Source organism: Balaenoptera ricei, chromosome X (genome assembly GCF_028023285.1).
Source record: "Balaenoptera ricei isolate mBalRic1 chromosome X, mBalRic1.hap2, whole genome shotgun sequence".
Taxonomy (NCBI): Eukaryota; Metazoa; Chordata; class Mammalia; order Artiodactyla; family Balaenopteridae; genus Balaenoptera; species Balaenoptera ricei.
Genome location: NC_082660.1, coordinates 32,111,542 through 32,183,630, shown reverse-complemented (window position 1 = coordinate 32,183,630; position 72,089 = coordinate 32,111,542). Strand labels below are relative to the sequence as shown.

Below are 72,089 nucleotides of genomic sequence, written 5' to 3'. Positions count from 1 at the left end.
AAGGAAAAAGAAAAAACCCCAGAAAAACAACTAAATGAAGTGGAGATAGGCAACCTTCCAGAAAAAGAATTCAGAATAATGATAGTGAAGATGATCCAGGACCTCGGAATAAGAATGGAGGCAAAGATTGAGAAGATGCAAGAAATGATTAACAAAGACCTAGAAGAATTAAAGAACAAACAAACAGAGATGACCAATACAATAACTGAAATGAAAACTACACTAGAAGGAATCAATAGCAGAATAACTGAGGCAGAAGAATGGATGAGTGACCTGGAAGACAGAATGGTGGAATTCACTGCTGAGGAACAGAATAAAGAAAAAAGAATGAAAAGAAATGAAGACAGCCTAAGAGACCTCTGGGACAACATTAAACGCAACAACATTCGCATTATAGGGGTCCCAGAAGGAGAAGAGAGAGAAAGGACCAGAGAAAATATTTGAAGAGATTATAGTCGAAAACTTCCCTAACATGGGAAAGGAAATAGCCACCCAAGTCCAGGAAGCACAGAGAGTCCCATACAGGATAAACCCAAGGAGAAACACGCCGAGACACATAGTAATCAAAGTGGCAAAAATTAAAGACAGAGAAAAATTATTGAAAGCAGCAAGGGAAAAACGACAAATAACATACAAGGGAACTCCCATAAGGTTAACAGCTGATTTCTCAGCAGAAACTCTACAAGCCAGAAGGGAGTGGCATGATATACTTAAAGTGATGAAAGGGAAGAACCTACAACCAAGATTACTCTACCCGGCAAGGATCTCATTTAGATTTGATGGAGAAATCAAAAGCTTTACAGACAAGCAAAAGCTACGAGAATTCAGCACCACCAAACCAGCTCTACAAGAAATGCTAAAGGAACTTCTCTAAGTGGGAAACACAAGAGAAGAAAAGGACCTACAAAAACAAACCCAAAACAATTAAGATAATGGTCATAGGAACATACATATCGATAATTACCTTAAACGTGAATGGATTAAATGCCCCAACCAAAAGACATAGACTGGCTGAATGGATACAAAAACAAGACCCATATATATGCTGTCTACAAGAGACCCACTTCAGACCTAGAGACACATACAAACTGAAAGTGAGGGGATGGAAAAAGATATTCCATGCAAATGGAAATCAAAAGAAAGCTGGAGTAGCAATTCTCATATCAGACAAAATAGACTTTAAAATAAAGAATATTATAAGAGACAAAGAAGGACACTATATAATGATCAAGGGATCGATCCAAGAGGAAGGTATAACAATTGTAAATATTTATGCACCCAACATAGGAGCACCTCAATACATAAGGCAAATACTAACAGCCATAAAAGGGGAAATCGACAGCAACACAATCATAGTGGGGGACTTTAACACCCCATTTTCACCAATGGACAGATCATCCAAAATGAAAATAAATAAGGAAACACAAGCTTTAAATGATACATTAAACAAGATGGACTTAATTGATATTTATAGGACATTCCACCCAAAAACAACAGAATACACATTTTTCTCAAGTGCTCATGGAACATTCTCCAGGATAGAGCATATCTTGGGTCACAAATCAAGCCTTGGTAAATTTAAGAAAATTGAAATCGCATCAAGTATCTTTTCCGACCACAACGCTATGAGACTAGATATCAATTACAGGAAAAGATCTGTAAAAAATACAAACACATGGAGGCTACACAATACACTACTTAATAACGAAGTGATCGCTGAAGAAATCAAAGGGGAAATCAAAAAATACCTAGAAACAAATGACAATGGAGACACGACGACCCAAAACCTATGGGACGCAGCAAAAGCAGTGCTAAGAGGGAAGTTTATAGCAATACAAGCCTACCTCAAGAAACAAGAAACATCTCGAATAAACAACCTAACCTTGCACCTAAAGCAATTAGAGAAAGAAGAACCAAAAAACCCCAAAGTTAGCAGAAGGAAAGAAATCATAAAGATCAGGTCAGAAATAAATGAAAAAGAAATGAAGGAAACAATAGCAAAAATCAATGAAACTAAAAGCTGGTTCCTTGACAAGATAAACAAAATTGATAAACCATTAGCCAGACTCATCAAGAGAAAAAGGGAGAAGACTCAAATCAATAGAATTAGAAATGAAAAAGGAGAAGTAACCACTGACACTGCAGAAATACAAAAGATCATGAGAGATTACTACAAGCAACTCTATGCCAATAAAATGGACAACCTAGAAGAAATGGACAGATACTTAGAAATGCACAAACTGCCGAGACTGAACCAGGAAGAAATAGAAAATATGAACAGACCAATCACAAGCACTGAAATTGAAACTGTGATTAAAAACCTTCCAACAAACAAAAGCCCAGGACCAGATGGCTTCACAGGTGAATTCTATCAAACATTTAGAAAAGAGCTAACACCTATCCTTCTCAAACTCTTCCAAAATATTGCAGAGGGAGGAACACTCCCAAACTCATTCTATGAGGCCACCATCACCCTGATACCAAAACCAGACAAAGATGTCACAAAGAAAGAAAAGTACAGGCCAATATCACTGATGAACATAGATGCAAAAATCCTCAACAAAATACTAGCAAACAGAATCCAACAGCACATTAAAAGGATCATACACCATGATCAAGTGGGGTTTATCCCAGGAATGCAAGGATTCTTCAACATATGCAAATCAATCAATGTGATACACCATATTAACAAATTGAAGGAGAAAAACCATATGATCATCTCAATAGATGCAGAGAAAGCTTTCGACAAAATTCAACACCCATTTATGATAAAAGCCCTGCAGAAAGTAGGCATAGAGGGAACTTTCCTCAACATAATAAAGGCCATATATGACAAACCCACAGCCAACATTGTCCTCAATGGTGAAAAACTGAAACCATTTCCACTAAGATCAGGAACAAGACAAGGTTGTCCACTCTCACCACTATTATTCAACATAGTTTTGGAAGTGTTAGCCACAGCAATCAGAGAAGACAAACAAATAAAAGGAATCCGATCAGAAAAGAAGAAGTAAAGCTGTCACTGTTTGCAGATGACATGATACGATACATAGAGAATCCTAAAGATGCTATCAGAAAACTCCTAGAGCTAATCAATGAATTTGGTAAAGTAGCAGGATACAAAATTAATGCACAGAAATCTCTTGCATTTCTATACACTAATGACGAAAAATCTGAAAGTGAAATTAAGAAAACACTCCCGTTTACTATTGCAACAAAAAGAATAAAATATCTAGGAATAAACCTACCTAAGGAGACAAAAGACCTGTATGCAGAAAATTATAAGACACTGATGAAAGAAATTAAAGATGATACAAATAGATGGAGAGATATACCATGTTCCTGTATTGGAGGAATCAACATTGTGAAAATGACTCTACTACCCAAAGCAATCTACAGATTCAATGCAATCCCTTTCAAACTACCACTGGCATTTTTCACAGAACTAGAACAAAAAATTTCACAATTTGTATGGAAACACAAAAGACCCCGAATAGCCAAAGCAATCTTGAGAACGAAAAATGGAGCTGGGGGAATCAGGCTCCCTGACTTCAGACTATATTACAAAGCTACAGTAATCAAGACAGTTTGGTACTGGCACAAAAACAGAAACATAGATCAATGGAACAGGATAGAAAGCCCAGAGAGAAACCCATGCACATATGGTCACCTTATCTTTGATAAAGGAGGCGAGCATATACAGTGGAGAAAAGACAGCCTCTTCAATAAGTGGTGCTGGGAAAATTGGACAGCTACATGTAAAAGTAGGAAATTAAAACACTCCCTGACACCATGCACAAAAATAAACTCAAAATGGATTAAAGACCTAAGTGTAAGGCCAGACACTATCAAACTCTTAGGGGAAAACCTAGGCAGAACACTCTATGACATACATCACAGGAAGATTCTTTTTGACCCAGCTCCCAGAGAAATGGAAATAAGAACACAAAAAAACAAATGGGACCTAATGAAACTTAAAAGCTTTTGCACAGCAAAGGAAACCATAAACAAGACCAAAAGACAACCATCAGAATGGGAGAAAATATTTGCAAATGAAGCAACTGACAAAGGATTAATCTCCAAGATTTACAAGCAGCTCATGCAGCTCAATAACAAAAAAACGAACAACCCAATCCAAAAATGGGCAAAAGACCTAAATAGACATTTCTCCAAAGATGATATACAGATTGCCAACAAACACATGAAAGAATGCTCAACATCATTAATCATTAGAGAAATGCAAATCAAAACTACAATGAGATATCATCTCACACCGGTCAGAATGGCCATCATCAAAAAGTCTAGAAACAATAAATGCTGGAGAGGGTGTGGAGGAAAGGGAACACTCTTGCACTGTTGGTGGGAATGTAAATTGATACAGCCACTATGGAGAACAGTATGGAGGTTCTTTAAAAAAATAAAAATAGAACTACCATATGACCCAGCAATCCCACTACTGGGCATATACCCTGAGAAAACCATAGTTCAAAAAGAGTCATGTACCAAAATGTTCATTGCAGCTCTATTTACAATAGCCAGGACATGGAAGCAACCTAAATGTCCATCGACAGATGAATGGATAAAGAAGATGTGGCACATATATACAATGGAATATTACTCAGCCATAAAAAGAAATGAAATGGAGGTATTTGTAATGAGGTGGATGGAGTTAGAGACTGTCATACAGAGTGAAGTAAGTCAGAAAGAGAAAAACAAATACAGTATGCTAACACATATATACGGAATCTACGGAAAAAAAAAAAGGCCATGAAGAACCTAGTGGCAAGATGGGAATAAAGACACAGACCTATTAGAGAATGGACTTGAGGATATGGGGAGGGGGTGGGGTGAGATGTGACAGGGTGAGAGAGCGTCATGGACATATATACACTACCAAATGTAAAATAGATAACTAGTGGGAAGCAGCCGCATAGCACAGGGAGATCAGCTCGGTGCTTTGTGACCACCTAGAAGGGTGGGATGGGGAGGGTGGGAGGGAGGTAGATGCAAGAGGGAAGAGATATGGGAACATATTGTATACGTATAACTGATTAACTTTGTTATAAAGCAGAAGCTAATACACCATTGTAAGGCAATTATACTTCAATAAAGATGTTTAAAAAAATTTTAAAAAAATAAAAAAAGAAATTAAATAAAGAATGCTTTCTAGAAAAAAAAAGAAAGAATGAAATGCAATAATGTATTAAAATACCTAGTGTACTGACTAAAAAGTAGCAAGCACTCACTAATAATAGTTAAATTTTTCTTAATAAAAATATGTTATTTTGGATGTTTTTACTGACATATCAGCAAACATATGCATCTTAAAAATTATGACAAAATTAGTTAAATAATGTTAAACCAAGAGTTGAGGACTTTATTACATCATATTGGAAACATGCAGACCTTGTGCTTACAGATACTTCGAAATCCCATGCATATTTCACCAATCAGTGAGCTCTATTCCCATCTAAAGGTATTTCAAATAACAGCTCTTCCAATTCATAGATTTCTATTTAAGGAACTAAATTTACAGTTCAAAATTAATCCAGAATTAAAGTATTGTAAACCTCACCTCACCTCTCCATACCTCCAACTTATTTTTCCAGCCATGTCTGCAACTCTTAGAAAAACAATTAGGTTAGGGAAGAAAACCATGACCTTCTTACTGAAATGAAACATCCAATAATAATAAAGTGAGAATTTCTCAGAGGGCAATCATCATTGTACATCAAAGCTCCAAAATATTTCCTGAAATTTATTTTCTCTTTGTGTTTCTTCCTAGGTACTATAGAGACTACTATATTGGCCAGGAGTGGAAATGGAGATTGGAGGGGAGACAAGTAGAGAAACTCCCTAAGAGCCACAATACTCATCTCTGAATATCTTACAGCATTGTTGTCTTTATTAAAGGTTAACATAATGCTTTCAATTTATCATAGTGTGTCCATGAAGCAAAATCTCTCATACCTGTCATGAAAAAGAGCTTATACATGATTCTAGATTTTGGGAGGTTTAAATTCAACAAAGCAAAGTCCAAAATGAGGTTCCTTTCTGGCCCAAGTTTGACTTTCTTCCTAGGTTCTACTTTCTAGTCTAGGGACTTAACTCTTCCCAAGCATTAACACAAGAAAAGTCCACTTTCTGAAGGAAGACTGCAGGAAAAGTTTATCAAACTACATTGCCATACTCGAACATATACAATAGATCCACACCTACCATATCAGGTACGGTTTCATAACACAGTATTCCCCATCCCCTCAAAAGTCTAAGTCCTGATTTTATTTAGCACCTATTCTGGTATATTAGGACTAGCAGACTAACAGAATGGTCACTCCATACAACCTAAAGAATGTCAGCTACTGATTCTGTTTGGAAATACCAAATTATTTTGATGCTACCAGGACCTATTAATTTTAATATTTCCAACTTAACTGACCAGCACCAGAAGATGACATAAATATACTAAATAAGAACGTGAGTATTTAGAAACACTTTCCTTGTTGAGGAATACAAAAAATGTTTTAAAATTATAGTGCACAATCCAATTTTAATTTTTTTCCTTATATTCTCACAGAGCTCTTCTTTACTGTAGAGACTGGGTGTCTTATAAAAATGCAAATATATTCTTTTTATCTATATTAATATTAATAACTAGAATTTTTAAAAGGTAAAAATCTGTTTCAGTCTAGAGTCAAATCTGGAAAAAAATAAAATCCTTAATTCAGTTGATATTTTTCAATATGAAATACTATTTTTTTTCACTTTAAAGGAAATAAACATGGATAAATGTTATTAACGTTTAATGAATGATTAATAGCAGTGCCTTTTCCATAATAATTTATTATAGAAGAGTTTTATCATGTTCAAGAGACATGTAAATAATTCTATGAGATGCCATTTATAAACGCTTTATAACAGTTTGATAGAACATTATTTAGAACCTGTTTCAAACATGAAAATGGTAAAAACAAGCCTCCTAATGACTGAATCATAAAAGCCCGTGTTCTCATTAATCAAGTTTCCTAAATCATTCCTAAATGTTACCTCAATTCAAAATGCAACTTCCATTTCTTATTCAGTTTTGCCCTCAAGTAGGAATAGAAGAAATCTACAGCACTCAACCCGGAGTAAGCACCAGGCATAGAATTGTTAGGTGCAGTGGTAACAAAAGTTCTAGAGCATTACCTGTCATCCAAGCCTAGAATATTCTGTTACTAATTTTAGATAGATTTTTCAGTAAGAGATGTAGTAGGCAGGAGTTTATGACAGATTTTTACACAAACCTTTCCAACTAATTTACTGATACTAAACCTAACTTAGAAATGAATGTCACCTATCATTGGAATATGGGAAATTTCCAACCATATGTGGCATTTTTCTCCTCTCTGGCTTCTTCATGGAAATTTCATCTTAATTCTGCCATTGCAGATCCATGGTACAAATAAGCCTTCCAGAAACTGTCTGAGGAGAAAACTTCTCCCTGGCTTCTCCTGGGGGTAAGGAGTCAAGCAGTCCTGGCTCACTTGGGTGGGGTGGGGGGATTCCTTAGAGGTTGGTTCCTCCTTAGCCACTGGTCACAAATGAGATTTAAGGAATTTAAGAATACTTTCATTGTACCTCTTCTCCTTCATGCCCTTCATCTGCTTTTTTTAGGGACTAGACCATTGGTTAAATTCTTGAGCATGTGCAATCAGCAATACCACAGTCAAGTAAAAAAAAATTATATATATATATATTTGGGTAGAATAAACAAACCAAAGAAAATTTTAAAAATAATAAGGAAACTCCTACAGTACTATAGTGAACACTAATCCAAAATTTGACAAAAGCCATTTCACATGTAAAAGATGTATTAAACACCATAGTTGTTGTGTTGTAAATAGGAGAGAGCTGCTAGCCAATGTCTCCAGCCCTCGTGCCTTCTCCCTTGGTTTTCTCTTTAACCTTTGTCTTTCTCTCCTCACCACCCTGCTCCCTGCTCAGGTCTGCCCTCCCTGCCTCTATCTCCTCTTCTCTCCTCTTTATCTTACTTGCTGCTGCAGGATCCTTTTCCTCAACATAACTCTGGTCATAGCGCTCCTTCAAGGGCCTGTATTTCCTTACATTAGCATGTCTGACCCAAGTCCCTCAGAACACATTTGTCTGTGGACATGTTACATGGTGCCTGATGAAAAGAGGAATCTTTGATCAAATATACTTGAGAAATTCAAGGTAAACAAAAAGTCAGTTTCTCTACTTCTCATAATCTTTGATATCCCCAAAACTCAGTGTGAATTTTTAAGTTAGAGCTAAGATATGAAATACTTCCCAAATTTATCGGTCCATCAGAATCCCTTTTTGCAGAACACCTTCCAACATCTCAAAGGAGACTTAAGAACACTTCTGAGATACTGGTCGACAGTATAATGAATCAATTCCAAACCTGATGTTCCATGAACTTCATAATAGGGGCTTGTGTTAGTTTACTAGAGCTGCCATAACAAAGTACGATAAATTGGGAGGCTTAAAACAATAGAAAAGTCTTCTCTCATAGCTCTTAATGCTTCAAGTTCAAAATCAAGGTGTCAGCAGGGCCATGCTCTCTCTGAAGTCTCCAGGGGAGGATTCCTTCCATATCTCTTCTTGGCTTCCGGTGGTTGCCAGCATTTCTTGGCATTCCTTGCCTTGTAGCTGCATAACTCCAAACATAGTTGTATTATATGACTCACAAATATAACATACTTAAGAGAAAGACTTCTTATATTTCCTTCTACATCATAGCATATAATAACTGAAAATATTTTATCAAAACATGCCCACTGTGTTATTAAATTTGGGACTGGTAACTATCTGTAAAGGTGTTGTCTTCTCAGATAGTTCTTTTTGCTGAATCTTCTGCTATAGCCATCAGACTGTGCTGCTGACATCCTCGTGCATAATGAACCTGGGGGCAAATATTTCAGATATTTTCTATAAGGAAGACTAAGTCTATAAATAGATTTCTTTGAGAGAAGAAATTTAAAAGTTAAGTGTCTGGTACTCAAAGGGTCAGTTCAGAGTTTGTTCTTTGTTCAAACCATAACTTCTCTCTGCTCTTGGAACTCGACTCTTGGCAGAAAAATAGGCCTAAGATGTTCTTTTGGGAATGAGAGAGAAGGAGCCAGAAAGGGCTGATGCTGATGTTTGCAATAAACTTTGAAGAATTTGGTAAATGTTCCATTTATCCTAAGCTAACCTTTTGACAATCTTAGAGGAAAATCCCTTTATAATAATGGATTCTGAAGGTAATTATATATGTTTGCCTAGGCCTGGCCCCATAGCATGGGCAGAGCCAAGCCTCTACTTAGTGACTTTGCTACACATACATACACATTCATAAATATATACACATATCAAACACACACATATTCATAAATATGCACATATAGACACACAGACATTCATAAACACACACACATTCATAAACACACACACACACAGAGATGTGCATGCACACACTAAAACCCTGCACTAATCTTTACATATCTTGAATATTCCAAATCTTCCAGGTAAAACGGAGAAAGAAATGTCCGTGATGGTTTCAGCATAAAATTTATAATTAGGAGTTTCAATTGTCTCACCATTGAGATAAGGAGCACAATGAAATAATGACAGCTAATTTGTTTTTAAATAGCATGCGAGGGCTTTCCTGGTGGCACAGTGGTTGAGAATCTGCCTGCCAATGCAGGGGACACCGGTTGGAGCCCTGGTCTGGGAAGATCCCACATGCCGTGGAGCAGCTAAGCTCATGTGCCACAACTACTGAAGCCCGCGCGCGTAGAGCCCGTGCTCCGCAGCAAGAGACGCCACCGTAATGAGAACCCCACGTGCCGCAACAAAGAGTAGCCCCCGCTCGCTGCAACTAGAGAAAGCCCGCACGCAGCAACGAAGACCCAACTCAGCCATAAATAAATAAATAAATAAATAAATAAATGGATTTAAATAAATAAATAAATAGCATGCGAGAAGCTCCAGACCTCAGATCCTGCAACAAGTATTGTTTTAAAAGAACGCCATGCCATGTCCTCTCCCACTAAATCTATGTGAGCCACACACACTGGCGTTCACTTAGTTTCTTAAATGCTGTGCCTTCTTCTTTCCTGATTCAAGACTTTGTCATTGTTGTTCCTTTCTGTCACCTAGTTAACTGGTACTCTTCTTCCAAATTCCAGGTTAAATAGGCCTTCCTTGTGGAAAATTTGACTAGAACAAGTACTAGGTGAGCTCCTCCTTTTATAGTCTTTTATAACCTTGAGTATATCTCTTTTTTTGTGCTTTCAAAGTTACAATTATACATTTATTTGTGTGATTATTTAATGAAAGTTTGTGTCCCAAACTAAACTATAAGCTAAGAAAGCTAGGATTATCTAATTTGCACAAAAACTTCTCCCCTGCACCTAATAAAGTGACTGGCGCACACATAGCAGATGAACAATAAACATTTGTTGACTTGCTGGAAGGTTATCTCTGTAAGATCAGAAAGCACAAAGCATCACTGCCTTGTATCAGAATACATTCAGCTGCTCTCCACTTTGTGAAGACACAGTGAGAGACGGCCGTCTGCAACCCAGGAAGAGAGCTCTCACTAGACACTGAACCTGGCAGCACCTTGACCCTGGACTTCCCAGCCTCCAGAATTATGAGAAGTAAATGTCTGTTGTTTAAACCACCCACTCTATGGTATTTTGTTATAGCAGCCCAGGCAGACTGAGATCCTGGGGGCTGTGGACTGGCCCAGGACACAGGTGTGCCTGGTGCCCGGGACAGAGAGAAATAAAGGGCACAGATGGGGATAGCCTGCCAGCTGCCTGTCTTTGCCCCAGGGGGATGGGGTGGGCACTGTTTCCCAGGGGAGCCGGCTCCCTTTACCCTGCTTGTGCTGGTTAGGGTTAGGGGAGTGAAAAGAGGGATTCAGAGACTTGGGTAAAGGAGGGAGTAGCTTCTTCCCCAAGAAAACCAAGAAGCCCTCTTCCCAGGGCAGCGGCTAACCTCCCAGTGCTGGAGGGAGGGGTGGGCGTGACAGTGGGGGAAGGGAAGTCTGAAGCCCCAGGGCAGGTGCCAAGCAGTCCAGGTCCACACACGTCTCCCACGTGGGTGAAGCTGCAGGGGCTGGAAAACTCTCTGATGCCTCTGCTTTGAGCAGACTGAGGGGGCTCTAAGCGTTCCTTGACACAGGGGTTGTGGGAGAGCCATCCGTCTGGAGGAGGCGTGACTTGGATGTCAGGGACCATAGGAAGACATCTGAGGATGGTACCAGACCACTATGGCCTGGGCCCCAGAGGAAGCTGCCAAATTGACAAATCAGACTTCGTTAAAATTAAGACCATCTGCTCTGCAAAAGGCACTGTTAAGAGAATGAAAACACAAGCCATAGATTGGCAGAAAATATTCGCAAAACGCATATCCGATAAAGGACTGGTATCCAAAATATACAAAAAACTCTTAAAATTCAACAATAAGGAAACAACTCAATTAAAACATAGGCAAAACCACAGCACTGTAAGGCAATTATACTCCAATAAAGATGTTAAAAAAAAAAAAGGGCAAAAGATCTGAACAGACACCTCACCAAAGAAAGTATACATACGGCAAGAAAACACATGAAAAGACGCTCAACATCATAGTCTTTAGGGGACTGCAAGCTAAAACAACAATGAGATATTACTACACACCCATTAGAATGGATAAAACCCATAGCACTGACAATACCTAATGCTACTAAGGATGTGGAGCTACAGGAACGCTCATTCATTGCTGGTAAGAATGAAAAAAGGGCCCAGCCACATTGGAAGACAGTTTGGCATTTAAAAAACAAAACAGAAAAACTTAAATATATTTGTACCATACAATCAAGCAATTGTGCTCCTTGGTATTTACCCAAATGAGTTGAAAACGTATGTACGTCCGAACAAAAACCAGCACACAAATGTTTATGGCGGTTTTATTCAGAACTGCCAAAAAATGGTATCAAGCAAGAAAAAAAAAAAAAGAATACATTCAGCTGCAAAAAAGAGGAGCTAAATACAGCTCAAACTGTAAAGGAAATGTATTGGTTTACATAGTTGGAAAGTCCTGATGTGGGATGAATTTCAAGGATGGTTTGATTCAATAGATCAATAGGATCTTCAAGAACCCTGATCCCTTTCATCTCTCTCCTTCTGCAGCATCATCTTAGACCTGGCTCTCATCCATGGTCACAAGATGGCTGCCAAAAACTCCAAAGGTTACATGCTTTCTTGTCCATATTCAGAAGAAAAAATATCTGCCACAGTAAAAGAAAGAAGTCTACAGGTTCACAGTAACTGGGCTGGCATAGATCATATGTCCAGCACTGCACCAGTGGCTGTAGCCAAAGAGAAAGGTATATGCTGACTGAGCTAAGCCAATCCAGGCTTACCTCTTGGTGCTAATGATCTCATAAACAGGTGGATACCTGAGGGAATATCTTGGTAGTCTAAAGAAAAGGAAGAGATAAATGGATATTGAATAGACATTGCACAGACTAAAATGTGCCATACTGATGTTATATAACTGTGCAGTACATACTTGGATACAGCTCATTAAGAGGGTTACAGAAAAGTGATAATGGACCTCATGGGGTGTTATGGACTCAGTTGTGTCCCGTCCCCCAAAATTATATGTTGAAGCCTTAACCCTCCAGTAACTCAGAATGTGATTGTATTTGGAGATAGGGTCTTTAAAAAGGTAATTATGTGGGGCCATTAGGGCAGGTTCTGATTCAATATGACTGGTGTCCTTATAAGAAGAGGAGATTAGGACACAAACAACACAGACAGAGGGATAACCATGTGAGTTCACAGCAAGAAGCTGTCCGTCTGCAAACCAAGGAGAGAGATCTCAGAAGAAACAAACCCACTGACACCTTGAACTAGCCCCCAGAACTGTGAGAAAATATATTTCTGTCATTTCAGCCACCCAGTCTGTGGAATTTTGTTATAGCAGCCCTAGAAAACTAATACATAGAGATAACATAATTTCCAAATTAATTAGACAGCTATGTGGAACTTAATGGAAGTACAGTGATAACACAGGTAACACAGAACTCATTTAGGGGTATCACAGATTTACGTGGCTTTTCACTGGATTCCACTTTCCTCCATCACACACAGCTTCCTGTGATACTCTCATGCAAGTAAATTCCTGTCAGAATTTAAAAACATTCAAATTCCTGCTTTTTTATACTCTGGCTTTTATATTACTGCTCTTTTATAATCAGACTTACATCATCCTCCTAGAAGACTTAACATAAGGATCTATATGTTTCCATTTAAAAAATGTTTATAAGTACTAGATATTTTGCCTCTTGAACAAAACTGAACGAGAGCATGTTCACAATACTTATGCAGCAAGAGGAAGTAAGGTCTGCCTAAGAAGGGCTCCCTAAAACATACACATGACTCAGCATCCCAGGGTTCTCGAAAGCCATTAGCCCCACAGTCTAACTCCAAGGACTGCTGTCATAAATCCTCTTCAGCAGATGTTCCCACTTCAACAACCTGACTGTTAGTAAATGTGAAGTGAATATTGACATTTTCCAACAGTTGGAGAATGACAGACAAATTCAGGGCCCTGCATCTACATAGACGCCAGGGGGGTTATTACAGAGGCCTCTAGATCAGAAGAGGAAGCAACTACAACATAAACCTACTAGCCCTTGAAAGAGTTGAAACCCAAATCCTCTGCTTTCCTTCTCTTAATTTAGGGTTCCTACCTCAGACATGCACATAGGGTCATAAACTCAGCTGTGCTAGAATTGCAGATTTGTGTATTTCTTTAGGGCTCATTTTAATTCCTGTAATGATCTTTCATTCCACTGCCATGCTGGTTATACTCCATCTGCCCCACCATACCCATTCTTACCTCTCCCCTGCTTGGTTCTGTGCCCCAGAAGGCTGACATCTACAGGCTGCCTACCCCATACTCCCTTGTTCTCGGGGCTTCCAGGTGGAATGAGAAAGCAGGCAGTAGCCAATTCCCCACCCTCACTTTTTTGCTGCTGGGCAAAGCCCTGAGCAGGATACAGGAAGCTTTTGCTTTGCCAGCTATGATTTCTGCCCTACTGGATTGTGGAGAAATCTAGGAATTTCCTAGATTCCAGGTAAGGTGATGTCAGGCAGGCTGGTGCAAGGCAGGTGGCAGAGTAGTATTTCCAAATGTTAACAATCATTTTAGCTAAATCGGTTCTTACTGGCTGAACATCAGCCCTCGTTCTTCTCTAATCCATGGCCCTCCTTGTGGGAGTGAGTGTGAGACTTCTGCTAGACTACCCTGTGGCTTAAACGCGACACACTGACCTCACAGAATTATAACCCAATATTTTTAAAAAGAGAACTAGAACAAAACCTTGTTTCTGTAATTTCAACAAACATCTTAACTACTTTGAGCCTCAATTTCTTCAACCAAAAGTGAAGATGATACATACCTCATTGGACAACTCTAAAGGTAAATGAACTCAGCATGTGTAATATGCTCAGTAATGTGAATGACACCTAGTTTAAGGATGGTACTGGAGCAACCAGTCTATGATCTAGATGAGGCAAAGTGACATACATACATATGTATGTGTGGATATATATATATATATATATATATATATCACTGCTTTGAATTTGTAATAATATGAGCAAGTATATACTTTATATACCAATACAGAAATCACTACTTTTCAAAATAATTTGAAATGCCTTCTCTCATTTTATTTTGTTTGAATTTACTTTTTCGATGGCAAAATCAGGATGGATTCATCCTCTCTTTGCTACAAGATAAAATTTTGTGAGGTTGTAATTTCAACCTTACCCCAACACAACCCTGCCCACTCTCAACAGTTGCACTTTTGCTGTGCTGGTTTTTCTCCTTCTAAATCAGAGAAGAAAATGCTTTCTTTTAGATTTTGAAAAGTCTTGAAATAGGCAAGAAAAGTATTTTACATTGACATCAACCATCTGGTCATTTTATCCTATTCTACATCTAACATCCAGAGTTGCTACAATATTTATTTATTGGATTCTTTATTCATGAAAGTGATATTACAACTATAAATTGCCATGAGTAGTCAGCAACTGCTTTTAACTGTTTCTTTTCCTTTTTTAAGTAATAAAAATTATCTTTAAGAACTAAAATTAAGAAATGTCCACGAAAATTAGAGCATCAATTAAGAAATCTAGATAAAAACCTTAATTCTGCCACTAATAATTTTGTAATCACCAACAATTTACTCAGTTTCCTTACCAGCTAACGTAGGATTGGGATAGGTGATCCTTAAGGAACACTTCAAATTCAATTATTATATCATGGCATTCCTAAGACATTTTTAGCATAAAATAGCACCTAATATATATTCAGCAATTCTACCTTGGGCCATATGCATTTAATAATCACAGCAACCCTATTTTGCAGATAAGAAACAAGACTGTGAGGTTAAGCCTATAACTCAAGATCTTACAGGTAGAAGAAGAGTCATAGCTTGAAATGGTCATTTTGAATTTGAATCCTATTGTTCTGTAAATATTACCTTCTTTTTATTATGATTTTTCTAAAATAAACTGAAAGCTTAAATGACTTAAAATAAAGAGTTTCACAAGCAATCAGTCAGCCAGTAAGTAGATAAGCAACAATTTTAGCAAATTTGAAAGACTGATAGGTATTCAAAATGTGTCAGTTAAGAAATGTGGAGATATTTTTAATCCATTTATAAATAAACTATAAATATAACTCTGCATTGCTAGAGAACAGAAAAATAACAGCTACAAGAAAGAACACCCCCCTTCTGCCTCAGTGGAACCAGGGATAGTTTTACTCTGAGCAAATGCCAAGGGTGCGGCACCTGCTGCCTATTTTCCCGCTGTGCTTCTCTGGCAGGTGTTTCTTTGTTGAGTGTTTGTGGAATTCAATGGACAGTTGGCTCATCTTCTTGAACAACACAGGAGTTAGGGGTGCTGACCCCTGCAGTTCAAAATCCATGTATAACTTTACGGTCGGCCCTCTGTATCCACGGTTCTGCATCCTTGGATTCAACCAACCATGGATCGTGTAGTGCTATAGTATGCACTTAGTGAAAAAATTCCATGTATAAGTGGACCCTCACAGTTCAAACTTGTGTTGTTCAAGGGTCAACTGTAGTTCCTACCAACATTTAATAAGTTTCTCCTACAGCACTCACCTAGCCTAAGAAATATATTTTTAGAGCACTGATCTGAGGAAATGTACTTTCAAATGAAGACTGAATGACAATCACCTTCAGTCTCTACAGTAGAACCACAACACTCATGGTGATTATTTGGCTGTCAGTACCACCAAAATTAATATTCAAGCTCATTTTCCATATAATTTCAGCCATCTGTAGAGAAAGAATATTTGAAGTGTGGCACATCTTTGTCTTTAAGAAAAAATATTTAAAAATTCAAATCTATATGAAGCGGCCACTACAAGTAAGGCTACTAATCTTATCCATGTTAGGTTTGCTTTTCACGTCATGACAAAAATAAGCCCCTCCTGCGTACAGGACCATTTTCCCAGGTCAGAAGACTCTACCTGCCAAATTGCCAGTAAACAAAATACTATACTTCCTGTCATTGAGCTATTTCATACTTTAGTTCTTTGGCCCCAAATTAGTGTACCAGTTTCTTGGAAGAAATTAGTGCAATTCAGGGTTCATTTCTTTTATTACAACCATAGGGATAAAATAAACTTCAGAAGCTTTTTTGCTGTTGTTAAAATAAATGCCTCTTAGCAACATTTTACACAATGAAGAATTTTCTCTTGTTTTAAAAATATTGCTTATAAATGTGCATCTAACCTTTTATCCGTGGTAGAAATGTTGGAGTCATCCTCTTCCTTAGAAAAAATCACCATGATTTGCTCATTTCACCAAATAACATAAACAAATCTATTCTTTTTTACCAACAGCAAGTGTTGAGCTTGTTAAGAGTGTAGACTCTGGAACAACATATCCTGGGTTTACATCCAAGCTCATCCACCTCTTAACTCTGATCTTCAATAAAGTACTCAAACTTTCTCCACTACAGTTTCCTAAAAACACATATAATAATAATTTCTATTGATATGGTTGTTGTATTAAATAACTCATTATGTTAAAATTATGTATTTGGCACATACTGACTGCTAAATAATATTAGCTTTTATCAGTATTGTCTCTATTATCATTGTCATAGTTTCGAGTCCTGTGGTCTCATCACTGGAGAACTATAACAATCACTGAATTGGTCCACTTCAATTCCATTCTCCAAATACCCTCTAGAGTGACCAATCTAGAGTACAAAGCTGACCACATCACTCCTACACTTATAATCCATCCACAGCTTTCTGCCACTGACAAGACCAAAAGACAAAAGGTCCTCATATGGCAAAGAAGAGCCTCCATGATTGGATGCCATATTATCTCTTCAGTGCTATCTCATGCCATGCAGCCTCTCACATTATACTTCCTATGATATGTCATGTTGTCTTGTGCCTTCATACAAGCGAAACCACGCTGTGCACACCTGCATTTCTTTGAGAGCTTCCTCTGGCCATCAAGGCCCATTTTCTCACTTGTATATCAGGCAAAAAGTGCTGGGGAATCAACAACTCCCAGGAGAAACCTATAATCAATGGCTAACAGAAGCTGGTGCATTAAAAACTCGCACTCCCATCATCCCTTAGTAATCACTTAGGAATAACTCTGAAGTGTATAGTCTATACTGTCCTTCAGAATTCCCCAGCAGGATGAAGCTCAAGTTACCCATAGCAACTGCTTGAAAACAAGTGTTTTATTCACCATCATCTCTTCACCATTTTACTTCCTCACTGGTGTGTCCTGGTGTCACCTCCCAAATAAACCACTCATTCTCAAATGCCAGTGTTGGGGTCTGTTTTGGGTGGATCCCAAACTAAGACCTTACTGTATTAATCTAGGTAATTAACATTACCTGCAGCTAGAGCCAGACATCTCATAACTAAACACAATTAATATTTTTTCTCACTTTTGTGAAGTCTAATGAAGACTGGTCAGTTCTTCTCCATATTGTTGCCATACCATCTGGAACACACAGGTCATGTCAGCAGGCAAAGCAGGATGAAAGAGGTACCCCCGCTCTTAACTGCCTTAGCTAAGAAGTGACTTATGCTACTTTCATGCATTGTCCATTGACCAGAACCTGTCATATAGCCTAACTTAACTGCAAAGCAGATTGTAAATTATACGTGGGATAATTGGTGAGCACCAACTGTTTCTTCCCTACTCATTTCTCCAATTGTTCTACATTGTGCATCATGGTTCAACATCTCATCCCTCTGATATTAGATCAGAGAGCTTTCCTATGTGATATCTTAATGCTTTTTATAAATCTCTATTCATTATACCAATATAACATGTTTTTGTTGGTTAGGCTGAACTAGCACACAGTGATTTCCTTGAATATAGAGATAATATCTCACTTTTCCTTTAATCCAAACTCTTAATAGAAAATAAGCTTCTCTTGTCAAGGAGCTTATAGTCAGTATTTTAAAAGATTCTGATTTTGATAATCAAATTCCAAAAGCTATTAAGTATATATTCCATAGTTGTCAAAATGGAAATTAATGACTAGGGAGAAATCAGAAAGAAGTTCAGGATAGTGTTTTATCCATCTCTCTGTCACATCACTTGTCAATTTCCTAGTATTTTTGGAGATAGTGAGAAGAAACAACATTAAAATAGAGATTAACTTGACTGGTTTTTACCTCTAGTTTTCAGACTACCAATTTGGAAAATGGTTGTCCACACTTTATACTAATAACTATGGTTTACATTTTGCTGATTTCTAGTAGACATAGGTGATAGTATAATTGGATATTTTCCTGTGACATACTAAAGTATTGTTTATCTCCAATTTTTACCAACAATTATCAAATTATCAGGTTTAGCTTATCATCACAGTTACCTCTTTCTTCACAGTATATAATCTTTTGGGAGAGGGTCAAAATGAAACAATATATTTCATATTTACATATGAAATACATAAAAGAGAAAAATAATATATATACATGTAAGGAAGGAGAGCATGTGTGAAGTGGCTTTTATTTGAAGCAGTATGGCAGACTTGAGACCTTGAACATCCCTTCTAAGGAAAATAAGAAAAATTTGCATAGAATATAAACATCTTTTTTTAATGTTACTACTGATGTGGCAAGAAATAAAGAACAGGTGAATAACAAAAAATAAAATGAAAATAGAAATCCCAAGATGTAAGAGAAATAAAGGTAGGCTTTATCCTCAGGGCATCTGCTTGGTGACCTTGAACAGAGCATTGGTGACCTTGAACAGAGCATTCTCTGCTGCTTTGAAAGTCACAGGGACAGGAGCAGAGCCTAAGGCTTGCCCAAGGCTGGAGTCTAATACAACTCTCAGGTTAAAGCTAGGATCCAGAAGGGATAGACCTTCCATGCAATGGTAATGAGAAATAAACCTGGCCCACCATGGGGACAGCAAGTGAAATTGCCTGTTTTGACATTCACCTTGTATGGAAGGGGAGTACAATCTGCCCTGAGAATATTTAAACAAAAGCAGTTCTCACGTATGTCTGTAGCCCAAATTTACATAACCAGAAACTTCAAGAGAAGCATTTAAGATAAGTGCTCTGGACCCCTAGATGACTGGCAGAATCAAACAAACCCTTCTGGGGGAAACAGTTGCAACCCAGCCCTCAAATAATTCCCACAGATAACAATCTAAGGGACATGAGATCACAGAAAAAAAATACAAAAGTCACAGAAACCAGTTACCACAACTAAGAGGAAGAACCCAATGTGCAAAGAATTCCAATGTTGCAATCCTCAGAACCAGAACGTAAAATAACTATGGTTATATATTTCAAAACATGAAATAGAGGTTTAAATATTTAAACAAGAAATAACGAACAATAAAAAATAAGAATGCAGATCTAAAATAGAATCAAAAGAATTTGTAGAAACTAAAACCAAAATAATTAAAATGAAAATTTTGATGGTGGGTTAAACAGCAAATTAGACAGCTGAAGAGAGGAGAATAAATGAAAGATGGATCCATAAGAACTCTCCTGAAAGCAGCTCAGAGAGACAAAGATTTGGAAAATGTGAAAGAGACTAAATAAAGTATGCGTGTATAAATAGCTAGAATAAATACCAGAAGAAATAGAGTATAATATCTAAAATAACTTAATGGAAAATATAATAAAAAAGAAGAAAAACTAGCAATGGCAATGAAAGGGATAAACAGTACAAAATGAATGCCTGGAGATAGCAGAAATTAATTCTAATATATCCATAATCCTATAACAATGTAAATGGACTAAACTCTAGATTTGAAAGATAATGATTTTCCAGACTGTAAACAAAATAAAGAAAAATCTAGCCATATATTGTTTACATGAGACCTACCTAAATTATCAAAATTCAGAAAGATTGAAAGTCAAATGATGGAAAGATAAACCAGGCACACACTAATCAAAACAAAGGTGGTCTCAATGTATTTGAAAGCAAACCAAGTAGATTTTAAGACCAATGCATTATTGAAGATAAAGAGAGGCCTACATAGTGATCAAAAGTTTCAATTTGCCAGAAGATAATAATGATTTTTTTTTTTTGATGTGGACCATTTTTAAAGTTTTGATTGAATTTGTTACGATACTGCTTCTGTTTTGTTTTAGTTTTTTGGCCATGAGGCACGTGGGATCTTAGCTCCCCGACCAGGGATCCAACCTGCACCCCCTGTATTGGAAGACGAAGTGTTAACCGCTGGACTGCCAGGGAAGTCCCAATAATAATGATTTTTAACTCACAGGGGCTTAATAATATAGCCTCAAACTATATAAAGCACAAATTGACAGAATTAAATGGAAAATTACAAAACCTCTATCACATTGGGAGACTTTGACACATCTGTAGTAACTAATGGATTAAAGAGATAACAACTTAGCAAGAATACAGAAGATTTGCATATCACAATAAATAAGTTTGATCTAAAGAATGTATATGTAACATTGTATACAATGACTGAAAAATACATGTTTTCTGCAAGAACTTGAGGAACATTATGAAAATTGACCACATTCTAATCTACGAAGTGAATGGCAATACATTTTTTTGTCTTCTTGCTTCCCTTTTGTTCCTATCCAATCTATTCTCAACTCTACCCCAATGATCCTTGTGAAAACCTAACCTGAATGAGTCATACCTCTGTTCAAATTTCTCCAGTGGCTTCACATCATACTACAAGTGAAAGCTGAAATCCATAGTCATTACAGTAGTCCACAAGGCCTACACACCTACCCTTCCAAGCTGGCTTTGTTTCTCCAATCTCATCTCCTCCCCTCTCCCTCAGTGTGCTCCAGGTACACTGGCTGTTCCATTAATACAGTAAGCCTGATTCAACCTCTGAACTGTACACTGGTGGTTCTTCTGTCAGGATCCCTCCTGCAGATCTCTGAACACTCACTCCTTCATCTCCTTTAGGTTATTTTACAGATATTACTTTTTTACTGAGGCCTCCAACACCCTATCCATAACTCATTCTTTTTCCCTCTTCCCTACTTTATTTTTCTCTAAATCATTTCATGCCATCTAAAACATTACTTATTTTTTTACCTGCCTCCCTTGACTAGAATGTAAATTCCTAGGGTGCATAGTTTTTATTCTGCTTTATTTATCGCTATATGACTAATGACTAGAGCAGTTCCTGGTATTTTTGTGACAAATACTGGTAGGATGAATAAAGAATGAAGGAATTTGGAGATTTAAAAGCACTTTTTTATGTAACCTTTGAGTCAGAAAAAAAATCATAATAAAATTATAAAATATTTCAACATAAATGACCAAAATCACACATATCAAAACTGTAGAATATAGCCAAAGTGGTACTTAGAGGAACTTTATAGCCTTCAGTATGTATATTCAAAAAGAAGAATCATTTAAAAATAATTAACCAGGCATCCAACCTAAGAATAAAAAAAGAACAACATAATAAACCTCCCCAAAATAGCAGGGAATAAATAATAAAGATCATAAATAAATAAAATAGGAACAAAAGAGGCCAACAAAGCCCCACAAAACAATTATTTGAAAAGACTAATAACTTGCACAAATCTCTGATCATATTAACAAATAAAACAAAATAGAGAAGGCAAAATGGACAATATTAGGAGTGAAAGAGATGACACAACTACAGATACTACAGTGATTAAAAAGATAAAATCATGTTCTGAATAATTTTGTTAATAAATTTAAAATATTAGATGAAATGGGAAAAAATTTTTAGAAATATGCAACCTACCTAAACTGGTACAATTAGACAAATAGAAAGCCATTAAAATACAAAATCAATAGTTTAAGTTATCCTACCAGAAAACACACTAGAATCAGATGGCTTTGCAGGGAAGTTCCAGAAAATGTGAAATAACAAAGAATTCCAACAATAAATCAAATTTTCCAGTAGAGAAAAAGAAGGAATATTTCCTCCAACTCATTTGGTGATGACATAATAACCTTTATAGCAATTTTTAAAATAGTGTATTAAAAAGTTACAGAACTGGGATCCTTGGAGAAATGGCTGATTCTAGGACTGGGGCTTAAAATGTACACAATAAGCCTGGAGCAACTTTTAGTGCCAGAAAGAAAGCGTTTAAAAAAACAAAATGAAACAAAACAAAATAGTTCAATGGTTTGGGTATGTCAAAGAAACATAGGAGGCAACATTTGAGTAACAAAATAAATAACATAGCATTGAGTTGTAACCCAAAATATAAAATAAGTATCCATGAGTCCATAGTGATATTAATAAATAAATAAATAATTAAATGAACAAATAATTAGGGAATTCCCTGGTGGTCCATTAGTTAGGACTCGGCACTTTCAATGCCATGGGCCCGGGTTCAGTCCCTGGTCGGGGAACTAATATCCTGCAAGCCTTGTGGTGTGGCCAAAAAAAAAAGTAAAGGGAGAAGAAACAAGTCTCTTGTGCAGAAGAATTCCAAATAATTTATGTAAATCCTCCTCCCTTAAGGAGAGAGAGCATAAGTCTCCACTCCTTAATTGTGAACTGTGCATAATAACTTCCTTCCAAAGAGTATACTATGAAAAGTTACAGGAACAAATCATGAATACAGATGCACTACTCATGAACAAACAACAACCTGAATATAGTCTTGTTGAAAAAAACGCCATCATTACCAAATTGGTATTATCCAGGAATTATTTTAATATTACTAAAAATACTAGTAAAATTTACTACATTAAGAGACTATAGGAGAGAAAAAACACATGATCATATTAATAGATCAATAAAACACATTTGATAGAATTCAACATCCTCTCCTAATAAGAATTTTTAGAGAACTAGAAATAATAGGAAATCATTAACCTCTATCATTAACTATGGAAGGCAGATCAGCAGTTGCCAAGGCCTAGGTGACAGGGGTTGGGGTGGGGTTGGGGTGAGGAGGGATTGACTGCAAAGGAACATGAAGGGACATACTGGGGTGATGGAAGTATTTTATATCATGATGATGGTGGAGGTTACACAACTATATGCATTAGTCAAAAATAAAATTAGTGTTTTCATGTTCTTTGGATAAATACTCAGAAGTGGGATAGTTGGAGATATATGCATGCCTATGTTCATGACAGCATTATTTACAATTGCCAAGGTATGGAAACAACCTAAGTGTCCATCAACAGGTGAATGGATAAAGAAGATGTAGTATATATACACAATGGAATACTTCTCAAGGATAAAAAAAGATGAAATCTTGCCATTTGCAACAACATGGATGGACCTTGAGGGTATTATGCTATGTGAAATGTCAGACGGAGAAAGACAAATAGTGTATGATTTCACTCATATGTGAAATATAAAAACAAACAAACCAAAAAAATAAAATAAATGAACAAAGCAAACACATAGATACAGAGAACAGAGTAGTAGTTATCAGAGGGGAAGAGAGAGAGTATGAAATGGATAAAGGGGGTCATCTGTATGGTGAAGGATGGAAACTAAATTTTTGGTGGTGAGCACGCTGTAGTATATACAGAAGTAGAAATATAATGTTGTACACATGAAACATGTAATGTTATAAACCAATGTTACTTCAATAAAAAATGAATTTAAAAAATCATTAAGTTGCACACTTAAAATTGGTGAACTTACTTTATGTATATTTTACTTCAAAAAGCTGACAAAACTAGAAAAGGAACTAATTAACTTGATACAGGACATCTAAAAAAATGGAAACTGACAAAAATTATAAAACTTCTTGTGTGTTAACTCTTATTTTATCTCCTGCTGCAGCAACCACTACCATGCTGCCTTTAATGACTTTGTTTAACAGTTACTTTCAGGAGCTCCCTCTCCGGGGACTGCATCCTCTACCTCTCCCTTCCTGGAACCCATGCTGTCCAGGGTTACCTGCATGAGCGCACTTGCACTTATGCATGCAAAACCTAAAAATACAGAGTAGTTAACACCCAATGTCCCATCTTGGACAACAGGGTAAAAAAAAAAAAAAAAAGTATCAATCAGCGCTTCCCTCCTTCTTCCCACAGCTGAACAGTTTTGAGATGTTTTTCCTAGATCTCTTCAGAAATTTCAAGTGTTCATGAAGAGATGGAGCAACAGAAAATATATTTCATTTTCAGTTTGCAAACTGGCCCCTGTACACGAAGGGCAAGGAGAGACCAAAGGGGTTGACCACTCCATATTGTTAGGTGGCTTGTCTTGGGTGGATGCAAGATGAGCAGATCTCTGCACCCAACCACCAGAATCTTCAAAGTCTATATAGAAGCCTTAACAGGGTTTAGTCACATATACCATCCAGATGGTCTCAACAATACATTACTCTCTCAAGGCTGCGTCCTTGGAACAGCTCCTAGCGTGGGAATGGTGGGTGTAATTCCAAGGACAGGGGGGTGGGTGAGGAGCCTTTCATTAACCGGGTCCAGCTTGCAGGTCAACTGGTGATCATGCCCAGTTTTTAATGCAGACATTAACGCACTGCTGGTGGAAGTATAAATCCAATAACGGTAAACAAGTGCATACTTGATGACCCACAATTCCACTCCTTAGCACGTAACACTTGCACATAGGCCTTAAGCAATGCTTGCAGAATATTCTGAGCAGCACTGTTCTTAAAGGCATATGAATCAGTCCAAATGGTCTTCCACAGAAGAACAAACATTCATTCATTGTATAAATATGCAGTGGAACATTATGCAAGAGAAAAAAATGAAAGTATAGTAGCTGCATGCATTGGCATTTATGAAGTTCAAAAAAGAGTCACAGAAAAAGACATGCTATAGGATTTTATTCATATAGCACTAAATGTGATAAAGCTAAATACTAAATTGCTTATGTGGTAAAAGTATAAAGTAAAAGCAAGAGAATAAATAAGAGAAAATTTTAGACCATGTGCACATCTAGGTTGAAGAAAGGAAGGGGAGATCAGTGAGGAGCATACACGGGGCTCTGAGCTGCTAATATTCTATTCTAATATGGTTAACAAGCACTCATTAATTTGTTATTGGTTAAATTGATATACCTCCCTTTTGTAAATACGCTGTATTTCATAATAAAAAATGTGATTGTGAACAAAAACAGCTTTAGGGTTGGCGGTTTGCTCAGAGGTAGACTCTGTCAGATGTAGACTTGCTTCTCTAGAGTAGAGGAAATCATTAACAGTATTTATGGTCATTTGGACATAACCCCTTCTAGGGACCTAACTACACTGTGCTCCAATACCCATCACCGCCTCACCCATGCTCAGTAGTGTCTCCACAAAGTTAGAACAGTATACACAAGCCCAGTGGAAACTGAAAAATATGTTTTTAGCTGAGAAATAACCCACGGCCTTCAGGCCATGGGAGAGCCTGTGAAAGCTCCCTCCTAAACAGTGAGAGGCCTTGGATGCCTTGTACCTCTCCCCTCTCCATCGTGAACCTCCTAAATATCATCTTATTCCCTCAGTTCCACTGGCTGCCACATCCCTGGATTTTACTTCTTGGTCTGGCACTTTTAGGGTTGAAAATCTGTTTATGTGGTCTACCTGGCTTCTCCCCAGGATGCAGGTTCATATATTAATCCTTTATCTGCATTCTTTGCACTGCCCATGAACAAGTAATGCTCCAGCCCAGGGCCAGAACCTGCCCTGCTCTTTCATGAGGGAGAAAGGGGCATATGTATCGGCTTTAGCTTAGCTCTTTTAACTGCATATTCACATCATTTTTGTGATGCAAAAAACAACTAACCTGGATGGAGCTGAGTGCAAATATTGGTCCAACTGCAATATCAAAACTATAAAGTTAATATTAAAGCTATAAAGAATTTTTCTAGGATATGTACCTCTAAGTGAAATTATTGGATGAACCAAAAGCAAGAAAATAACTTTAAATTAAATGCAGAAATTATAATGCTTTTTTGTACAAATCAGAATTTCTCTAAATCTGTAGCTTTTTACATTTGGAAATAAATGGATATTAAATAAATGTATTTCTTGTCTTGAAAAGCTAGATCATTTTATAGTCAATCTAACAATTTTTCCTAAAATGGGGTTTAATGTTTATGACCTTTTTCAATAGGTTGGGATGTAAACAAGGTCATATCTCTTTTATTTTTCAAATTGATTGCTTAAAACCTCACATGTTCTTACTAGCAGTATGTCCAATTTTTCCTTTTTGAGGGCTTTAGCTTGCATTAACCAAGGAAAAGAGAATTTACTTGGTCAATTCTTCTTCCAGAATCTATGCACACAGAGGGCTAGAGAGTCTGGTTCTAATACCATGGTGTTGTCATATGGAGTCACAGCTGGACCTTGGTTCTCTGAGGTCTGATGGTTCCTTGTCCACTGCTGAGGTGAGGCCTTTGGTGGTTTGGATCCTTTGTGGGACAAAGGAGTACCCTGGTCTAGGGTTCTAACTTTATCATTCTGTGTGTATGTATGTGTGTACACATGTGTATGTATCTTTAATGTTGCACTCACATTCTCAGCCCTTGTTCTTCCAAGTAAAATGGTACCTCCTCATAAAGGAGCACCTGTTTATGAATCTAGTGATATAGGTCCAAGACATTTCCTTTGAATAAGACTCCTTATTAGAAGTCTCCTAACATCTTTCATAAATGAATGCTTATCTGGGTTTTGTTTTTGCTTTTATTTTAAGTACAAAGAGAACTTAGACACTTAGGACTTATTCCAGAGTTGGACTGCAGCTAGATTTTTGTCTAATTATTTCAAACTTTTCACCATTGCTTCTCCCACAGTTAATTTGACAATTACTAAAACATGGGCAAGCACCATAAACAGATATCATAACAAACAAATAATTCCTAGTAAACACTCATCTCCACAGTGAGTGGGGCTACAATAGATTAGCCTAGTAGCCCTGAGTCTTGAGTATGCCCTGGGCATCAGTTGGCCTGCTTTACCCAGACAGTGGAGAGTGTTAGTTAATTTGGTTAGTTAGTTGGTTGTATAGAAATAGGTTTCTTACATGAGATCATGATACATTAAAATGACATACAGGGAATTCCCTGGTGGTCCAGTGGTTAGGACTCAGTGCTTTCACTGCCGAGGGCCAGGGTTCGATCCCTGGTCAGAGAACAAGATCCCACAAGCTGTGCAGGGTATGACCATGAAAAAAAAGACATATAAAATATGACAGTACAAAAGATATCTGAACTAGGAGATACTGTGTCCCTATATAATATCTTTCACTTAAGATGACATCACTCATCCCTGGTTAACACAATAGTCTTACAAATTTTTGGTCTGTATTAGTATTCAGATCATGCTTTGCACAAAGTGACCTTGGTGTGTGTTTTTTACAAATACTGCTTAGTCTGAAAGACTAAATTTCAAGGTGGAGAAAAAGGTGACTAGCAATGCCAGAGGAAGAAAAAGGGTGGGGTGGGGGGATGTCAGTCCTGAGTCGAAGTCTTCTAGCAGGAATAGAACAAAAGGCAATTAGCAGTGCTTGTCAACTCTTGTTCCTTCAGTATACCATAGCTTTAGGCCTCCTTGTAAAAAAATCATTAGTTGGGAATAATGCAGCGATCTTGATGTTCTATCAATTTCATATGACAGAAGAGAAAAATTTCAGCTTTACTACTTAACTGCATGGCCTTAGGTAAGTAACTCAAACCTTACGCAACTCAGTTACCTCACCTGAAAAGCAGCACTGGCACCTTCCTCTTTGTGTGGCTGTATTCATTTAAGAAATTTAAAAAGCATGGGTAAAACACCTAGAAAATGCTAGAAGTTGATAGGTGCTCAAAAATTATAATTAATAATAATATTAATAAAATGATGTGCAATGAAATCTGATTTGGAGCTACTTACATTTCTCACACACCAGGTTATTAATACTCATGTGTCACAACTTTCAAGTCTCTGACAGTCCTTGACCAGTCATCTGAGTGATGCCCACAGTATTTTCTCTCTTTCCCAACCTTCTAGCCAAACTTGACAGCACATCATAACAGGGTCTTATAATGGAACTCTCCTTCCCTCAAATTTAGATGAGATACCAAATAGAAAAGATATTGACATGCCAGAGTGAAGGTGACAGAGACTCCCTCTTCCCATTACTGAATTTACAAAGAAAAGAGTAGGATCAGTTCCATCTCTTGAACCCCTCAGCCTGATCAGCAGCATAAAAATAGACCTAGAATAGAAGCAGCACCCCTTTATAGAAGAGTGGCTTTATATGTCCAACCTACAAAGAATTAATACTAAATGAAGTTTGGAGCTTTGATTAATATATTGCAGCTGGACTTTCTTTTTTTTAGGCCACACTGTGCTGCATGTGGGATCTTAGTTCCCCAATCAGGGATCAAACCCATGGCCCCTGCACTGGGAGTCTTAACCACTGGATCGCCAGGGAAGTCCCACAGCTGGACATTCTAATCGCTGAATCAAGATTATATTTGCCACCTAAATTGACATGGGACTCCCTATTACATGAAAGTGAACAGACACCTATGAGCTCTATAAGAGTTTTCAACAAAGAGTGGAGGAAGATTACTCTGCACTAAAAATGTTTAAAGGGACGTTGGAGGAAAGAAAAAAAATGTTGCCTTTTATTCCTTCCAATGTTTTTATAGTGGTAAAATACACATAACATAAAATTTACCATTTTAACCATTTATGAGTGTATGGTTCAGTGGAATTAAATTCATTCATAATGATGTGCTACCATCACCACTATCAATCTCCAGAACTCTTGTAAAACTGAAACTCTAAATCCATTAAACAGTAACTCCCCATGCCTCCCTTCCTCCCAGTCCCTGGCAACCACTATTCTACTTTCTGTAAGTTGCCTTTTGAATCATATTTTTTTCAAACAGACTTAAATTGTGGAATCATTTTCAACTCTTCACTCTTTAGTATCACATACCTTGGTTGTTTCCAAACAGGCTTTGCATGTTTTTCTATATAATGCTTTTCCAAACTTTTTCTTCTTATGGAGTCGTTGTCAAATACATTATTGAAAGTATAGTCAACTCTAACTAAATCTAGAGAAATTTCTCTATTTCTGATCTCTTTCCATTTAAAGCACCATTAATGATTACCACCAACACTAACCTCGTTTATGTACACAATTTACTATCTTAACATTTGTTCTGATACTACCCAGAAGGGATGATGGGAAGGCAAGAAACCCCTTACAAGACCAAACATTGCAGCATTAGCGGATATGATGAGAAACTTGGACATAGTTGGAAAACCATTTGAAAGAGTGAAGGGAAAATGGAGTGGTGAAAAAGACGCTTCAATAGTAAAGAAGTCTGGCTGAGAGCAGGGATCAAAGACAGAGTGAACATTTGCACTACAGATTCAGCAATCCTATGTCTGGATTTTACAGGGCACTCTTGATTTTTAATATTTTGCCTTGTTGTTCCTTTAGAACACTTCGTTGGTTAGACCTTGTGTCATAAATTTGGGTTTGATGACATGTTGATTGGCATGGATCTGGCTTGGTAATGGCAAAACCAGCCCCATATTCAGTAAAACAGCAGTAGGAATATTATCCCAAAATATGCAGACAGTTTTCAGTTTGGGGAAATTACTCACACCCAAGTGAAATTTGACTGTACTTCAGCGAAGGAAGGTTCTACATATTTCCTGGGGAGAGACAAGGATATTCACCAGTATTTGATGTCATACAAATAATTGAGTATGGGTTGTGTGTGCTGTGTTGTGCTGTGTGTGTGTGTGTGTGTGTGTGTGTGTTTCAGACAATTTGATTTACTGCTTGCTTATTAAAAAAAAAAAATAAAGCCAGAATGTGGATCATGTGATAGACTAAATATGACAACAGCAGAAAAAGAAATAAAAAGAGATAAGATTTTTAAAATGGGAAAAGGTAAATCATGTACACATACTTTAGAAATGCCTTTTGATTGTTTTAACCACTTTCTCTATTTTTCTCACTGGACTTAGGGAAAGGGAGTAAACACCAAAAAACATCGGGAAAACACCATGAGTTTAAAAGAATATGAAAAATGAAAGTAGAATTAAGAAGCATGGCATAACTGAAGGGATTTTGCAGCAAGTCTATCAATATTTAAAATCACACCCTTTAAAATAATTTCTATTTTAGTTTTGCTGACTCCAAAGAACAACTTTAATGTATTTACTTTTTCTTACATTATTTGATCCTGTACTCAGAAACTTGCACAAAGAATGAAAACCAGATTTGGGTTTTCTCCTAAAAAGAAGCCTGTTTCTAAGAGAGAAATGTACTCCAGGAAAGGCCTGAGAAACAGCAGCACACACTAATTCAGTCAATGAAAAAATGTGTTAAAAAAGATTTAAAAACCCGAAGCACAGAAAACACACACAAAATATGTGCTCTCCCTCCTGGACACACACAAAGCATTAAAATGTATGACCAAAGAAATGTCCAGAGATTGATATGAGAGTGACAGTGAATTGGTAAAAAGGTTCAAAACATGTTGAGAAGAATTGCAAAAGATATTGAATAGAATATATTAGAAAAATGTACTTCTCTGAATGTGTTTAAGAATCTGCTTTATCTGTCTGGCTTTATCAAAATTGGAGATATCTTGTCAAGAAATAATAAAGGGTTATCAGAAATCACAGCTTCACTTAGTTCACTGTAGGGTGATGGTGTCATAACATAGAATGGTGGCGTCAATCACCCCAATTCTGTGCCAGCTATGAAAAATTGGTCCCTACAAGGGTTACTAGCCTGTCCTTTCCATCTTAATTGTCAACTCTAATAATCAATAACTTTTATTTATCTTCTATTTTTTCTCCTGACCTGCCAACTATTCATATATAATTGAGCTTTTATAATTTTTAAAGTAAATTTCATTTGTCTTTCACTTTAGTTTTCTCTTCATCATACTGAAAAATCCTGTATCCATTCACTCCACACATCATGTCCCCTGGATAAACTTTCCCAAATGACATCTTTAGCTTACTCTCGCCTCCACAGGCAGTTTATGTTCTCAACACTGTTCACTGGCACACCACTTTTTGTTTGTCAATTCAGCAATTAAGAATAGTATATGTGAGTTTCCCAAATCTAATAACTGGGTTGGCTAAAGATAAGGAATTTAAAAAGAGTCTGGAGATCAAATGTCAAAGTGGCCTGAGTTTGAAACCACAACAATGCAGCTTCATCCTCTTACTTTACCTACACATATCATTTCCAGGCCTGTGACTCTCTGTATTTGATGGTCTTTATCAGTGTCCTGCTGTATTTTGTTCTACGATGCTCTTTCAGATGACTAGGATAATTGAACTTTTGCCTTTTACTTCTTGATCCCTAGTAGTTTATTTATGTACTGTGAAGTTGCAATAAATGTCTCAAAGTGAATTCAGAAAAAGCCAGGGGTCACTCTTAGCGTTCCTCAGTCTTAAAAGTTGCTTTTTAATGTGCACTTGAAGAAGCATCATCATTTGTCTTCATCAGTCAGTTAACACATCTTCAGACTCTTGGGACTACACTGAGAATGACAGCTCTCAGAAGCAGGTGAAAAAACAACAAAAAAAGGTGGTTTAGAACTATTGAATCAAGAAAACCCTGATGACCCTTATGGAGTAATCATTGCCAATGGGATGAAAATCAGCGACAATCAGAGCCTGCTGAGAAGCGGACATGAAAGAAACCCCATTCTCCTGGTCACCACATAATGCATTGAAGAGTAAGGAAGAAAATGGTGATTTTTAAAAATTCTCTTAGCAGCTGCTTTCATGCAGCTACCTGCAGTAGAGGTTGAGCCCCAAGAGACCTGAGAAGATGATGTAGATCAGGTGCTTCCCAAACTTTAATTTGTACACTAATCACTATGGATCCCACTAAACTACAGATTCTGATTCAGTTAGTCCAGGGAGAGATCAGGAATCTACATTTCTAGCAAATTCTGAGGTGACTCCAGTACTGCTGGCATCTGTGGACCACACTTCGAGTGGCAAGGATTTAGAGCCATAGGAATGAGCAGATGGAGAGAGAAGGAAGGGATGGGACTGAGAGTGAGAGAAGAGAGGACAGATGCGGGTTCTGATGAGACAAGCAAGATATGGAAGGCTTTCCTCTTTACGGTGTAGCACCCTTTCCTCATGACTCCTTAAGTCATCAGAAAAGTTTCATAAATTCAAAACTATACGGTGCTACTTGATGTGTTTTTTGTTTTTCCTGGAAATTTGGTGAGGGCTGACATTTGCACCTAGGTTGGTTAGGGGTAGAATTGAGCATTTGACTAGATGCAGAACCAGATACAGAGAAGAACAGAAGCAGCAAGGATTTGGGAAAGGATTTTGGATTCTGAAGGATCATGAAATTATAGAGTCAAACAAAGTTTACCTAAATCTCCTAGGGACCAGAAGGCCTTAGCTGACATCTGGCTTATGCTAATATAATAATTACGATTAGTGCTTACCATATGCCAGACATTACACATTATATAGATTACCTCATCAATCCTCACAACAACTCGATGACATAGGTATCACCCTATTTTATAAAGAAGGGATCTGAGGTTAATGGCAAGCCCAAATCCATATACTCAGTAGGTTCCAGAGTGATTATCTTAACATTGGTCTGGCTGAATCAAAATAATTCCCATTCTTGTTTACCAAAGACCAGAAAGCTTGAAAGGAAAGAGGGGAAAATGTGAAACAGGTAAAGGAAAAGTTGAAAAAAATGATTCAGGGAATGACAAAAAGCTCTGATCTTCATATTGCTCTGATATTTCTACCAATATCTGTTTGGACCTGAATGAACTGACATTTTGAATTTTGACAGACTACTGATGAATCATGCAGTACTCACTAACTTTACCGACAAATTTTAAAAGGTGAAATCTAGAGGTGAGAGTTACACTGGAATACAATTCCTAAGAGCATCTTTTTTCCACTAGCCTCAATCCCCCAGCATTGCTGACATTTAAGACCACCTTTTGGAAATTCCAGAGAGAAATAGCTTAGCTGCCTTCTTCTACTTGGAAGTGTGAATATCAGTTGCTCCAGGTACCCTCCTTTCTACTTAATCCTTTTTTAATTTCAGCCTTTCCTTCAATTAACTTTGAGCCATTGCTATACTTGAGATGTATGAATTGGGGTTAATTTTTTTCCATCGTGAGTGTGAGTGCTTCAGGCCACAAAACAGAGAAGGGATCTACACTTACTAATGAAAGAGAACTTTCTTACACTACAGAGTCCCTATCAGGAGAGCGCTTGTAAGGGCTTCCAGTTACAACAATTTTGAGATCATCTATGTTACAAAAAATAAACACATGGGAGAGGATAAAACAGTGCCAACCATCATGGATGAAACTATTTTTGAGATGAAAAACTGACACTGTTGCAGTCTAATTTGGGAGGGGAGGTTCTAAGCAGGCACTTCTTAGAATTTTTCCATCAAGTCACAGCTGTCTTCATTTAAATGTCCAAGAGTAAAAGGTCTCTATGAAAACCCAGCAAGAAGTGCACAAAGATGACTTTAGACTGAAATCTAAAGTCACAGAGAAAGCTTAGCTAATGGGCTCCAAAGAGAGCAATGGAAAATGTGAACAACTTCCCATGATGATTCCTAATGATGATGATCCATCTCTACTCTAACTTCCCTTGACTTGTGTTTAAGTCAAACCCAAGTCATGATTCAACACTAGTCCCCTTCGAGCTTCACCAAGCAAAATCTAAACCTGGTCATCCTACCCCATTATTTTTGAGGCTTCCATTGTTCCAATTTTGATTTAGTCCTCAAGCGTGGGGCACACCAGGAGAGATGTAGAAATGATGTATCCTGATGATGATGGCCAAGGATAACTGAAATGTCACCAGGATGAGAATATGTGGGTAGGCATGCATTTGCTTCAGGGTAACCGAAAGTTTCAATTTATAGTTGTAGAAACAAAGAAACCAGAAGTTTAAAAATGCAGTCATATACTCCAATAAAATGTTTTTTAAAAATGCAGTCATGAAGTACTAGAAGTGCTTATACTTGGTCATTTCTCCACAAAGCTCTAAGTGAATACAAATAAAATATAAATATGGAGGAAAACTTGTGCCATAATTGATTTTGTTAAGAAAATAGAAGCTTGAAAAAGAGACGGAAGAAGCATTTAGAATTAATCCCACTGGGAATATTCTGATTTTCCCTGTATTTCTAATTCCCGGGCATCTGACATACTTCTTTCATTACAATAAACATATTTACTTTAAAACTAATCATCCTTCGGGCTTCCCTGGCGGCGCAGTGGTTGAGAGTCCGCCTGCCAATGCAGGGGATACGGGTTCGAGCCCTGGTCTGGGAAGATCCCACATGCCACAAAGCGACTGGGCCCGTGAGCCACAACTACTGAGCCTGCGCGCCTGGAGCCTGTGCTCCGCAACAAGAGAGGCCGCGATAGTGAGAGGCCCGCGGCACTGCGATGAAGAGTGGCCCCCGCTCGCCGCAACTAGAGAAAGCCCTCGCACAGAAACGAAGATCCAACACAGCCAAAAGTAAATAAATAAATAAATTTAAAAAAAAAACAAAAAAAAAACAAAAAAACAACTAATCATCCTTCAACTCCAGTGGCCTCTTGTGTTTTCCCTTTCATGATTTATTTCCTTTCTCTGTGGGCAAGTAAATTATTATGGTCATAGGTGCTATTATGAAATAAGAAGTAACTTGAAGTCAAAACTCACACATAATGTGAAACAATGAATGTGCTCTTATTGACTTAAATCTAACAGATTCAATATTATACATTTTTAAATCATAAAAGACATTAGAAAATGATTGAATATAGTTATTTGGATGTGGAATTCTTCATTTTCATCAATATTCTTTTTTTAAAAGAGCAGAAGTTGTAATTATTAGTCACAATTATTTGTGATAACTCTAAGCCAAGAATTTTGCGACAACAGAAGAAATCTCAATAATGAAATACAGAACACACCATAACCTGGAACTCTCTTGGACCTTATTAATTATCATAAATAGCAGGCAGGACTTATTATATCGTGGTTTCACTCACATCAGAATCCTTCTAGCATGGACCTTGAGAATGGAATTATAGTAAAGAGAGTAAACCACTGAAGTAGTCTTTGTTTCTAATTTCTAAACTATTTTGCCAACATTATTATCTGTTACACTGGACAAACAGCTGGTGGATATTTCTAATCTTTTAACGGTTGCTTCATAATTTTCCCCTCCATTCTATTTCTTCCTCTCTATAGCAAACTAGTGCCTGCTGTAGGAAGACCTTTCCAGCAGCTGGAAAGAGAAGCATGACTTAAAATTGCAGAGCCAAATTGCCTTGTCCCTGATGGATAAAGCTTACTTTATATGGATGGTGACCTGGATTCAGAAAAACTGGATGACCCCTCCCCACTGCCTACCTAAAGAAGGGGCACAGGATTGACATTGACCAGAGGCTGCTGTGACAGTGACAAGTTTGGTGACTTGAACAGTGTATGAGATTTCCTGGGCTCATTCCTGAAAACAGTACATCATTTCTCCCTTCCTAACTGATTACATCCCTTCTGAGTTATCCCAAAGGACTGAACCTTAGTAGTTGTACCTTTCAACTGCTAAGCAAATGTAGAGATGGTGCCCTTGCTGACAGGCTGTGAGCAATGTGACATTTACTCCACTTTATTCTCTCAAGACACATTCAAAGTCTGGAACATGCTCCCCCCCCCCATCTCTTCCATATCCTCTACCTCCCACCATGACACTTCCCTAGTTTTCTGAATAAACTTCCCAATCTCTTCCATCTGACTTCACCTCTCACATTGCTGCCCTGTTTTTTTGGCCTGACTGATGCAAGCCTGAGGCAGATCTCTTCCTTTACTTCAGATTCTGGGAATGACTCCTTCCTGCCTTTCCCTGGCTATACAACTCAGGCAGAGTTCCACGTCAGAGTTCTATGACTCCAATTCTCACGGAGCTCCTATACTGTGGGATAGAATTTGGGCCCTTAGCCTTTGCCCCCGTGAGGTCCAGGGATAGGGGTGACCATGGTGATATGGTGCCCAGGCTAGGTTCAGGTGAAAGAGGGGGTGTCTGGCCTTTGTGTGGCACCATAATGAAGGGCCAAAATGTCATCACTTCTAAGAGATGTCTAGTAAATTCGCCTAAGCAAGGGACTCTTTCTTCACAGTTCAATGTAGGCCCATATCATTTCTCAGTTATGGGTCTTTTTTTTTTTTTTAATTTATTTGGCTGCGCTGGTCTTAGTTGCGGCATGCAGGATCTTCATTGCCGTGTGTGGGATCTTCGTTGAGGCATGCGGAATCTAGTTCCCTGACCAGGGAACCAACCTGGGCCCCTTGCATTCAGGTGTGGAGTCTTAACCACTGGACCACCAGGGAAGTCCCTCAGATATGGGTCTTTTTCAATTCTTGTTTCTACTCCCCTCCTACACACACACACACACACACACACACACACCCCTTAGCTGTCACCTCCCATCCTACTTCTGGCCAGATACCTTTTTTGTTTTTTGGTAGGTTTTCATTCAATGTTAACTATGGTTAGAATCTCTGCTCCACCGTTTCCCTTTTTAGAGTAAATGCAGGTCCACCATCCCTTATATGAAACCTCTGGGGCCAGCTGTATTGAGGAACTTTTTCAGATTGTTGAATGATGCTATGGTTCATATGTTGTAAATTAGACAACACCCAACAGGGTTTATGGCTCCATATTTATTCACACTAAGTGGGATAAACCAAAATCATAAATAGCCTCACATCAGTTTGTAATTGTTTTTTGTTTTTTTGTTTGTTTTTACCAAATGAGTTTGCTACAAACTTATGAAAAGAAAAACAAAAAACAAAAAAAAACCTTCTGTCTTGAGAGCTTTTTGTATTTTTAAAATGAGGATTAAGGATTGGTGATCTGTATTATGCTGTGCAAATTCTAGACATATTAAAAGAGGAATGGAGTATTTTAGGAGAATTTGGCTTTTTTTTTGTTGTTAACAATGCCTTATTTTTCTAATTTTTGAGACAGTACAGAGACAATTTTATAGGTGGTACAATGAAGGATGGAGTTGTTCAAGTAAGCAGTTTAGTACAAGCCGGAAAAACGAAGCAAGGGGAGGGTGGGGCCGGAGGAGGAAGGAAGCCCAAACTAGACGGAACGAAGATAAAGAAAATACTGGCAGACTGGGACTGGAACTTATTAAAGGGCAAGTGATAGAACTTGGAGAAAAAAAAAAAAAAAGATAACTTTGAGGGCATAGTCAAGAAATATTCTTAAATATTATTTTCAAATGTACCTTATAAATCCACGAACACATATACAGGTAAAAGAAAGATATCCCAAGCCTGGTCCTCCCTATTAATCGTCCTGGTTTATAACTTTGCAGTGTTCCATTAGGAACTGTTTTCAAGGATAAGCACGTAAGCTTCTTTCTCCTTGGAAGGTTGGGAGGTCAAGAATCCTGTTGGAAGTTAGAGGTTCCGGAGCTCAGAGTGCTCTAGCATTCTTTGTTAAGTGCGGTAAATATCACGATGGAGAGGTAGGGGAACAAATGTAAGAAAACCATGGGTTTTAATTTCACATTGGGTTGGTTCTTATTCTCGTCATTTGACACTAACTCAACTGTTTCTTGCATTCAAAATGTTGCTTCGGTCAAAATGTAGTCAGCCCTATGGAAAGATGTGATTAGAAGAAAAGAAACTGTTATCCGCAAAAAGTATGAACTCCTGCAGCGTTGAGGATGGTGTTTCATTAAAAGAGAGAAGGCATTTCTTCCATTCTTCAGATCTTAACCACTATTTCTGGGTTTCTCCCCAACTTTTTCAGACAGTGAAAGATCTGGGAACACCCCTACCCCCAATGAACTATCAATAAGTTGTTTCTTTTATAGGAAAAAGGGAAAGTAGTCAAAGAGATACAGGAGACAGATAACCTACCAATCACAAGCTGATCTATAGTCAGTTACAAATTGCAAATTCAATTTCAATGGGAGTTTATTCCTCATGTACAGGGGGAAAAAATAGAGCGTCTCCTTAAAAACAGAGACAAGGTCGAACTGGGCTTAATCCTTAGCCCCAAGCACACAGTAAATATGCGTAGGTTCATTACTTAAAGATATGCCACTTTTCCTATGCCAGGCCCTGGGCTAGGTCTTCGGGGCACAGGAAAAGGTTAATGCCATGGAGGGATTCAGATCCCACTTGGCATAATGTAAAGCCGAATGAATAAAGGTTTTAAACAACGTGCAAAGAACACAGCAGCGGGGAAGCAAGTAAGGTTTACATCACATTTTGTGGGAGCTCTCATTCCCGTTTTAGCTCCTGCGTTCTTTCGTTTCACGCCGCCCTTCCTAGGGGGCGCGAAAGGAGGCGAGCCCAGAGAATAGAAGCCGCAGTAGGCCGGCGGGGAAAGTTAGGAAATAGGGAAAACTGGCGGGAGGGGGCGGGGGGGAAGAGATCGCGTCCAAGACTGGGTCCATCCTGAGTTTGAAAAGAGAACAAAATGCCTTTTGTCACTTTTCTCCACCTTCTTCCAAATCCCCCCGGGATGAGAAATTGGCGGGGCGGGAGGGGGTGTGTTACATCGCTGAGAGAGAACCTCTCTTTGCTCCAATGGCCACAGCCCAAGAAACCTAGGAATCTACAGCTGACGCCTTCTAGAAAAGGACCCACCCCAGCTCGCTAAGAAAAGGAAATCCACGTGACGGGAGGAGGTGGGGGCGGGAAGCCAGGCGACCCCGGAGCGAGCGCGGCCAGGGGCGGGGCCGGAGGCCGGGGACCGGGCAGCTTCGAGGAATTGCCCCGCGTAGCGGTTCGGGGGCGGAGGGCTCGCATGGGGCTCTGTGCGCGCAGAACACTAGGGTAGAGGATTCGCTGCGCGCGCACAGCGCACGCGGGGCAGAGAGAGAGCGGACCCATTCCGCGCGCACCGGGCAGGGGCGGGGCGGGCGCAAGCCTCTCGCGCCGGGAGCTTGGAGCCAGGAGCCGGAGCCTGACGTCGGCCCGGGTGCTGACCGCTGCCCCTCCCCGCTCGGCGCCGCCTCCCGCAGCGGGGGAGGGGCCGGGGCGGAGCGAGCGAGCGGGGCAGCGCCGGGGCGGAGCGGGCGCGGGCAGAGCACTGCGCGGGGCCGGCGGCGAAGGTCCACGGTGGGATCGGCGTCGCTGCGGCTGCCCACGACCCGGTCCCCGGCCGGCCGCCCCGCAGATCCACCTTCGTGGTGCGGCGGAAAGCGCGTGGATCCCCGAGGGAGCGAGTCCCCGCGCGCGGCGGCTCGGCTGCTTCCCTCCGTGGGAGGTCGGGCTCCCGGCTCTCCGGACCCGCCTGGCGTCCTCGTCTCCGGCGGGGCGGGCCGGCTGCGGCGCCCGGGACATGGCTTCGGCGGGCAGCGGCATGGAGGAGGTGCGCGTGTCGGTGCTGACCCCGCTGAAGCTGGTCGGGCTGGTGTGCATCTTCCTGGCACTGTGTCTGGACCTGGGGGCCGTGCTGAGCCCGGCCTGGGTCACGGCCGACCACCAGTACTACCTGTCCCTGTGGGAGTCCTGCCGGAAACCCGCCAGCTTGGACATCTGGCACTGCGAGTCCACACTCAGCAGCGGTGAGGGCCCGGCGCGCCGCGACCCCTGCCTCCCGCCCCGGACCGCCCCGCGCCCCGCTGCCTGGACAGCTACCGCCTCTACCCGCCTCCCCTTCTCCCTTGTGTGTCCCCCACCCTAGTCCACCCCCTCCATCCTGGCCCTTCGCGGATCCTCGGGCTCCAGCCAACTCCCTGATCTCCTCCACCCCTCACCTCTCCCCAGTCCCGGTCGCCAAACCCAGTGCAATGTCCCACGCCCTCTCTTCCCGTGGCCATTCCTCGGGCTCTGGAGTAACACGTATGCTATTTTGGGTAATTGTTATCATTTAAGGCTAGAACCATGTGGCTGGTTGAAAATGCAACGCCTTCCACACCCGCGTTAAAAAAGACACAAGCAAAAGCGCCCCAACTCCCACCAGGATGCTGTGGGTTCTCTCTGCCTTCCCCACTTCTCTCTCAAGAAGGAATTTGCCTGAGTTTACCTCTGAGTGCCCCCGTTTCTGCCTGTTCTACTCCACTTTACCTGGGTTTTCCCGTGAGTTTCGGTTTGGATTTTAGTTCCTTAAATTTTTGAGGGATGTGAAGAGTTGGGAGAGGGACAGGCTTTAATTTCCTTGCCTTTTTTGGTGACACCGTCCTTGGTTGAGAGTTGCTCTTCTTTCTTTCCCACTCCAAATGCCTCTTCAGTCCTCCAGATCTTTCTTGCTCTTCTGCATGAGGTACTCACAGATGCCTGGAAAGTTGTGGCTTATTCAGCCAGCACTGGAAACAGCAAAGGGATGGGGTGGAGGACGGAGAATAAGGTAGTCACGGAGGGCCTTTACCGTTTTACTCTCTCCTTGAGCCCGGGTTGCCTTCCCCTGCCCTCCCAATGTTACGCCCTTAACAGAAATTTGACAACTTCCGATTTCTTGCTGCAAACCCCTATTCCTCACTAATCTTGATTCTTCAGCTGCTGGTGTCAGTGCAGAGAAAGGGGAATAAAAGGCAGAGGACCAGGCTGTGATTTTACACACTTACACGCGGACCCCTGAGAAACTCATTAAATTCCTTCGTGACAGTTTCCTGTCTTCTCTGGGACTATTTATAAAGCTTTACTGGAAACGTGTCAAGTTCCAGGCAAGTTGAAATAGGACAAAGAGCCACAAAAATCAGATTTGCTTTTGTCTTTGGTTTCTTGTTATAAGAGAAATTAGTGCACTTGGTTTAGTTTCTTCCATAAATTTGTCTGTTTACAAAAGGCTTTTTCTTTGATATTACCTCAAAATTTCCATTGAAGGATTTCGTCTTTGTTTCTTAATTTACTGTGGAGGGGACTGGTTGGCAGCGGGAGGTCAACATTTAGGTCTTTTAATTCTTTCAGGGTTGGTTGTTTACAACTAAAGATAAAATAAATTGGTAAAATGCCTTTCTTCAGTAACCAGGGGATCCAAATAAACTTTGGAGAAAATATGCTTTCTTTCCCCTCTCCAATAGAAATGGAAATTTATGTAGGAATGCCAGCTCCAGCACGTCTCCTTAGCAACGTGAATCTTTTGCCCCTTTCTCACTGTCTCCTGAAATAATAGCCCCCTGATTGCATAAAGACTTTTCAGATAGGTAGGAGAAACAAGCTTCAACTCCCATTTTCTTTTCAGGCCCGTATCCTTTTCTCTGGGCCAGGAATGTGGGGAATGGGGAGAAGCCAGCTCGAGTTTGTGGCGCGTCTGCAGTGTTTGCTAATCTTCCCTTCATTGCCTCCATACCCATTTATCTCTGCTATTTTCCTCTCTAAGCAAGGAAATAGGGAGACAAAAGCTTAATGCAAATATAGTTGTAATAGGACTCTGCAAGGTAAAAATCGGAGGCTGGTACAGCTTCTGATTTTTTCCTCTAAACCCGTTATTCAACCCTCTTGCTGAAACTCATACTGCAGCATTTATTTCTTGTTGCGTTCCTGAAAATAAAATAGTTTTCATCCTAGAAAAAGTATACTTCAGAAGCAAATTGGGCTGGTGGAAATGGTTTTGTTGGAGGCTATCTGGAACAAGTTCTTGACTTTCTTTATGTAGTAGCAGTTCGTTTTTCCTCCCCAAGGTGGTGGTGGATGGGGAGGATGCAGGAGGAAAGGAAACAAAATCTGGAAAATCGCTCATCTCCCCACTTTACAAAGTCTATTTTCTTACAGTGTTCGGTGCACTTGAAGCTTCTGTGCACCAGTATTCTGAAACAAGGGGGAAGCTTGAAGTGAAACGAGCAATGTTTTCCTTGCCCGTTCCAAAGGGCAGGCAGCTTTTCTCAGTCTGTTTGCTGTGTTGAATAGCAGAAAGCAGGGAGGGAAATGTCTTCTCTGAAGATTTTAACAGATCCACTTCTTTGTCTCTCGAAATGAATTACTTCAGGAGGAACCACCAAGGACAGTTTTACTGAAGGCCCTTTACCAGCATCTTCAGGGCTTAATTAAAAACCTTTGTCTTAATTAGAATTGAAACTGCCGTGAAGAGGCAAGCTTGTAAATACAGAAGGGAAATTTCAGGAATGTTTCTACCGATGATGATATGTCCTACTTAGGCCCAGTTCCTACGGAAACTTTCCCCTCAGCCATTATTTTTAAAGCCGCATTTTAATTTTGGTACCAAATGTGCATCGTTTGCCGCTTATAACCTGTTTTATGGTTTTAAGCAAAAGCAGAACCATTCCTTTTGTGTCCTGGTGTATTGCAGGTTGCGTCAGCACTTCTAGTACGAACCAGTAATCCGGGTGTCAGTCAACCGTAATGCTTTTCTCCGGTGTCCCAATTCAGTGTATGGGGGACTATCCAGGCATTCATCTTTAAGCTGTAAATTTCCCAAAAAGACAAATGAGAAAATGGCTAATAGACTGTCATTCGCGGTGGAAACAGGAAAAAAATAAATAAATTAAGTATGCTTGTTAGGAAGTTTAGAATAGGTAGTACGCACATGGCTGCTGGCCACAGAATTTCTAAGGATGATTTTGGCAGACTTTTAATACATCTTAAATATTATTTTTAAATGATAGTAATGTTTTAGACTTTTGCTTAGTCGCATTTAGTTTTGATAACTTTTTTCCTAGAATATAATTGTAGGGTTTCACAGCCATAGCAATTATAAGAGAATCCTTAGTACAAATAGGATTACTCAAGTGTATACAGAAAGCTGACACCCTAAACTTGACTCAAACGTACTGTATAACCTCTAGGGTAATTTTATGCTTCTTCTTTAAAATTTATAAATATGTAGCTATTTCATATAAATCAGATGGCTTTTTTGACGTCTGTGTTATTTACTGACTAAGCAAAATGTAAGGGTGTGCAGATGGCCAAATGAACACAATTTACTGAGAGTAATTTTGGAATATAACAAGTGGCATTTATCCATCTTTCCATCCACAAAATACTTGATTAAATAGTTGGTTCCTTTTTCAAGGAATATTAACATTCGCGCACTGTCCTAAAAATAGCTGCATTTGTAATGAGTCACTGGCAGTTTTGAAATGGCAGTGCGCTGTAGGCTAATAACAGGTGAATATTATTATTTTCAGTTGACAAGGGGTTCTTTTAAGAGTGCTTTGTATGTAGCTCATTTTTTAAAAACTGTGATATAAAAATCCACTTTAAAAGGCATTATAAGAAAACCTGTCTTGGGTGGTAGTTTAAGATAAACGGAACTGCCTAAACACCTGCAAATCTTAGAAAATCTGAGATACAGTGATTCTGAGTTCAGATGTGTATCATCTGTGCATATTTTGAATCCATATCTTAATTGGGAAACGTAATTTCATTGGAAAACTTTGCAATGTGATTTACTCCAGGGAAAGTTCAGCTTGTTGCTTGAAATTAGTTGATATTGATGCATGTTTACAAATAGCTCAGCAAGCCTGGAGGTCACAACAGTTATACTCTATTCTGGCTTCCTAAAAAAGAACAGAAGTAGAACAAATGGAATTTTATTTAACCTATACAGCGTAGACTGGTAGAAAATTATTCAAAGAGCAGCACTTAGCACCAAAACTTTCTTGATTAATAATCCAGAGAAAACCCAGTATAACATTTCAAGATCTTGATGACGATTTCCTTTTAAGGTCTCCTAAGACTCTGAAGTTCCCCAGATTGACTTTTACAAAGGACATTTTAATTTGTGGGCAGATATAATTCCTCTTTTGTTCACATTTGTAGAATGATTGTAATCTCCAGGGAGCCATTTAGATCAATCTTTGTCAGCTAAGGGATTTGATGAGTATGTGAGAAGCCTGGCCTTTCATAAAACCTTTCAAAACAAAACCAAAACAAACAAAAGCATATCTCAAGCAATAGATTTTGCCCGCTGTCAGGAATAAATTTGAAGAATCACTTTCAGGTTTCTGTTTAATACTAAGACCACTTAGTGAGACCGCAAAGTACTACTGGATATATTAGTGAAAAGGATTGTAGGTGCTCCAAAATAAGTCCCTGGATTATATTACCTAAATATCACAGTAAACTTCTTTATGAACTCTGATAAATTATAACATAATCTTCTAGGAGGGCAGAGTAGTGTTGTGAAGAATATATGAGGCTTTGGATTCAAACTGCCCTGAACTTGACCACTTACCAATCATATGACCTCATACAGTTACTGTCGTCAGATGATTTGTCATGAAGATTAAATATGCAAACATACCTGCTCATTAGGGTTGCGTTTCTTCCTTATATATTCAGAGAAGCAAACCCAAAATGATAATTTTTTTCAATAATTGAGGGCTTTTTCCTCCTTAAGTGGTAAACTTTTTTTTGCATTGAATGAAGTATGTTGTTAGTCTCAAATTTAAATTTTGATATGTACTTCCCTGCATTTAACAGTGCTCTTGGTAAATCATGATCACAAAATTATTGTCTAATAGCTACCTTTTATTCAGTACTATTCCGGGCCAGACATCTCTATTATTCCCAGTGTTGAATAAACTTGCAGTTTAGCTAATGTTATCTCCATATATTATTGAGGAGACCAGGTATTTTTGTAAGTTTACCAAGTTCTCAATCAGTGGTAGGGACAGGTTTTCTCCAAGAGTGTTCCAGTTATTAATGCTGGAAAACAAACCACCCCCAAAGTTAGTGGTGTCAAATGACAGTTATTTTATTATGCTCATGACTTTTGTGGGTCAGGAATTCAGATAGGGCATAATGAGGATGGCTTGTCTCTGCTCCAGGATGTCTGGAGCTGGAGCTGAGGGTGATTTGAATGGCTGGAAACTAGAACATCTGGAACTGCAGGATCCTCTTCCAAATGGTTTCACGGGGTTTGACTTATTGTTGGGAATGGCTGGGAGGCTGGACTCAGCTGTGACTGGCCTTTCTCGCATGGTGGTCTCAGCGTAGTTGGACTTCTTACAGGATGAGTAGTTTTGCTGAGAGCAAGGGTTCAAAGAGAATCAGTCTCTGTCTGAACCAGCCTGGGAAATCACAGAGGAGCCATATGTATAGTCCAGATTCCAGGGGAGGAGAACTGGGCTTTGCTTCTTGATGGAGCAGTGGCAAGGTCACATTGTAGAAGAGCATGTAGGATAGGAAATGCTCTTGGGCCACATTTGCAAGTATAGTCTGACACTGGAGTCTAGCCAGAAATCTGCATTCTTTCTTATTGCCTTTGAAGAACCAAGACAACTACATAGCTTCTTTCTTTAAGAACTTTGAATCAATTGTATAAATAACATTTGGCTGGGGCAAAAACTGCCCTCAACCAACACATGGCTTTAATGATTAGTTGCTTGTATGGGGTTACTCTAGATTTGGAATCAAATGAGCTCAAAAACTTAACCTGTCTACAAATAGAGAACGTTTTTCTCTCTATATATTCAACCTTAGGTCATTTTTGGTTTATAGTCTCAAATGATCAAGGATCAAACTGATTAAGAATCTGAACTCTTAATTTGCTACTTCATGTTTCATGATAAAATTTTAGCCTTTCTTAGAAGGTTTTGTATTAGTCTGACGACATGGTTTGTACATGAACACTAAAATGTAACAATTCCATACAGGAGCCAAGTTTTGTAGTGCTAGAAAGGTATGAGAGTTGCAGGGATGTTTTTTGTTTGCTTGTATTTTCATTATTTTAATAACATGATTCTTCTCTTGATAATTGCCCATATGTTGAATCACAGAATCACAGCACATTTGGAGTAGAAAAGATTTTAAAAAATAATCCTGCCCAATTAAATTTATTGCATGGACAAGAAAAATAAGGCAAGACAGAATATTAAAGACTCAATAGAGAGATTGTACTTAGCCATAGTATTCTTGCAGGGCGGATTTTCAGAATTTCCAGTAATATTGCAGATAACTATCTCTTGGTATTTGAAGGATTGTTGAATACTATCATGTATGGAACTTTGGATGAAGAAGTTAAGGACTACATGTGAAACAGCTGTCTACTTTTTAGAAGATTATTTATCATCCAAGATTTGATTTCCCATAGAATTTTAAGAGTCTTCAAATAGACTCATTTATGTTGATAAGTCCATTAAGTTTTAGATGTTTATTATCATCAAATTTTACATTGTTACCGTGGCTAGTCCTTAAAAATCAACAAAAACTTATTTTTCTTTAAGTTTCTCTATGATAGGGTTCTTTAAAACAACTGCTTGATTTTAAGTTGAAAAACACTTCCAAAAGTCTGTGGAAGCCAGCCATGTAAGTTTCTTAAATTGATTATATGCATATAAATTTCACTGGATCAACTTATTACTGCATTCTGGCTTTATTTTTTTTTTAAAGATACATTTATTTATCAAGAGACTGATTTTTCCTTTCAACTTATTCCTGCATTCTGGGGGACTTCCCTGGTGACACAGTGGTTAAGAATCCGCCTGCCAATGCAGGGGACACAGGTTCAAGCCCTGGTCCGGGAAGATCCCACATGCCACGGAGCAACTAAGCCCGTGCACCACAACTACTGAGCCTGCGTGCCACAACTACTGAAGCCCATGCACCCTAGAGCCCACATGCCACAACTACTGAGCCCATGTGCTGCAACTACTGAAGCCTGCGCACCTAGAGCCCGTGCTCCACAACAAGAGAAGCCACCACAATGAGAAGCCCGCACACTGCAATGAAGAGTAGCCCCCACTCGCCGCAACTAGAGAAAGCCCACAAGCAGTAATGGATTCCCAACACAGCCAAAAAATAAATAAAGATTAAAACAAAAACAAAAAAAACTTATTATTGCATTCTGGCTTTATTTATTTTTTTTAAAGATACACTTATTTATCATGAGACAGATTTTTCCTTAAGCAGAATTTCATCCTCACATGTCAAAGGCATGGACAGTTAAATCTTACCAGTCTTTTCAAAGTATTGGATCATCTCCCTTGAAAATTAGACAAGGACACCTTCCTTACCCTTTTTTGCTCCTATATTTGTTTGGGATTTTGAGACATTAGTAGACCATCAATTTTCTGTTCTATTGTAGTCTTGCCTTTGGCACCAAAGACTCCCATTAATAAAACAAAACAAAACAAAACAAACAATAACCCCTACAAAAATGAAGCATCCATGGTTTCCAGAAAACCAGGAAAAAGAATATCTAGATCATTTTTATCTCTACCAGCTTATTAACTGTTGTGAGATTTAAAATGATAGTTTTAATGAGCCATGTTTCAAGATAAGGTCACAAATATTGGTTGTCTTTACAAAATATATGCGTATTAGGCAAAAAGATGTTAAAAAAATAGAAGTTGGGACTCCGATTCACATATTCTCTATGCATGAAAAGGCACCCCCTCAAAAGGACTCAAATTTCCATCAGAAGGAGTTTTATTTCTGTCATGTTTTATGGTCCTGAAACCAAATGTTCATCATAATGCATAGTGCTTTGTGAAGGCAACCTGGAGTCTTTTCCTAGCACTAGTAGGTGACTTAAAGAGAGATAGAAATGTCCCGGGAGGGTCTTTTCTATCTTCTCCTATGTATCCAAGTAGTTAACTTCATTGAAACATATTCATTGATTTCCTAGCAGGGAGTAAGCATTGTCCTGGTACAAAGTCAGCTAGTCATTCTGGTGGTGAGAGCAAGGTGATGAAGGAAAGTTTCTTTTAAACAAATTAATGAAATAATACAAATGTACGAAGTACTATAAAAGAGGAAATAAATATAAATTCACCTTCTGCAGGGGGGTAGAAGAAGGGATCTCATCTAAAGAAGCTCGCTAACAGGGAACTGGTGGGGGCACTAGCTTGCCAAATTTATCCCTCCATATTTACTGTGGGGTGTTTTAATTCTGATCGTGGGTAACTGGCTGGCTGTCTTCCATCTGCTCTTTGATTATTATTAGCTACGCTAAACCCATCACAAAAGCTTTTTAGTTGCTTAGAGGCAGGTCACCCACTCCTAGTCTTGGCATGGGTTTTCTTCTTCTCGTTTTTCCAAATAACCAAGATTTCCAAATTGTAACCTTCTTAGGTTTTTTCCAAAGAGTGGAGAAGGAACAATGTTTGATGTAACAAACACATCACAAATTTATATATGTACTATGATTAGGAATTACTATTGAGAAATACCAGTACCCATTAGATAATACTAGTTACCATCAAATGCTAACGAAATCTTTCTAATAGAATACTTGGTAAGAAACAGCAGCCATTAGCAGCGATGGTGTCTTTCTTTTTTGTCTAAATACTGAAACATACTTTAATAGTAGGGCTTTGGCTAAGCAGTGTATATACAATGGTTTTATTTGGGGAAAAAAACACTGTATGTTATGGTGTTTAGATGATAAATTACATTTCCACCAAATTTTCTGTGATAGAATTCTGTGAAGCAGCTAAAGTGCCCCTTTATTGGTAAAGAAAAAAGTATGTGTATTCTTCAAACATCAACACAAAACAACTCAAAAGTCTTGAACAAAATTGTCATGGCTTGAAAATTAATAACCTGTTCGGCACTCTTGGACCACCAGAATTTTCCAAAATTTTGGTAAAATTGACCTGCACTTTGGTCATTAAAATTGTTGCATTATGTATTTGGATGGTTACCTGAGGTCATTTATGTGCTTAAAATCGGGTTGGCACTGTATTTCTGACACATTTTTTATCCATAAATGGTCCTAAAGAGTGAGACTTAAATCATATTGTTGCCAACTTAACATGGGTTTTAAAGTAGGTGCTTCTCTGACATTCCACTTGACTTTGTGCAGCTTGGTGCACACAGTGTCTATACTGTTTGTCATTTTATGAAAGACGTAGTTGTTTGCCATAAATATTTGTTTGCATGTGAATGTTAGTTTTGATATTAGTTGTTTGAAAAAAGAGATGGTCATTTTAATTATTGAAGTTAGAATCCGGATTCTTCTTTTGGCTGCCTTTGTTTGTGTCTGTATCCCATGGAACAGTGGAAAATTAACGCAATGCTGATGGATTTAGGTCAGGATGCAACTTAGCCAAGAAAACAAAGTTTAAACTCACTCAGAAATGGTTCCGATTTTCCATTTCATCTGCCACATGCAGAGTAACTTTAAGGAGAACTTGTGGATGGCTTGTGAGATAGCGTCAAGATGACAGAAAAGATTACTCTTCTAGGTTGAGTAGTGAATGATTTTGATTGCAGTTATGGATATCATTTTGGTTAATATTCTTTTGGAGAATTCAAAGGTAAAAATATAAGTGCCTGTCTGGCACATTTCAGTGTGATTATAAAAGTTATTAAAATCAATATTTTACTTTCTGATGAGAATTATAGGAATAGTGAGAATCGTGCATTAAAATATTAGAATACACTCGGGGAAGTACCACCCACTCCTGCTGTGGGAGTTGAATTTATAAGGTTAAAAATGTGTTTCTTCATTGCTTTTTAATTATATCTAATTTCCTAGAAGAAGTGACAATTGTGTGCTCAAGGATTTACATACAGTAGAACTAATCTCAGCGTATAAACAATACCTACAGAGGTAAATAAATTAGCCAGTGTCTGATGAGTTAAAGGTTTTGAAATGAGACGGGTGGAGGAAAGCTTTAGGCACTGGTGTGGTACACTGAGCTTGGCTCAAAAGTGTGGAAAATGTATCATCATTTAGATTTTGCTTTTCCTGAAAATCGGAAGTAAATTTTGACCGTGAATTCCCCAAGGGAATGTGAATTCTCCAATTTGGCAGTTATAATGTGGCCCATAGAATTTTCATAATGCAGTAGCAATTTCAGGCCAGTCTCATGTATTAGATTGTAAAGTAAGTCAGCACAGTTCTGCAGAATACTAAAGCATTTATAGACATTGGAAACTCTGGCACCCGCTAATAAAAATACTTTGAAAGAGGATTTGAATTTAGTTCCTGAGTTGCACATTAATGTTGGACTTGATGTTTTGACGTATGGACTGCCCAATTTTTGTTCTGTAGCTGCGGGGGAAAGCATAACATTGTGTGTTTGTCTTTTATATATATATATATTTTTTTTTTAAATTATTTTTTTCCTTTTTTCTTTTATCTTTTTTCTGTTAGAGAAAGCTGTCATAGGGAAGCACATACTTATCTTTAGCCTTGGCTTTTGTAGGTGCAGTTCCAATGCATCTGGTGTGTCACTGTGTCAGTTTTGCCAAAATACTCTTAAGTGGAACCTGACATATACTATGCCAGCCTCATTTCAGGTTTCATTTCCGGATCCAAAACATCCCTCCCAGCCCATTTGAGACCTAACCAGTTTATGGACCAAGGTTGTACATTATTTCCTCCAAACCTATTATCACTTGTTCTCTCAGGTCTTAGAAACCAAACTCAGATTTCAAATCAGGTGGCCCAACATTGAACAATGACCAATTTTAATTGTGCAGAGCACTGCAATGTGTAAAACAGAACCATGGCCACTGATGTTCTGCAGAGCTGGTTTACGTTCACTGCTCCACTACAGTATCAGTATATCATTTATAGAAATGTATAAAACTAATGCCGAGTAATAAATCTCTAAGGACTCTTAACACTTCATCTGATTAAATACTGTGAGGGCTATAAAATAGGGGAACTAAGATTGATATAGAAATTAAGCAATTATGAGAACTTAAAATAAATGATTTTTTTTTGAAGAAATGGAGCTGAAAATTGAGAATTTTATGACATTTTGTTTTGCAAACACTGAATATGGGATAGCAAGTATTTGTGGCATGCAAACCTTCTAATGGAAAAAACGATTCGTGTATAGTTTTCCAGTCATTTATTATAGTATTAATGTAAAATTGCCCGAGTCCTGTAGTATATAACAAAATATTTTATATGTATATATTCTTGTTAAATCTACATTTGGTAGATAAGTAAATACATATCCTTGTAAACATGTATCCCAGCCTATTATTTTAACGGCCATTAGTGGGTATCTATAAAAGTATTTTTGACTTGTTTATTCCCCCATCTCCTAGTCTTGTTCAGTAAGAAAGAGGAAAATGGTATCAGACCTATCTACATAGTCCCTGACTTTAACTCATCTGTGAGGCAGGTCCTAATATTTGGACAGTGGATTCTGTTGCTGTTTACTGAAAGAGACACAATGCCACGTGCACTGTTCTCAGCTCCAATATGCCTAGTGCTGAACCTTGAAAACTACCCTGAGCCTCCTTGACTATGGTAGCCATTTCAAACTGCTTTTTCAGCTTACTGATTGATGTTCAACTGGTCAGCGAGTTAAAGCTTTGGTCCTGGGCAACCTGCCCAAGTGAATCATTCCAAATGGGTATAATGACAGCAATCCCCAAACTTGGCACCGTCCACCAGAGATATAGCCTCAATACTTCAGTCTAAGCCCCAGCTTCTGGCCAGGACAGTGGCAGACATATGTGGCCCAATTCTAGTCTCTTGGAAAATAAAATGGCTTTTCTGTTTGAGCAGGCATAGCTATGGTTGTGGACCAAAGGGAAGGGTAGCAATATCATAACTGTGGAGATGCTGGTGATTGGTGCTCCTTTTTGACTTTATGTCTAAAGTGACTTTCTCATTAGCCACAGCCTCAATACTTAAAATTAAATATAGGACATATAGAAGAAAGTCAGAACTGGTTGTATTCATCTACTTTTTAGAACTATTTCCTTTGCTACAAGAGGTTCCCCTCCTAATTAGGTTCTAGTCCCTTTTAATACTTGTTATTCTCCTGTAGCTTCTATTGCATTTTATTGGTTTTCGGTATGAAATAAAGTATTACTATTTTAAGGAAATTCAACATGTGAAATTAGGATTTTTTTGCAGTTTTCCGTTGTTATGCTGGATATGCATCACTTTGCACTCCTGTATTACTCATTAATCAAATTGACTTCATTATGAAATTATTACTGTCTGAGAGGCCTTTACCTAAACGAAAGTTCAACATTTTAAAATGGTACATGAGGACTTCCTTGCAGGGCACAGTATTTAAGAATCCTCCTGCCAATGGAGGGGACACAGGTTTGATCCCTGGTCTGGGAAGATCCCACATGCCGCGGAGCAACTAAGCCCGTGCGCCACAACTACTGAGCCTGCGTGCCACAACTACTGAGCCTGCATACCACAACTACTGAGGCCCATGCGCCTAGAGCCCGTGCTCCACAACAAGAGAAGCCACTGCAATGAGAAGCCTGCGCACTGCAACGAAGAGTAGCCCCCACTCACAGCAACGAAGACCCAATGCAGCCAAAAATAAATCAGTAAATTTTTAAAAACACATCCAATAAATAAATAAATAAATAAAAATGGTACATGAGGTATAGACCAGGGGTCAGCAAACTATTGCCTGACAGCCCACCACTTGTTTTTGTAGATAAAGTTTTATTGGGATACAACCATGCTCCTTTTATTTACATACTGCCTAGGGCTGTTTTCACACAACACGGCAGAGTTGAGTAGTTGCAACAGAGACCATGACCCACAAAGCCAATAATATTTTAATATCTGGCCCTTTAGAGGGAAAGTTTGCCAATTTTTTTCTTAGTCTTGTTCTTTACAAAATGCAAATAAATACATATATTTTAGCTATTCTTTGAGGATATTTAAAGTAGAGAAAAGTGATCAAAATTCCTGTTTTATTTTGGATTGAAAAGTAGAAATAGTCAAATGTATGGCATTTTATGCCTTTTGGGCTATGTGAAAGAGCTTATTGAAAAAAAGCAATCTATTGTGCTTTTATTTTTAAGATATTTTTAAAGTGAGTGAATAAGTTGTATCTTGATTTAAACAAAATTGATACTTTCAAAATTCTTATTTATTTAAAATAAATTGGAGTAAGTTGCTAAAAGCAATAATCATTTTATGAAAGTAATACTCCAAAAAGAAAATGTTCAGCATTGGCTCTTAAAGCCTCCAGGAATTTGATTGATGTCTGGATGGATTGATTTTACTATTATTATTTTTTGTACCTCAAACATTTAGATATAATGAAAATTTGATTTATTATTCAGAAATTTCAACTTATAACTTTTCAGAAGGATTTTTATTATGTTAAAGTGTAATAAAATTGTGCTATGCATAAACTTTTTCAAAAAAATTTAGAGACTTCCAAATGTAAGGATTGTTCTTTTGTTTTTTTAATTCAAAGCTACATGCTTTTATGGAACAACAACAACAAAAAAACCCATAGTATGGCTATCCTTTTAAACTCTAGTTGAAAGCCAGATATACTTTTGTTTGAAGTTATATTGCTTTGTTACAAATAGATGGCATAAAAAAATGCTCTCCACTTTTTTGTGATTCATCTTTATATTTTAAGGAGTATGGATTTGTTCTGTTTTTCTCCCTTGTTTGTTTGTTTCTTGAATGCTGTGTGAGTTCTAGTTCAGTGCCAGCTGTATTTCCAGAATTTATTAGGAGGATAGGATGTGGAAGAGGATGCTTGAGGCAGGGTTATACAAGTGTAAATAAAAGAAGAAAATCTTAGGGCATTGTAGGTTCCTCTACTTGTCCCTTATCCTGCAGTGGTAAAGAGTGCACTTTGGGAGCTCTCTGGAGGGATAATTTCAGAGTGCAGCATCAAAATATCATGAGTTCTTTTTTTTTTTTCATGAGTTCTTGACTTTGGATAGACTGCATTGCAATTTAACCATGGGTTAAAGTCTATTTTTATTTCTTGCACATACATTAAAGTGAGGACCAGAAGAGGCAGCCTGGGACTTCCAAACAAAACCCACGAAAGAATGTTCTCCACAGTATCATTTTCTGTGATGCTTCCTAAGCTGGACAGTGCTTTTATATATTCACTTTACTTCTTAGAGAACATTCTACTCTTGTAAAATGGAAAATGGGCCAGTTTTGTGTCATACTCTTTCTAAATCTTTATTTTATAAGAAATAACAAATACATTTCAGCGAGGTTTCGGTTTCATTCAGGGCATGGGAGACTCAAAGTATCTGTACAGAGGCCTGCACATAGTAAGTGGTCAGTATATGCTTACTGTTAACGTGTGTGAATGAAGAAAGGAGCCAAGGAGCCACTTAGAGTCCATTCTGGCACCCTGGGAATACTTACTTTCAGAAACCATCCCTATGGTGGTAAATACAACAGTAAGATTAGAATGAAAGGAAAGAGAAGAGGAAAAAACAAACAACAAATCTTCCTGATGCTAATTTGCTGGGGGAGTTGTTTTAGTTGGGGGGGGGAGGGAGAGAAAGGCAATTTAAAAAGTTGAGGTTTTTGTGTGTGTGTGTGCAAAGGAAGGCTTTCTAAGAAAGCACAGCAATTAAAAAACGAAGTATGTACTACAGCCACATGCAACAACATGGTTGAATATCAGAGACATAAAAGCCAGACAGAAAATAAATACAGACTTAAAAGCCAGACATCAAAGAATTGATACCATTTATATAAAGTTTAAGAAAAGGCAAATCGAATACATAAATAATGTTGGTTCGTAGCCTGGGTAGGAGGGTAATTATTGACTGGGGAGGGGCACAAGGGAACTTTCTGGGTGATAGAAATGTTCTCTATCTTAATCTGGGCGGTAGTTACGTGGGTGTGTAAATATACATGAAATTCATCAAGTTCTCTACTTTCTATACTTATGATTTGTGAACTTTATAGCTCAATAGAAAATTAAATAATAATAATAATGACAGTAGGTTGTGCAGGGGGCACCAATTTAGCATGAATGCTTAATAGAGTCCTTGGAAGAAAAGCATGGCAAACCTGTGGTCTAAAAACTGTGCTTAGTGAAGATTTCAAGGTGGGTCTGGAAGGATAAGTGAGAGTTGGGTACATGGAAAAAAAAGATTAAAAAAAAACCCAACTGTGTTTAGCATAATGTAGGAGACTTTTCTGAATAAGGACATTTATAGTAATTTTTGTTGCAAAACATCTCAAATCCCAAAGGATGGTTGGTATGCAGTAAAATCACATCTATTTAGCTGCAGCAAGGTGACTGCTGCTGAGCATAGTTTACTTCTTGAAAAAAGCAATGCCTTTCTTTTTTCCTTCCAGACTGGCAGATTGCTACTCTGGCTTTACTCTTGGGCGGTGCTGCCATCATTCTCATTGCATTCCTGGTGGGTTTGATTTCCATCTGCGTGGGATCTCGAAGGCGCTTCTACAGACCTGTTGCTGTCATGCTTTTTGCAGCAGGTAAATATATTCATTACTTTCAAACCAGTATTAAAGTTTCATGAACCTTTCTACCATCCTCCCTTCTCATGCAGAAACAGTAATGTGGTTGCTGTATTACCTACAGATCAAGAGGCATTTGTTATATTTTAAGGTAAATTGGCTACAGGTTTATCATAGTATCAGTTTTCAGTGTGTTAAGCATTTCACAGAGCACAGTGGCAATTTCTAAACTTCGAACTAGAACACGAATAAATAATGGCTCTTGACAAGGGCTGTTGCCTTAGGAATTGCAGCAGATGTGTTTACCAAGTCTTTCTTCACATCCAGTACTTTTTTCCTCCTTTTACTGCCCCCTTGGTGATCTTAAGGCAAAATTGTTTTTCTCTGACATAAAACTGAAAAAAAATTACAATATGTGTACCTTTAAAGGTATAAATCTGTTTTGAAATAAACATGGTTATACTGAAAAATCATAACGTTTAACATGACCCGTCAAACAATTCAATCGTGTGAGTTCAATGGCATATTCATTAATTTAGCAACCCATCTGTCTATGAAGCACAGCTTGGATTAAAATATCAACCCAGGTAAAATGGAAGTTTTACTAAAAGTCAGGGAGCTATTTAGAAAAGGGGCTTATAAGACTAAAAGCCCAGTACATTATTTGATATGAGTTTAATTTTCATTTATAAGGATCTCCTTAAATATTCTTATAAATGACCAAAACTGAAATATTCTTGTTGGTGCCTTCAATTTACCCTGTCAGTCATATCTGATTTGAAGACTGCAAAATAAGCCCCTGTGACTGTCAACAATGAAGACACTGACAGAACCATCTAGCCTGTTAGATGGATATTTAAAAGCTGTTTAAAGATGGGAATAGATGAAATTTCTCAGGATTTGAAGGGTCATTTGGTCTAAAAATATAAAATCAGAAGTGTTCTGCTGCCCCCTGCTGTTTGTGTTCATCTTCTTATACCCATGAAGACTGGTCAGAATGCAAGGGTCATAAAAACAACGGTCCACAGGGCTGAAAGAATGTAGAAATAGATCTAATTAAAATCCCTTAAGTGATGTGCTCAAGATCACATAGTAGTTACTGGTGGACCTGGGGCTAGGAGGCTACTGAATCCTAAACGGGTGGTTCATTCACTACTGAATCCCTCATTCATTCATTCACTCTTTATTGGGTACCTATTATGGACTGGTCATTGTATTGAGACACCTATAAAACTGGCTAAATAGCATGACAGATACTTTCTAATAGAGTAGAAAACACTACTACAAAAAATATTTTGAAGTCTTAGGCGGTGACCACAATATCATTATATTGTTGATCTCGTGTAATAAAGGTCTCTATTGTGAATCATTTAGTATAACATGAAGATTCTCCTAAAGATTCCATCATTCTCCAGTTTATTTCTCAGTTCATGGATTTGCCACGGCTCTTTTCCTATTTTTACAATGAAATAACTTAGATATTTTAATTATAGTATAAGTTTATCTTTGCAGCTAGGATTTATTAACATAGTGATTAGAGAGTCAATTATAATAGAATTTCTTGATAAATTGTTCTGAAATGATATACAGTTCTTTAAAACTGGAATTATGTTTTGAATAATTTTTAGAATACTCATATTTCTGATTTATGAAGATATAGAGACAGTCTAGACATTCTCTTATAAATATCCAGTATTATTGTGCTACCTAGTTACTATCCCATTTAGCCTTTAACTTACTCTATAATGGCATATGCAGAATCTATAAAGAAATCTGTTGTTTAAAGCACCTATTATAAACATTCTTAAGAAATAACTGGAAGTTCCAGTTTTTTCTTAAAAAGTTCTATAGTTTTTCCCAAGTATAGAAAAACTTGTGAAAATGTGAAAATAAGCACTGGTTGTAACAGAAAACATATTGTAAATGAGTATAAGTTAAAGGTAATGGATTTGGTCAAAAAAAGATTTTGATTTAACTCTCGCTGCCACAAATATTAGTAAATTATAAAATAACGAGACGAATCCCTAAAGCAACATTCATACAGTATTATTCTACCTGCCAAGACCGAAAATGAGCATTATACTGCTACGTTTTAAAACTGTACACGTGCTGAGATTTAATTTTACTCATTCTCTTTTGAGACTGTGCTTATGGAAGCTTTTTTTGAAATAACCATTAGTTTAGCGTTCACTTTGCATATAAGCAAGGTAAAACTTACTGGTTATTTGAAACATGTCATGAAAAAGTTTCTCTCTCCCATCTGCAAAAAGCCATTAAAGAGTTGCCTGTAGCTGACTTCTGGAAAAGATATTTATTAAACATAATAATCCATTTATGATTTGGGTGTAAGATTAACAAAGTTGGAAAATCTGCCTACTTGAAACAATGCTAGCTAAAAATCATGGTTGTTTTATCTTGCTTGCTTCTTAGGAAACATACTTATTCTAGTGGTTGGCTTGTCTCACCAGCTTAGTGATTCTTTGTAAATGTGTATTTGGGACTATTTTCCCTTTTTACTCATCCTGGTCTGCTTGAAAATGGTCTGTATTTCTCCGCTTTTCTCACAATATTTTCTTCTCCAAATAATATTAAGCTTTATCTTGGTATTCACACACATAGGGAATGATACTTATCTCAACTAAGAAATATTCTTTTTTTTTTTTTGCTTCTGCTGAAACTTGCAGTACATAAAATCAAAACAGACATAGCACTACCACTTGGAAACATCTCTACACAGAACTACATCATTAATTCAGTACCATATGCAGTTCCTGGTACTCTGGGGCACTCAGTAAATAGCTGAATGAATGATGGAAAGAAGACTGAGGAATGTGGCTTATAATCTGATAGGGAAAAACAGGCATGAAAACAACTAGCTAACTGTAATTTGGTTTTTCTTAAACCATTTCTCTGTTGGCAATTTATGAAGCAGCAAGTTCCCTGTGACCACAAATCTAAGACCAAAACAGCTCAAAAAAGTAACAGTTGTAAAGATTATTTTTCATATATCCATATTTTCATTCATTTAACAAATATATGTTGGTGCCTATAGTATGCAACTACACTATCTTGGTGTTAGATAATATACTCTTAAAGGGTTTTTACTAAAAGCTGATGATTAAGTCTTATAAACACAGCCAAACAAATTTTAAAGGTTTTCTTGTCTTCTCTTTTTCTCTGAGGTCCTTGATTTAGGGTGGGTTTGCTACCTGCTTGAATAATTGCTAGAAGATCTAAGAGCTAGCCATCGCTGCAACCCATCTAAAACATTGTCCTATGTTCCACAACTCTTCTACCTTCAGTCCTACAAATTTAGACTTCAGAATAAGATGTTCTCTATAATGATACTGTTGATGATAATAATAATTAACTGAGCACCTACCATGTGTCATACTGCTAGACCTGTAGCACACTGCTATCTCTGCTATAACAGTCTTAAGATTAGGTATTTATTTTCCTCATATTATCAGTGAAGAAGCAGCCTCAGAAAGGTTAAGTAATTGTCCGGTGTTGTCCAGCTAGTAAGTTGCAGAGCCAGGGTTTCAATTCAGGGCAGCTATCTAATTTGAGAGCCCAAGTGAGGTTTCACGAGTTATCTGTACTTGGGTACATATAACACAGAAAAATAAGAGCCGAATCAGCCTTGAATTTTTAATTCAGCTGCCAACTGTGTACTACAGTTGGAGTCCATCCTGTAACTCCAGTTACCCCATCTCTTGGGAGCAACACCTGAAGGATGGCAGCAACTCAAGGTGTCATAAAGACCACAAAGCTGATCAGTACAGCATGACCGAAACATAGCACATCGTGAAAACTGTGCACATGTCCAGTACAGTTGACTATAGCATGTTTTTTATTGTGTAACTGACAATGACAGATAATGCATGAGGAGATTCTGTTACCTGACATCTAGTTCTCACTAAAGACTTGGTGAAATTAGAGGGGTTGCCTTTTTCTGGGTCCTTTTCTTTTATTGTCTGGTTTTGCAGATCTTTTTATGCCCCGCTGGGACTTAGGATGATTGCTTCCTTTTTTTCCCCCATGGCCTTTAAGACAAGTTGCAGAAAATTCTGAGTCTTTCATAATTCAGATTTTAAATGACAGAATCCCAATTGTATTATGGAGGATGTTCCTTTCTGTTATATCTGCAGAAAGCCTCCTCTAAATGATTGTTAATGCAGAATGGGGATATTTTGGGAGGGGGTCCTGCACCTGCTTTCCATCTCTGATTAGAGGCTTGTGTATTGCAGCCCTCCTCTCCATCCTGTCAGGCACAAGGAGATGGCTGGAGGTATTTCAAGTCTAGATTTTGACAGAAAAGTCAGTGTCCAGCTTATATTTCAAACTAAAAAGTTCTATTCACAGATCTTTATCCATATCAAACTACCCTTTGGTTAGAACAGTTTACAGTATCACCATCAAGAATTCATTTCATATGTACTGCTTAATTTTAAGTAGTTATAGATTAAATTAAAAAGGAGAGAAATTGATAGCTTCATGTTAACCTTTCATGGGCAAATGTTTTTTATTCTACAAATATTGTTTCCTTTATGTGAATTTGATATTTAGGGGACTTGGCTGGATAGTCCTATCAATTTTGTCTTTAAATTATCTTCTAAGTCTGTAGCTTCTTTTTATACACCACCATTACTGAGTTAGTTGAGGATATAATTCTTCCTCAAGTGGAACATCTCAGTTCCCAAATTTGAACTTCCCCCTAATTTATTTTTCTGTGGTAACGTCTGAGTTAAACTATGTGACTCCTTCCTTTCCCTTTCCTGGAATCCAGTTACTCAGTTTTTCTTTTATAGTCTTTACTTTCCCTGACCTTTCCCACTGATGTTACCTTAGTCATCACTGTGCACAGGTATCCATGCACTGACTAACCTCCTAGGGGCCTGTCCTCCTCCAGTCTCCTCCCTTTTAGGCTGTCTTGCATACAAATACATGAGATGTAGTTCTGAAATACAAATCTGGTCTTGTCACTTGTTCCTTTGGTTTCCCCAGAGGCAGAATCTGAAGCAAGGAATCAAGTGCAAGTACTTAATCTGGGAGGTAAAAGAAGGGATATGGAAAGAACGTGAGGCAGGGAAGAGAAGGCAGCCAATAAAGAGTACATTATCAAACCAGTAGTCACTGTAAGCACCTGGAGCTTAATCTACCTGGAAAAATTTTGGAAACCAGTGCAGAACACACCCCTCAGAGTTACCTCACTGGAAGGACTAGGGAATTGGAGTATTTATAAACCAAATGCTGATAGTCATTGGTAAGGGCTGTTGGTGATGATGGGGAAACAGCAATGGTAATTTCCCAGAACACTGTACCTGCCTCAGAGTCAGGCAAAGTAGCTTTTGTGGCCAGAGGAAAAGTCAGGCAAAGAAGTGCAGGTGCTGACAATTGAAAGTCAGGCTGACATATACTGGAATTATGAGGATGAGAGCATAGGGTACCAACAGCATCTACAATTCAAATAACCTCTGAAATGTCTCCCTATAGAAACCAGTCTGTATTTTTATGACATGCTAATAAGTCTTTTATAGTCTAAACCAAACATTTCCATGTGACTGTGCCCTTCATTCTACCCATGTGAATTTTCTATGGGCACAGCCTCTTATATCTCTAAGCTTTATGGAAACTGCTTCTTCTTCCTAGAGGTCTTTTCATGTTTCTCTTCTGACCGAGTACTGTCCATCCTTCAAGAACCAGTTCAAAAAAAAAAAAAAGAACCAGTTCAAATAGTGCTTCGTCTCTGAAGCCCTCCCTTCTTTCTGCAGGCAGAAGTGGTACTTGGAATACCATTAGAGCTCAATAAACATGATGAATGGATTATAAGTGAACATACCTCTACTATTACTGTTGAACACATTTGTTTGTATCGGTGTGTCTGTCTCCACGATAGAGTATGAAATATCAAAGGGCAAGGGCTGTGTCCTATCTGTCTTACCTCTTTCACCTAGAATGCAGTGGGCATCCAATAAATGTTTGTTGAAATATTGAAATATCCCCATGTTAGAAAATATTGACTATTTGAATATTGAATATTTCAATATTGAAAACATTGAAAAATATCCCCTTAAAGAAAACTAGAAATAACACAAGAACCTCTAAGTTCTTGTCATGTTTCTGTCTGCACAATTTCATGGCTGGTAGTTTTTTTTTTTAAATTAGTTTATTTATTTATCTATTTTTAGCTGTGTTGGGTCTTCGTTTCTGTGCGAGGGCCCTCTCCAGTTGCGGCGAGCGGGGGCCACTCTTCATCGCGGTGCGCAGGCCTCTCGCTATCGCGGCCTCTCCCGTTGCGGAGCACAGGCTCCAGACGCGCAGGCTCAGCAGTTGTGGCTCACGGGCCCAGTCGCTCCGCAGCATGTGGGATCCTCCCAGACCAGGGCTCGAACCCGTGTCCCCTGCACTGGCAGGCAGACTCTCAACCACTGCGCCACCAGGGAAGCCCCGGCTGGTAGTTTTGTTGCCTCTTTTCCAAAAAGTAGGGAGGGGGAATAAAATGAACCTCAAATTCCCTTCAAATTCTAAAATGCTATACAACTTGACTTATGCCTCTGAGATAGAGCATAGACAATACCACAGCCAATGCCTATTATGTTTCATTGATTGGTGGTAAAGTAGAAACATAGTATGGTGTTATTTTCTTGAGTTCTGGACTCTAGGTGTGTTTGTTAGTTTCCTTTGCAGCATCTGTGAAAGGCAAGGAGGCATTTTAACCTGCATCTCTATATTATATTAAATGAAGAAAATTATTTACAAATGCAGGATTATATTTTTTTCTCAATTTTGCTATTACATGCATTTTTCTCCGTGATTCCAAAGAGAGTAAAATAATTCAGAAGCATAAAGCGTTTTAGGGTCATTTCATCTGGCAAACAACACAATAAAGTTCCATCTCTAAGAAAGCCGCTCAAGAGAGAGAAGGAAGCCAGTGGAGCCTAATGGAGTTGTATTTCTACTTTTCCCACTAGAGGGAAACTATATCATTATATTATACCATGAAGACCAAATATTTGCTAAATAAAACACATTGAAATGAATATTAAAAGCAGGCTAAGGGGGCTTCCCTGGTGGCACAGTGGTTGAGAATCTGCCTGCCAATGCAGGGGACACGGGTTCGAGCCCTGGTCTGGGAAGATCCCACATGCTGCAGAGCCACAACTAGGCCTGTGAGCCACAACTACTGAACCTGCACATCTGGAGCCTGTGCTCCGCAACAAGAGAGGCTGCAATAGTGAGAGGCCCGCGCACCACGATGAAGAGTGGCCCCCGCTTGCCGCAACTAGAGAGAGCCCTCGCACAGAAGCGAAGACCCAACACAGCCATAAATAAATAAATAAATAAATAAAATTAATTAAAAAAAAAAAAAAGCAGGCTAGGTGAACACCTCACTCCAGGAACTGGCTGATTCACAAAAGAAGCAGTATAATCCTTTTAGAATATAATTCAGATCAGTTTTTACTTCTCTGCTCGCATTCCTCTTGCAGTTGCTCATCACACTTAGAATGAAATCCAGACCCCTGACCACGGTTCACAAGGCTATTCCTGAATGAGCCTCTGGCTGTCTTTTCTATCTCATCTCATGCTGTTCCCTTCCTTGCTCTCTGTACCGCTGTACTGCATCCATAGCATCCTTACTGATGTTCCACTGTACCCAGTGTGCTCCTGCATCAGGAGTTTTGCACTGCCTGTGCCCTCTACCCAAGATCGCTCACTTCCCACTATATTGACCTGCACCCCTCACTTCATTCAGGTCTGTGCTTTAATGACTCCTCCCCAGAGAGGCCTTCTTCAGCTCTCATTTAAAAGAGCAGCCTGCATCCCTCTGTCTTGTTTTCTTGCTTTCTTGTGTTTTCACGTCTCTTAGCAATACCTGCCGTATTCTGTATTTATTTACTGATAATGGTGTGCCTAGCCATGAGGGTAGCAACTTGTGTTACCAGTGCCTTAAACTGTGTCACTTTAGAAACATTCAAGTATTTGTTGAATGAGTAAATGAATTTTACTGTTTCTAATTCACATTCATATTTCAATCATATCCTGGCAGGATCAGTCATGATTTGACTAGTGACCAGAGTATAGAAACCAAAGGAGAAAAATGCCTTTCTTTCTTTTTAACTTACTTAGTAACTTTGGATTTTTTTTTTTTCTGTAGTTCATGGTTGATAGTAATTGACTTCTTGTTAGTTTTAAGACATTTAAAACATGAAAGCACCTTTTCCATCACAAAGGCACAGAGCCAGCCAGTTTTTAAATTAATACACATTTAGCACTTACTGGCTGGAAATAGAAGTGTGGATTATATAATATGCTGTTAGTTGTTCTAACAACGACTTAAAACTTTTTCTGAGATTTTTAAACTATAAACAAGGTGTGATTTCTGTTTTGAATGTTGAGAGATTCTCCTGTTATATGGACCTACTTATCCATCCACTGTCAGTAGTAATGTGGAAGTATGGTAGGCTAGTGCTGGCCCAGAGCAGTGTTGAGCTACATGGCAAAAATGTTTGGAATTCTTATATCTGCTTCCAGAAAGGTCATTTCACCCCTACTCTGAGCGTTATCGAAAGTAATAATTTTGAGGAATCATGCCCCCTCATGAGTTTTCTGTAGTTCATCAGTCTTATGCCAGAGATAGATGACTGTTATGTAGACTTCCTAGGAACATTAGCCATATTGGTACTAATGATATTTTACAGGTACTCAGAATAGATGAGAGTAGATTTTAAAGCACGAAATTCCAGTTTAATTAAACACACTATCTATTCTCTTGCTGTTTTAAAAAAATGTAATAAGCTGTATTATTTTTACTGTGTCAAAGTTTATTCTTGTCTCCTACACCTTAATTATTCACATTTTTGTTGTTGCATTTTTGGAATTTACAGTATTTTTAAGATGAGTTAAATAATAATTATTTTAACCCAAAATTTACGTTATATATCAGGCGTTGGTAAACTTTTTTTTATAAAAGGCCAGATAGTAAATACTTCTGGCTTTGTGGGCCACATGGTTTCTGTTGCAGCTACTCAACTGTGCCATGGTAGTGTGAACAGTACATAAATGAATGAGCCTGGCTGTGTTCCAGTATAACTTTTTTTCAAAAACAAAAAGCAGGCCAGATTTGGTAGTTTGCCAATCCCTGTCACATATTACTATATCTCAGATTTTTCAGGGTGAAGATTGTCTCTTGAGGGTGGAAGCCATCATATAGTAGAGAACAAGGCAGATAAGGCAGAACAAGGCAGAACAAGGCATCCCATAAATTCTCATTAAATTGATTTAAATAAAATAGAAGGGAATTCCCTGGTGGTCCAGTGGTTAGGACTCTGTGCTCCACTGCAGGGGGCATGGGTTCAATCCCTGGTCGGGGATCCCACAAACCGTGCGCGTGGCCAAAAAAAAAATAGAAATTATATAATAGTTGATCCAATAGAAAGTTATGATTTTGAATGGAAGACATCACCTCATGTATAATCCAGTGTCTCCCATATAAAAATATCCACTGGATAAATACCAACTGCATTTTAGATATTTTTTTAAAAAGCACCTCCCCCTTCCTGATTAACTGGTTTCTTTTATTTTATTAAGTATGACTCATCACATTTCCCCTTTAGCCCTGCCTAAGAACTAAGATTTAACTAAGAAGTAAGAGCTAAGTTTTGTGCCCTATTGTGGTAGACATCATTAACTTAGGTTTTCTAGTACGATTATCTCCCATGCCTTCATAGACTTAATTCTTTTTTGAAAGTAGGTGAGGAATAAATATATAAATGTCATCTGTTATATCTAATAGGGTGTAAGTTGGTGTGGCTTCTTGACAAAGATGACTTTTGAACCCATTTTAAAAGATGAGAGGTATGGACTGGATGAAAAGAAAAGAATAAAAATAGTTTTTGATCAGAGTAAGGACATCGAGGTAGGACTTGGAATATTGGGCTGAGTTAGATGATATTGAGAAGTGACAGCAACAAAAGCACATCTTGAATCACAGGTACACCAGTTTCATCAGTACAAATGAATTCAAAGTCCCCAGTTTCTCAAGAGTATAAATAAATAACAAGGGTTTTTAGCTGCTATTTGGGGTCACTATTCTTGGAAAGCTATTTACAGGTGTTGTATAGTGAAACAGTTTAGCTAAACTAGTACTACTTGCCATAATAGTGATAATTATATATGTGTTTGTAAAGTGAGAACCATTACTTTGTATGCTCATATAAATTATATTACACTAATTATTTCATCAAATACTATTATAGTGATTTGCTGATTATTAATAGAGTAATTCTTACGGTACTGTGAAATAGTGTTAAACAGAAAAAGTTGTCCATATTTTAAAGTGTACCATCTAGAATAAGCAATGCTTCAAATTTTTTGGCTTTTTTGTTTGATTAAAGTGTAATTCTCATACATATGTATATTTGTATATCATTTTATTTCCTGTAAATAACATTTTCCTAATTTTGATTTGCTTTTTTTTTTTAGTTGTTTTACAGGTTTGCAGCCTGGTCCTTTACCCAATCAAGTTCATTGAAACTGTGAGCTTGAAAATTTACCATGAGTTCAATTGGGGTTATGGCCTGGCCTGGGGTGCAACTATATTTTCGTTTGGGGGTGCCATCCTTTATTGCCTGAACCCTAAGAACTACGAAGACTACTACTAGAACCAATAGTCTCAAATTTAAAAAAAATCAACCATCCAACAAAAGGATTACATCTGCATCTTTTCTAACTCACTATTTTCTAAAACACTTGTGGAGCATCAAGCAGTTTGCTCAGTTGATTTAATATCTTTTGCCTTTTGGCTGTCAACATCATAACCAGCTTTTACATCCATTTTAGGGACCTGCACAAATTAAGAGAGCTGATTAGACATAGGCAAATGCTGCAAACTTCCAATATGTTCATGTCACTTTTCTTGACAAGCGAAGGGTCTATATGACAGCAACCATTGTGAGAAACTAGTTGGAATGAGAAATGCCTGAATCTCCTATTGCCTGCAGGGGAGCAGCTGGCATAAGCAACGTTTAGAAGCTCCTTTGTGCTGACAAAGATTCCACTGTTAGAGTCCTTATCACCTGCTTATCCCACCCAGTGACTACATTGACCGTTGGTTATTTGCTTGAGTGAACTCTTGAAAAGTGAACTTCCCTTCAGCATCTAATGGGGGTTCTGAATGTAACTGGTTAATGATACATGTTCCACCTTCAAGAATACTTGTTTTAAAGGGAGGTTATGCTTTGGCAATCAGCATCTCCCTGGGAAGGAAGTCAAGACTTGGAGACATGTGCTTTTCATTATGTGGTTAGAAATTTTGCCTCAGCCATATCTAGAATGAGGAAAAATTGAGTCTCTACTTTCCTTGGGGCAACTAGAAAGAAATATGCATGAGTTGCTTTTGTCCTAAGTACCCTTTAAATCACTTACCAAACATTACGGCAAACAGTTGTGCATATGTAACAAGCTTAAATATTTTTATAGAAGGTGAACCATTAGTATAAATGGTAATAAGTTGTTTCCTAGGCCTACACATGCATTTGCCTTTTGCACATAAAATAAATGTTTGCTCTAGTGAAGTGATTTGAACACTAACCTTGTACACATTTTTAAGAGGCTTAGATCGGTATTCACACTTATTTACCGTACAAAAATGCATATACCCTAAAGCTTTTGCTCTATGTTCTCTACTGTTTCACTGGAAAGTGTTAATAGAATTGTATAAGATGAAAAACTGAAATGGTGTTAATCTGAAAATTAATGATTCTTCTGTAAGCCCTGTAGTTCAAAAGAGAGTAGCAACTAGGATGATCATTTTGTTTAAAATTCATTAAAATAGAAGGCTGCTTTTTTTCCAAGTATTTTAAATGTCTTCATTAAAAAATAAAGGAATAGTGATAGATTTATATAAACGTCTAAATGTCAATAGAGGAGTAGAATTCATCTGGTTATCACCTGGTCCTCTGAAGTTAACTAATGGGCTAACTGATTTGTGCACACAATTATGATGGATTTACGGTAAGGGAATCATTTATTGACTGGTCAAATGGAAGGAAGTATCAATAATAGGGAATAAGCTTGCAACGAGTCTTACACTGCAAACTTGTGTTAATCCTGTTTAATATACAAATTTGGTTAGTTTAATTGTAAACATATTTTTATATCAAATATACAGCTCTAATATAAAAATTATAAATAATTATTTTTGTTAACAAAGACACTATTTGGCCCTCTTGCAGAAAGAAGCATTGGAGAAATCATTTAAAATGTACCTGTGTTCTGTTATATTGCAAAATCTGTTAAGAGCAGGACCACATCAATAGTATTTAATAATTTGCTTTACCTCCCAAAGCAGAGTTCTGCTTTCAGCTTGTCTTAAGAACTGTTGCCAAAACAACAGGAAAAAAACAAAACTATTTTATTATTCAAAGGCTTAAAGAAACCCCTCTTATCTTGTGACTTTTCTATGGAATCACAAAGTAAATTTGAAGAACCAGGCTTATTCTTATTTTAGCAATGACAGACAAAAATGATTAAATGCATCCTGGAGAGAAACCTTTATAAAAGTATATAATTCTGTATAGAATCATAAGAAACTATGAGTGGAAATTTTCCAGAAAGATATTACTATTATAGAACCTTTTGAAGCAATTTTCTTGAGAAATAGTAAAATCTGGGCCAGACTATCTTGCAGTTAATTGCATATTATCAGAGCAGCCTGAGAAATAACGGTATTTGTTGGAAAGGGATTTCAGCTACTAAACACTCTTTATTGGGAGAGAATCTCTTTATTCCTGAATAATGGAAGAACAGTACTTTGGTGCTGACATCAGTGAGGCACTTTTCTTAGTCCTAGTAGAGGATGCAGTGTGCTGTTAGACCAATATCATATCTTGAGTCTTAACAAAGTTTTCATTCTCTGTCAATATGAAAAGCTGGAAAGTGACAGAATATAGTATAGGCTAAGGCACACATATTTGCAGTTTACTGAGAAGTAGATTTCTTATATAACTTTTTTCCCCTTCCCAGTGAAGAGCCCTATGCTATATTTCTACCATCACTAATATTTGAAAGTGTTTCATTACTAACAAGTTCAATATAACATGAAAGTTGTCATTGCTCATCCAAAATACTGTTTTGTCTATCAGAATCAACACAAGTGAATTTTTCACCCACAATAACATTATGTCTTTGCAGCTTCAGGTTTGTTTAATGTTTTCTTACAAGCCAAACTATTAACTACAATCCCATTGTTTATCTTAGACAGAGATATACATACATACATATAGCATAAAGTACTCAGCAGGGCTAGTTATTTGGATTTCTTGCACAACAATTTAGCTTTTTGTAAGTTCAACATGTAAATTTTAAAGACATAAATATAGAGAGACCTATGTGTTTGAAATATAAATGATATATATGGATTAGCATGTACCTGTATATTATTAAACATGCAATGAACTGACTGGTAAGTGACGTCTAATTGTATGGCTAGCAATGTAATTTATTCAGACTGTATTTTTGTACAGAGCAGCGCACACTAACCTATGCCTCTGTGTCCTCTTTAATGCCTAAAACTGTGCCTAGAAATTTCATCTGTCTTAAAAAATAAAATATACTCCATGCTGTTTATGCTATTAGTTTCTCTACTGCTGTTATATATTTATTATTTTAAAATATATGACATGTTTAATACTTAAATATGAATTCATGCTATTCTGGTTATTTTTTTTTTAACAGTCCTCTGGGGGGAACCTGTTTATCACTCCAGTGGTTTTGAGTTTGCAGTTTCACGATCAGTTCTTCATTTCATGATTTTTGTAGCTGACATGAAGTTATCTATGTGGAAAAAATAAAAATAAAAGTGGCTTCACTGATGTGGTTTGACTTTGTGTCTTCTCTACTGTGTGGACTCTTTAACAGGTTTCTAAATTACATGTCTTCAGTTCATTTTCTCTTTTATAAAGTATATGTTATTTAGAAAACATAGCTTGATATGACATGTTCATTTTGTGTAAAAAAATTTTTAACTATATTTTGTTTCAAATTATCTCCCAAATCCTTTCTATCTTCTGCAGCTGAGTTATATGAACAATAAAAGAAAGAATATTAAGTGTCTTTTTAAACTTTCTATCTTAAAAGGCACAGAGAGGAGATATAGTGTAGGCTCTCCTTTTTCCTATTGTCTAATCACACAAGTAGAAAGAGGAGTAGTGAAGGGTTTGATACTCTATTTTGGTTTTTGTTTAGTTTTCAGTAGTTGCAAGGTATGTTAAAGCAGGCTTTCTGCATTATTTCTATTTTTTAATTAGACACTAAATTTTCAATGTGCGTATGTGTATGTGTAGAAATTCATAAAGTCCAAATTTCCCATCACCCTTTGTGTATTAGATAAATGTTATGTATACTTGGAAAGAAATTTATATTAGAGCAAAAAATTCACTTGTATGATTGTCAGAAAATTTTCTGGAAGGTAGAAATAGAACCATATATAATTGAGCAAACTTTCTTGTGTTGATAAAATCAGTTTGAATATAAAATATATATTTTTTGTCATGCCTTTCATTTCTCATGAACGCTCAAATCTTGACAGGTTCACAGTATATTTTTCTGCTAAAAAAATATTGTAAATCATTCATAAATCTATGAGGTATTTAATATCAAACGTTCAAAAGTATGCACATTTATGTTATGAATTCTAACATTTTCACAAATTTTCTGTCGTAGAAATTTTCCTTCTCAATGACCTTATTCTAATTTGTTGGAGCAGCATCATTCATTTGATGTATTATATTTTCAGTATAAGGTACTTTCATTTTCATACAGAATTCTCACGGGCAAAACACCTTTACAGTCATGTCCTGCCTGGTAATTATCCATGACCCAGATTCTCTGAATTTGGAAGACATGGAGAGATAACTTCACTAGCATTAGACAAGGGAAAATCCACTGCCTTCAGAGATTTCACTGTGAACAGGAAACAGGAAGACAATTTTAATTTGCTTTGCCATAGTGGCCATATAGTCAGTTTGTGGTTTGTTTTATTAAGTCAGGCCCATGCTTTGTCAACACAATGTTCCATTTTGGTGGTCTTTAAGTCATTTTGGTTAGAAAATTAACTGATAGCGAAATTATTTTGTATTCTGTAGAATAATCCACTGAATACCTGGATTTTTAATTTATTGGTCAAATTTTCATGTTACGACCTTCTGTTAATAGCTTTTCAGAAGTGCAACCTTAAATGAGATAAGATTAAAGGAGCAAATAAAAATGAGAATTAAGCGCTTAGTATTTTCACAGGAAGCACTAATTTATTTGAATAATTTAACTTGAATAACTTCTGTGTCAAGTATTGGGAACACAATGTCATAGATACTTAATGTCAAAGTTAAAATCAGACTAACAAAACTCTATCAAATAAAATGCCAACAATTTTTCTGATATAAGGCAGGTTTGCAGACTGGGAAGTCCTCACATTTTTAACAACTACTAGATGTTGCCACGAGCAGAGGGTCCATATATCCATACTTGGAAAATCTGATTTCAAAGACTCACCAGCTAGGTGACACACATTTATATTCCAGCCGTAAGTCTAATGGTTCCAAAGTATAACTAAGAGAACAGGAGCTGAACTGTTCAAGTGGGAAGGATAATATGTGGTGTTTGTAAGCCAAGATTAACAGCATACAAAGAATGGTGTTCTTTGTAAAACTAAAGCTGTGTTGAGTGGTTCACCAGAGAAACTCAGTTTTGGCAAGCAATTATTTCCAAGTTGAATGACTTCATAGAAATAATGATTATAAAAGAAGCTTGGAACAAATACTGGAAAATCATGTCATCAAACCAGCAAAAACCTTGAATACTTCAATTTCTGCATGTGACATGGATTAATGAAGAAAATAGTATCTAAACTATATATATAATTTATATACTAATTTTGGCATGGGTGAGGATGTTCTGTGTGACCGGAAGGCATTTCTTACACACAGAAGAGAGACAGGCATAGACTTGAACTTCAAACACTGCATATACATGATGGTACTGAAGACGGCCCCTTGATTGCTTTGAATTTATCATCAGAAAGGTAAAATAAGAAATTAATATCATACAACCTATTTAGTTTTTTGATTAAAATGTAGTTCACAAGGAAGAGTTCAAAGAAATTGTTTTAAAACTGAACAGAAGACATTTCTCTTAAGATTATTAAGGAAGGATAAGCTGGGACGAAGTGAGAGAGTGGCATGGACATATATACACTACCAAGCGTAAAACAGATAGCTAGTGGGAAGCAGCCGCATAGCACAGGGAGATCAGCTCGGTGCTCTGTGACCACCTAGAGGGGTGGGATAGGGAGGGTGGGAGGGAGGGAGACGGAAGAGGGAGAAGATATGGGGATATATGTATATGTATAACTGATTCACTTTGTTATACAGCAGAAACTAACACAACATTGTAAAGCAATTATACTCCAATAAAGATGTTAAAAAAAAAACCCAACAACAACAACAACAAAAGATGATTATGAATGG

At 37.9% G+C, this 72,089-nt stretch overlaps 1 protein-coding gene across 1 annotated transcript; it reads left to right on the top strand.

Annotated features, from left to right (window-relative positions):
- Nucleotides 1-39,575: 39,575 nt before the first annotated feature.
- On the top strand, nt 39,576-69,438 carry TMEM47 (transmembrane protein 47). Its single transcript, XM_059911381.1, has 3 exons — nt 39,576-40,078; nt 55,441-55,581; nt 66,049-69,438. Exons 1-3 carry the CDS (start codon nt 39,853-39,855, stop codon nt 66,225-66,227), a joined length of 546 nt encoding a protein of 181 aa, XP_059767364.1. The 5' UTR covers nt 39,576-39,852; the 3' UTR covers nt 66,228-69,438.
- Nucleotides 69,439-72,089: the final 2,651 nt, after the last annotated feature.

What these genes read in the sequence shown, in the direction of transcription:
- TMEM47 (XM_059911381.1), top strand. Translation starts at nt 39,853, where the DNA reads ATGGCTTCGGCGGGCAGCGGCATGGAGGAGGTGCGCGTGTCGGTGCTG. An exon ending in CGAGTCCACACTCAGCAGCG is followed by an intron (nt 40,079 to 55,440) that starts GTGAGGGCCCGG and finishes TTTTCCTTCCAG; the next exon opens with ACTGGCAGATTGCTACTCTG. An exon ending in TGTCATGCTTTTTGCAGCAG is followed by an intron (nt 55,582 to 66,048) that starts GTAAATATATTC and finishes TTTTTTTTTTAG; the next exon opens with TTGTTTTACAGGTTTGCAGC.